Source organism: Equus asinus, chromosome 3, assembly GCF_041296235.1.
Source record: "Equus asinus isolate D_3611 breed Donkey chromosome 3, EquAss-T2T_v2, whole genome shotgun sequence".
Taxonomy (NCBI): Eukaryota; Metazoa; Chordata; class Mammalia; order Perissodactyla; family Equidae; genus Equus; species Equus asinus.
Window position 1 is genome coordinate 71,387,359 of NC_091792.1, and position 72,089 is coordinate 71,459,447.

At 39.4% G+C, this 72,089-nt stretch overlaps 1 long non-coding RNA gene across 1 annotated transcript; it reads left to right on the forward strand.

The window, feature by feature from the left end:
- The first annotated feature begins 9,130 nt into the window (after positions 1-9,130).
- LOC139044968 (uncharacterized) lies at positions 9,131-39,870 on the forward strand. The gene is made up of 3 exons (XR_011502456.1): positions 9,131-9,262; positions 9,750-9,846; positions 39,096-39,870. It is a non-coding gene; the product is annotated as an uncharacterized lncRNA (long non-coding RNA).
- Positions 39,871-72,089: the final 32,219 nt, after the last annotated feature.

The window sequence follows — 72,089 nt, forward strand, 5'->3', positions numbered from 1 at the left end:
CCACTGAAGGTGTGAATAGAAAAATAGGCTGGCCTTCCTTAAGCCAGGGGGCTTTCTGTCAGCAGACGGTCTTAGGCCTCAGGATTTCACCTGCAGTATCAGCAGACTGCCTTAAGACTGCAACTGCCGCTCCTTCCTGAGTCTCCAGCCTGCTGGCCACCCAACCAGATTTTGGACTTGCCAAGACTCCACAGTTGCATGAGCCAATTCCTTAAAACAAGTCTCTTTCCATATACATACGCATGTTGGTCTGTTTCTCTGGGGAACTCTAACACACCCATGCTGTGCCAAAGTCCAAACACAAAACCAGTGGCAATGACGCTGATTTTTTTTTTAACTTAAGTTGATATGAGTCAGCTCACTATTGAGTTAAAAGGCTTATATTCCTAGAAGTCACGTTGTAATGTTTGTTTTTTATATCCCACAATCTCAAACAACACACTCAGTTTATTTAACCACATATATGCTTTACTTTTGTATCTAGGTTATTAATACGGGGTCTCCTTGTGCCTGTGGCTGGCATCACCTGTTTTATAAGCAGGCATTGGAGAACCCACTTCAGTTCTGCTCTTGACCCGTGGTTCTCAACGTGTGCTCTCCAAACAGCAACATCAGCATCCTCAGGACCTTGTTGGAAAGGCATATTCTCAGGCCGGGGAACACCTGCTGAGTCAGAAACTCTGAGGAGTGGCCTCACATTGTCTTTTAACAAGCTCCCCAGGTGACTGTGATGCATGAGAAAGTTTGAGAATCACTGCCTTAAAGAAGACAAAGGCATTTCCCTGATTTTCTCAATTATAGAAGGTAAAGGTATTCCCCCAAATATCTCTTTTGACTGTTAGGGTCTGGAATAGAATCCTTCTAGATCGGTTATTGAAAACAATAATTTTCTACAATGAGAAATGCAGGTAGATTTAGAAAACAGTTCCATGATTTTTATTGCAGCTCAGAAAATGGCAAACGTGGTGAACACAAGCAAATCTCTGTCAGTGATTACCGCTTACCCTCCACTCGAGTTAGACTCAGTTCCTCTCCATCCCTGTTTGTATGCCTCCCCTCAGGCTTTGCCTTGTCACCTAAATTCCCTCCTCTCTCTGATGCTTGGATTACTTGCTTGAGGCCCAGCGAGGTCCCATCTTCCTAGTGATGTCTTTTCAGCTACACTGCTCTCTCCTTTCACCAAATACCTTGTTGGATTATTGCATTTTCTCGTTTAATTACTTTAATTTAGCATTGAATTGCATTTATATTTATCTTTTCTTCCCTCTCTGGACCCCACAGAAAACTGCAAACCTCTGAAGAGAAGGGCATACAACTTTAGGTAGTTATATACGCCTGTCTTAGTCAGCTCAGGCTGCGAAAACAAGACACCATAAAGTAGGTGGCTTATCAGCAACAGAAATTGATTTCTCACAGTTCTGGAGCTGGAAGCCCCAGATCACGGTGCCAGCATGGTTGGGGTCTGGTGAGAGCTCTCCTCTGGGTTGCAGATGACTGACTTCTGGTTGTAACCTCATGTGGAGGCCTAGCTCTCTGGCTTCTTCTAAGGACACCAATCCCATCATAAGGACTCCAGCTTCGTGACCTCATCACCTCTCAAAGCATCACCTTCTAATGCCATCTTATTGGGGATTAGATCTCAACACAAGCATTTGAGGGAGGTGAAAACATTCAGTCTGTAGCAATACCCACAGCACCCAGCACAATGTTAAACACATCGTAGATAAGAACAGATACTTGTTAAACTGAACCAAATTACAAAGAGTGGATGGTCTCTCGCAATTGCTAACAAATGTGCCTGTCTTTTACTCAGCTATCATGAAGAAGTTTCTGTTCCTTGTCCTGGAGGAGATGCATTCTAGGAAAGGGAAGCGAATATACAGAGACAAATATTGAAAATAAAACAGGGCCCTGCAGAGGTGTAGACAACGCACTGCAGGACCACAGAGGCAGGAGCAACATCGCACCAGACAAGCAAACCATATCTGCAGCTTGCAGCGAGACAGCACTCGGTCAATATTTCTGATGAATTAAATGACGTCTATGTTTTGTAGTTTTTGCAGTAGCTGGAACAGAATGTGATATGTACTCAAGAAATGTTTGTGGAATGAATGAATCAACTCTCAGTTTACATTTTAGACCCGAGCGTCTCATGCCCTCCCGGCATCATAGGCCAGGAGCATACCCTGATATGCAGCGGGCACACTTGTTTCTAAAGCCTATGCACTCAGTTGAATCTGTAGCAGGAATTCGCCTTTGCAGAGGGTGGGTCAGGAGTTTGTTCTTGCATAGGGAAGTTGGGAGTCTGCATCACATTTCCTTTGGAGAGCAAACAATGTGTTCTGTGTTATCTGATGACTCTCAGGCACTTGCTGAGCAAACTGCATCTCTAGGGAGCTGAACACTTCAGTTCCTACCGGAGGACCTAGATTTGATATAGTAGAACTCAGTCGATGGAGCTCTTGATGCTTCTGCTAACATGACTCACAAGTCCGCCAATTCAGCTGCCTGGGTTTGAGTTCTGGGACTGCGGACAAACCCTGGGCCTAAGAAAGAATCTCTTCTTGAATGTAGAAGGTGACTTCCCTTACTCAATGGTTTGTTATCCCCAAATTAGACAACTTTCTGGTACACTGGAAAGGGCACTCAAATGAGAGACAGGAGGTACTGATTCTAGGCTCTGCCAATAGCTAACAGCATGATTCTGGGCAAATCACACTTGTGGGCTTCAGTTTTCTCCATAGAACAAACAGATCATCTAGCTTATATCTAAGATCCTTCTGGCTTAGACACGCTATTATTTATAATTTCACTGTGCTCTTAGGCCTATTTGGTATAAGTTTCTACACACTAAAGCATATGTTTGCCTCAAAGTATTACATCTACCTGGATAATACTTTTCCTGCTTGTTCAAGTTTCTAGCTAACTTCTCATCATTTTATGCATCCTTCTGGAATTTCTGGCAAATTCTAATATCAGTCTCTTTATGTCTGGTTTATAAAGCATACAACTAACCTCTAGTTTACTTTGTTTCTGCTACTATATTTCAGAATCAATCATAATTATCCAGACTATTAGATCAAGGTTCTAAACCATAAACAAAGAAATTTTCACAATTAGAATCATTTCTTCATGGTTGGACTTTCTAGAAATCAGAGAGGTCAGAACTACTGAAGCCCAAGTTACTCAGACCTTGAGGTCTCCAAGGTCGCTTGGCCTGGAATGGTTGGTATTTTTAGAAACTGGTATGGAGTTACTTTTGAGAAATGTGAGAGTGATAAAATTACTCCCAGCAGTATTTGTTGGCTGAACTCGTTAATCTTGAAGCCCGTTTTCTGTTGTGGTGACAAGGTGAACAAAGTGTATAGTATAGGATATGACGCATTCAGAGATGCTTTTTTGTAAGCTTTGGATGGAGCTGATCTCAAACACCAAAAGAACACGCGCTCTCTCTCAGACTTTTATGGTATCTTTGGTGACTCAAGGGTTGCAGCATCAGGGGTACAGGGTTCTCAGTCTAGGATCTCAGGAGGACATAATGACAGCAGAGGTGGGCATACCAGTAGTAAGGAGGAAGGGAAGTCCTGGTGCAGGGGCTGGTCTCAGGGTTAGGGAAAGGACATAGAGATGTGAGGTCGTGAGGATCTAAAAGGCCATATTTAGGTTAATGTGCCACAAGGTCTCATAGAAAATCTCAGAAAACTTTAATGAGAATTTTTGGTTTGTTGGAGTTGTTTTTTGTTTTAGACCATCTTTTAGGAAATCCAAACTTCCCATTATTAATCATATCAGTGACTATTATCTATTGAGGACCTATCATAGTCTAGACCTGTGATATCTAATACAGTAGCTACATGGAATTATTAAACTAAATTAATTATTAAAAATTAAAAATTCAGTTCCTCAGTCACATTGCAAATATTCAATAGGCACATACGGCTAGCAGCTACCATATAAGATACACACAATAGGGAATTTCCGTGATTGCAGAAAGTGCTCTCCGTGCTGTGGGCACTCTCCAAATGCCTTTGGGCATTATTCCTAATCCTCACGCTTCTCCACAGGAAGTATTATTACCTCGTTTTTGCTGCTGAGGAAACCACATCTTGGGTTCAGTGATTTGGCCAAGCTCATGTACAGAGTAACTGGCAGACGTAGGACGTAATTTGAAATTGATTTGGCTCCTAAGTCCCTATTCCTCTTTGTATCATGTGCCTTGGTTATAGTTTTTCATCATGAAAACTTCTTTTTCAAAAAGTCTTTCGAAAGGACGTTAACTAAAGAATAGAGTTATCGTTGAACTATTGAGATTTTAAGTAGATTGTCAAGCTATCAAGGTGAAGGTTTATCTAAGTTGTCATATAAATGGCATAGGAGCTTCAACGTGGTTATATGTCAATAGACTGTATCACATTTAGCCGTAAGTAACACAAACCAGATTTGGAAGCTGTTAGATTATACCTGATAGTTCATAGTCCAAGAAACGGATATAGACATCCTTGAAGACAGACATCATTCCAATGTACTCCTAAAGGCAATCAGCATCAATCTGCCATTGGATATCACCCAAAAACAATGAGAAATAAGCAGAAAATATGACTCCATCTTATAGAAATTCATGTTTTGTCTAAAGTCGAAAGACTGTGTGTATAGTTCTAGAATGTACCTTAAGAAAGTGTTAAATGAACTGGATAGAAAGATTCCAGGCATGGGAAACTAAATTAAAAGAAATAGATAACTTATAGGTAAAGAGAGAAAAGAAAATATGAGTGCTTTTGCTAGTGAAATGATAAAGGTGGGATTACAACTGGAATAACTGGTCTCTGTTTCTCAGGGAAAGGACCAGGCTTCGTCTTTTGTATCTTCTACAGCACCTTACATATTACCGGCATACAGTTGTTGCTCATCAATTATTTCTTGAATTGAACCAAATGTAAGAATTTTCTGCCTCCACAAATCCTGATGAAATAGGTAGAATAATGGAATATATGACACAATGTGGTATTTTGGTCAATTTTTGGATAAGAGCAGTTTTGCTCTCCTCTAACATCCATGTTCTTCTTCTACAGCACATGCGTCTTTGATACTGTGTTCAGTTTCTGTGGCTAACACTTAGTATGGTTTACCCTCACAAACTCACCGTGAGAAGACAAGATGCATGCCCCTCAGGTGTGCAGACTCTTCAACGTCAGCAGAGCTCAGCTCCGAGGGAATATGTGTGCCCCACCTCAGATGCCCATAAGATGGTCTGAGTACAGACTGTGAGTCCTTGAAGCTTGGGTGTCTGCCCTGGAAGGCAATCTGACAGAGATGACACAAGCTGTGCTCAGACAGAAAAGAGGACAACGTGTTTAAATGCTGGGAATAGGAATCAAGCCAGAGGGCAGTGGAAGGAATGGAGTAGTCAGAGGGAAGCTCTGTCTTGCCAACATGTTTTACCTTTAGGCAAGCGGTCATCTTCAAAGCCACTTCCTGTCAAGGTTACAGTGATAGGAGACAGACCCTTCCTTACTCCTGCATGCCACGGATACTCATACCTCATATTAATAGGACATTATCAGGCCAGATGCCAGGTTCAGTGACTCACAAGGGAACAAAACAGTGGCACATGTTGGGTGGTTTCAGCTTTCCAACAGTTCAAACCCCAGTGCTGAGTTGCCGCTCTGAGTGTGAGCAGGGAAGTTTCACTGAGCTCTCTTTTTCAAAGAGGTGCCTAAAATCACAGAAAACTAACTGTGTATTTCTACAAGCTGGGGGGATGTGGCCAGGGCCTGGGGGGTGGTCAAGGAGTGATTTAACAGTTCCCTCTGTCTCGAGCTGGAGGGGCGTGAATAAGCGCAGAGGATGGTATAGGGATGAGAAAGAGAGGAAGCACTCCTTAGCGACTCTTAGTCTCTGTTAGTTTTTAAAATTCTCCATTGAATACCTTTGTGCCGGCTCAGTACATTTAGGAAGCTGTCTGGTCTTGTTGGGAATGGTGCTACAATTCACTCATTTAACAATTGCTGAGCCCTTATTCAGTAGCGTCTGGCTATGAGGGGCCTATGTGAGCACATAGGAGGCTGCCTAACTAAACTGGGGCCGAGGTGTGAGGAGGTTCCCTCTGGGGGAGAGGTTCTGAGATGAGATATGCACATTGAGAGCGATCAGATAAACCACCAGGAAAGGGTGTTCTATGCCACGGCAGCAGCACACGCGAAGGCCTTTAGATGAATGAGAGCATGAGTATTCATGGAAATGAGGAACACAGTGACTGGAGGGTAAACACAAAGTGGGAGCAGATGGAAGACGGTGGAGAGAAGGGAAGGACCAGATCCAGCCCTGGAGGCCACATCAGCCCTCCACTGCTGAGTTCTGGATGAAGCCCACACTTTGATCTGTGTGTATGATTCATTTAACTGTTCACAACAACCCTAGCAAGTAGCCACTAGTATTTTCCCCAATTTTAAAGGTAAGGAAACTGTGGCTTAGTGAACTTATGTGACTTGTCTGTGATCACTGCTCTGTAGCTACTTACTGAGAGCATCAGAATTTGAACTCAGGCAGTCTGTCACCAGACTAACCCTTGGGATTCAGTGACAAGATTAAATGACATAATTAAGTTAGCATTCCGGAACTGTTGTTCAAAACCAGATCTTAACCAAGCCCATCGAGCCACAATACTTTATAATTTGGTTTAAAGGATTACTAACAAACATTAGAATTTACTCATATAACTCATTCATTCCTTCCTTCAGTAATTCAGTCACCGTATATGTACTGAGCAACTACTGTATGCTGATGCTGGTGTAAGCACTAGGAATACAGTATCAACGTTCTTCCCCTCCAGAAGCTACATTTCTAATGGGGAAAGTCAAGCAGATAACAAAAACCTTAAATATCATAAACAGAATTAGAGTTTCTTTGATGAACAAAATTCTTTAATTTTAATGTAGTTAAATATATCAATCTTTTCTTATATAACCAATTTAAGAATATTTCTCCCAGCTTAAAGTCTAAAAGATATTCATGTATATTTTCTGCCAGTTATCTTCCAATATTTTATGTTTTTAAAATTGCAAATCTACGGAAATATTGTAAGAAAAGTACAAAGAATGTCAATATGCTCCTCACCTACATTCACCTAGATTCATAAATTGTTAATATTTTGCCATATATAAAAATTATTATTACTTCTATTATTATTAGTTTACTCGAACATTTGGAAATAACTTGTGGACATTAAACACTTTCCCCTTAACTGGTTCAGCGTGTTTCCTGTGTTCTCCTCCATAACCACACTGCAGCTGCAATCCTCGAGACAGCCAGCACCCACGCTGCTTTATTATCCAACACACACTTCATATTCTAATTCCTCCACTTGTAGCAATAATGCTATATGTATATAATGCTATAATATATGTGGTATAAACATATAATAAATTTCAAAAATATTTGGATTTAGGGTCCAATCAAGGCTCATGTATTGTATTTACTTGTCATGGTTCTTTAGACTTCTTTAATCTAATTAATACCCCAGCCTCTTTTTGTCTTTTATGCCACTGACAACTTTTAAGGATCCAGGCCAGTTGTTTTGCAGAATGTCCATCTATATGGATTTTTCTGATCATTTCCTTGCATTTAGATTCAAGCTAGTATTTGTTCCTGGTCTTACTGGCAGTTACAGATCCTTAATAAAAGTTCCCCTCTCCTCTGGGACTTCTGTGAAAATCTTGAGTTCCTTTTCAGTCATTGCATTAACTCGGGCACAGGTTAAGCTACTGTGACAAAGACACCCACAACTTCGGGGCTGAAACAAGATAGATTTTAACTTCTCTCTCACATCAAAGTGCACAGGCGAGCAGTCTGCAGTCCTGGGAGAGAGCTCTGCTCCACAGCATCATCCAGGGGCCAGGGTCCTTTTGTTTTGTTGCTCCATCATTGTCATCCCCAAGCATCTGTTCTTCACAAATCAAAGCTGCCTCACTAGCACCACATCTGAATTTCAATCTGCAGGAGGGGGAAAGAGAGTAAAGTGCATGCAATTTCTCCTTTTAGAGGATGAGACATAGAAGTTGCTCTTGTAACTTCCTCTTGCATCCGTTGGCCAGACTCCAGATGGAGGCACAAAGGAGGCTGAGAAAGGCAATTGGTAGCTAGGAAGCCAATTACCCAGTTAACACTCTAGTGATTATATCAATAAAAGGGAGAAGGAGAGAGTGGACCTCAGGGGCTGTTAGTGGTCTCTGCCACAGCTGTCCAGTAGGTTATTATTTCCTTTAGTGAAGAGTGAATATGTAAACAAGTGGATTGAGCTCATTAACCTAACTATTTCCTTGGGTTCTCTTTTACAATACTTGCTCAGATATTTTCTTCTCTGGGTAGAGGTCTTCAGAATTCTCTTAATATAGTTGAAAAATATCAAAAATATTCATTAAATAAAATCATCAGACCAAAGTTCCAAGAATGAAGACTTGTCATCTCATAGTTCTGTTTTCTCAAAGACAATCCTGATGGTGATGACGAAATTCATTCAAAAAGAAGAGACAAATTGCTTCCATTCCAGAATCCAGGTTTCTCACTTTTCATTCATTACTGGGGGATCTTAAGGGAGAAAAAGATATTTATTTGGTTGGCTTATTTAATGTATAAAAGGCACGAAAACACTGCGAGGTGGCTGTAGCATGATAATGTCAACAATGACCTTAGCGGTTGTTTACATGTATTTCCTCATTTTATAGGTGATGGAAATCGTAGAGACCTCCCAGCGAGTTACTTGTAGACTGAGACTTGGAACCCGGTTCCTGGCTCGGGTTCAGACCTCCCTCCCCATCACACGACCTCTCACTGATCTGGAGGCAGGTTCTCTTTCCCACACAACCGGGCTCAGTTACTAGAGTTCAGGGGATATTTCTGTCTCTTCCAAGTTATCTGAAAAAGAAGTGCATTAAAAAAAAAAGCAAACAAAAACCAAAAAAGATTGTTGAAAGCGTTTGTTTGAACTGTGCTGTAGAATCTCTTTAAAACTAAGAGAAGAACACGTGATATCTCAGGCCCAGCATATCCACCTTCCCTCATACTGGGGGATGGTCCCTCCCTTCTGTCTTTGCCAAATGCCAACCTCAGTCGCTGCCGGGCTCCCAGAGCCCTTGCCGATGTCACGTGCATGCGAAGCTGCTTCTCTCAACAGCTTCCAAGGCTTCATCTACAAACAAACATCCAGCAGGAAGACAGAGCCTATCTTTTGAATTCTCTTTCCACTTTGATACGAAAGGGCCCCATGGTATTTTATTTATTTTTGCTTTTGTTCTTTTATTTTTTTATTGTGAAACATTTCAAATATAAAAACAAGAAAAGAGAATATTATAACATTAATATACCCACTACTGAATTTAAAGGACTCAACATTCTGCCATATTTTCTTCAGATATTTTTAAGGATGTAAGACGTTAGAGATATTCTCAAGGCTTGATTTCAAGCCCTTCCCTTCCTCCTCTCTCTCTTGCTCCTTCCTTAGTGGTAATTAATAATATTTTGAAATCTTCTCCACTGAAGTCTTCCATATCTGTTTATTTGTTAAATTATTTATGGGTACATTATAATTGTTATTGTTATTATACATGAATTTCTTTTTACCTCTTTTGTTTTAAACTAGAGAAAGATATTTTGTTTTGTTTTAAATTTAGGATCTTCATTAGCTTCCTGTAGCTGCTGTAACAAATTATCACAAACTTTGTGGCTTGAAACAAGACGAATTTACTCTTTCACAGCTCTGGAGGCCCAAAGTCCAGAACCAAGACGGAAGCAGGGCTGCGCTCCCCACAGAGTCTCCAGGACTGAATCCTACCTTGCCTCTTTCAACTTCTGGTAGGTGCCAGCGTGCCCCGGTTTGTGCCGTGTCACTCTAAGGTCCACCTCTGTTGCCTTTGTTGTCTTCTCCCCTGTTGTCAGATCTCCCTCTGCCTCCCTGCTAGAAGAACACTTGTGCTTGTATTTAGAGCCCACCCAGATAACCCAAGATAACCTCTCCGTCTCAGGGTGCTTAACTTAAAATCACATCTGCAAAGTCTTTGCCACATAAGACAATGTTCTCAGGTTCCGAGGATGCAGAGGAGGACGTCTTCGGAGGCATTTTCAGCCTGCTACAGGGGCTATGCTGAGATTTGTAACACACAGATGCCCAGCTGTGAATTGTTCTAACAGAGCGTAGAGTTGACCACAGAAAGGACCTTGGAGGGTTTTACCCTTAGGACACTCCCCCTTCTTATTTTTATTACATGTTTTATTTCTCTTCTTTTTTTAACATAAACCCTTTTTTAATACATTCGGTAGCTAATTAAATTGTCACTTGTCAATGTACGTTACCATTGTTTCTTTTATCCTTAATGCACTTTTTTCTTGCTGACATATGATACTTTGTAGGTCTTTTAGTGAGGATCTGTGACTAATTCCCTTTATTTTTCCTTTACTCTTTAATGATTCATTTACTGAGCACAAAATCCCGTTCACTACCATATTCTTTTAACACATTAAAGTATTACCCCCTTGTCATCTACTGTAGCTGATGAGAAGTGTGCTCTGTGTCCGGTCCTTCGTGGGTAATATGCCCTTGGTTTCTGTCGTATTGTTAAATTCTGTTTAGATTTACTTCGATTCTCTAATCTTCCAATTCAAAAATTCTCTCTTCAACAGTCCATTCAAGAGTCGCATCTTCATTTAATTTTGGAAAATTCTTCCCCATTATTTCGTCAAATACTGCCTCTTCACCATTTCTTTCATTCTTTCTTCTAGAACTCCTGATACATAAGTGTTGGGTCCTTTCCTTGTATCCTCTGTGTCTTAAACCTGCTATTTAATTATCTGTCTCTTTGTGAATTTTGTGCTAAAGACAGTTTTGTGCCAAATTCTGTTTAGATTTATTTCAGTTCTCCAATCTTCAAACTCACACATCCTCTCTTCAAAGCTCCATTCAGGATTTAGGCAGAAGCAGAATTGGGGGTGTTTAAGAGCTGGGGCTCTGCTGCCAGTCTGTCTAGGTTCAGTTCCATTTCTGTAACTCGTTAGCTGACCAGGCTTGGACAACTTACTAGCTTCTCTGGACCTCACTTTCCTCATCCGGAAAATGGGGATAAGAGCGTTTACCTCATAGTGTGTGTGAATGCTGGGACAGCCACGGATGCACAGCACTTAAAGGCGGTCTTATACACGTGTTGAGGCTCACTAGATTCACGTTGCTTTATTGACATCTAAATTTATGTCAAGAATCTTTTTTAAATAATTATCATATCCTATCTTTAATTGCTGCCTTTAAAACTGTCTGTTATTTTTAATGCAAATTATGTCTTCATTTATCTCTTTGAATATCATAAACATCTTTATTTTTATGTATTTTTTTATACTGCTCCATAAACTGGATTTCATCTGAAGAGAATTCGTATTCTGGTTTTTTTGGTCTATTGGCTATTTTGTAAAATGTCATGGGATTCCGGACATTTAGTAGCAGGCTCTTTTCGAGTAGGAGATTTTTCTGTTCTCTCTCTTGCTTGGGGTTTACCCTGAGCTCGCCCCTCCTGTCCGGCAGGTGTGGAGCTGCCCTCACCGGGCCTGCCAGGCCTCCAAGTAAGAGGTAGACCTTTGAATGGTAATTTGGGTTCATCCCCAGCCTGGATTGATATTGAGGGTATCAAAGACAGTGTCACAGAACTAATCCCCAGATAGTAGCTATGAGTTAAACAAAAGCAATGTGTCATATTTTATGAAATCCAGGGTGTCATTGATTGCCAGTGAGAGTGCTAAACAGTCAGCACTATTTTATGTACCACTAAAGGGAAAAACCCTGCCAATTAAATCTTGCCATAATGCTGTGTTATCACACGTAATTTTTATTTTATACTTATCAAAAAGAGTTATTTTGAGTTAGAAGTCAATTTGTGTGCATGTGTGTGTGGAGAAGACTGGCCCTGAGCTAACGTCTGTGCCAGTCTTCCTCCATTTTATGTGGGACACAGCCACTGCATGGCTTGACGAGCTAGGTCTGTGCCTGGGATCTGAACCCCCAAACCCCAGGCCACTGAAGCGGAGTGCGTGAGCTTAACCGCTACACCACCAGCTGGCCCCTAGATGTCAATTTGTATTGTATATAACTCTGTACATGTGTAAAAGTCGGGGACTAAGGTGCTCCTACACCGTCGTCAGCTTTTTGGATTCACACACTGATGTTCATATCTTTTACATCACATTGGTCTTTGTGGTAATTAGAGCATGGGTGACAGAACATTTCTTAGAACATCCTCAGAATTTTCTTCATGCCTCTGACCCTCATCTGTCTTATCATCTTATCACCTGTCAGGGACCACCACATCACAAAAGACTGGTGGCCAACAGAAATTCTGGGAAACTTTCAAATTTTAGAGATATTGAAATGTGGAAAAATGTGCATCATAGAATGATTTTTTAAAAAGTGATAATTGCCAATTTGTATTGCTATTCAAAATAAGATATTTAACAGAACCTGAGTCATTTTGAGGCAGAGTTAAAGGGGAGGCATGCTGGAATTTCCACCATTCTGCTGTAAGGAGAATCTGCTTTGCTCAAGAGCGCTGGCTGAAAAACCAGTTCTGCCCACTATTGTTAGTGGTGTCAGCTTGGACAAGTTAATTAGACTCTCTGCACCTCAGTGCTCTTCCCCGATGGGTTGTGAGACAGTTACAGGAGTTAATATGTGTAAAGCGCCTCGAACTGTGTGAGTTCCTGATTATCCTTCTTCCCAATCCGAGATTTCTAACTGCTCAATTCAGAGTCTTCTTCTGTTTCTAGCTGCCTTTCACAGTCAGCAAGATCTCCACCCCAGCCCGAGCTCAGCTTACACAGCCCTTCCCCCGACCCCACCTTTCCCTCTGGAATAGGGCTTGTTTTTTGTCGGCTTTTCCAGGCAGGATCTCAACCCTGGTCACAGGGCCTTTTTCCAGGTGCAGAGCCTGTCCCTTAGATATTAGACCTGAAGTAGGTTCGCTTACCCATTGCACAGCAAGCCAATCTCTGACACTGGGTGTAGTGGAAGAAAGTAGGAATTTTATTATTGCACAGCACTGGGCAAGGAGAGAGGGCAGCTAATGGTGAAATCCCAAACTCCCCGAAAAGCTAAAAGGAAGGGTTTTTATTGGGGATTTTAGGTAGGGGAGGGGGAGCATATGGCCTTGCTGGTCAGAGCTTTCCCACCAGGCTGTGTGCGTGGCCTTGAGACTACCTGCAGAGAGAAGGAGGAGACGATAAGGAACACAGGTGGTGGTCCTTGGCCAGTTGTCTCCATGGTGGATGGTGGATTCTGGAGCCAGGGAGCCAGGGAGTGAGCAGGGAAAGAGGGCTTTGGTTTTAACACCATATATGCTGGGCTTAATGTAGCCAAACTGATATCAGGGCTGGGATCACCTTCAGCCCTGTTCCCTGCTCAGCTTCCAGCCCATAGAAATGTTTCTCTGGTTTCTGAGTTCAGCTAAGTCATTTTCACTTTCTCTTTTTATATTTTACCAGTATTAAAAGATAAACTGAGGCATACTAAAATTTTTAAGTGTTCATTTGAGCGAAAATTGACTCAAATCAGTCAGTTCTGAAGCAGAAGTGGTTAGAAGTGCCCCACTGACAGAAGCTGGGAAAAGACTTTTACAGAGAAAAGGTGGAAGCAAGACGAGGAAGCTGTTTAATTGGCTCTACCTTAACCATTTGCCTTGTTTGGAAAAGACTAGTTGGCTGTTTGTGGTAGGTGGTCCTTAGGTTTTGATTTCTTAACCTTGAGGCATTTACAGGCTTATACTTTGGTTTGCTTACGTAGGCTGCTAAGGTATTAGAGCGTCTTACTACAATGGCCTTATTTTATCAATTGACCACCAGTCATTGCTATATCTTTTGATCAGAGAGGGTGATTAAAGCGTGGATTCCTTGTACCACCTTGGCTGCAGTTCCTAATTGTGTTTGTATGTATCAGTCTCCTTCATTAGGACACCTGTCTTATCCATCTTGATGTGCAGGCCAGCACCTGAAACAGAGCATGACACATGGCGGAAGTCAACAAAAGTGATGAGAGAAATGAAACAAACATTTTTATTTCAGAACTTACCACCATTTCTTTTTCTTTTTTTTTATCGAGGTTATGATAGTTTACAACATTGTGAAATTTCAGTTGTACATTATTAATTTTCAGTCATCTTATAGGTGTGTTCTTTCACCTTTTTTGCTCACTCCCCATCCCACTTCTCCCTGGTAATCACTAATATGTTCTCTTTGTCCATGTTGTTTATCTTCCACATACGAGTGAAATCATACAGTATTTGTCTTTCTCTATCTGGCTTATTTCACTTAACACAATACCCTCCAGTTCCATCCATGTTGTTGTGAATGGGACAATTTTGTCTTTTTATGGCTGAGTAGTATTCCATTGTATATATATACCATATCTTCTTTATCTATTTATCAGTCAATGGGCACTTGGGTTGCTTCCACATCTTGGCTATTGTGAATAATGCTGCAGTGAACATAGGGGTGCACAAGTCTCTTTGAGTTGCTGATTTCAAGTTCTTTGGATAGATACCCAGTAGTGGGATGCCAGGGTCATATGGTTGAGGACTCTCCACACTGTTTTCCATAGTGGCTGCACCAGTTTGCATCCCTGCCCGCAGTGTACGAGGGTTCCTTTTTCTCCACAACCTCTCCAACATTTGTTATTTTTTGTCTTGGTGATTATAGCCATTCTAATGGGTATAAAGTGATATCTTAGTGTGGTTTTGATTTCATTTCTATGATGATCAGTGATGATGAGCATCTTATCATGTGCCTATTGGCCATCCTTATATCTTCTTTGGAGAAATGTCTGGTCATATCCCTGGCCCATTTTTTCATTGAGTTGTTTGATTTTTTGTTGATGAGTTGCATAAGTTCCTTATCTATTACAGAGATTAACCCTTTGTCAGATATATGATTTGCAAATATTTTTTCCTTGTTGGTGGGTTGTCTTTTCATTTCAATACTGTTTTCCTTTGCCTTGTAGAAGCTCTTTAGTTTGATGAAGTCCCATTTGTTTATTCTTTGTATTGTTTCCCTTGTCCGAGAAGACAGGGTGTCTGAAAAAACCCTTTTAAAACCAACGTCAAAGAGTGTACTGCCTATATTTTCTTCTAGAAGTCCTATGGTTTCAGGGCTTACTTTCAATTCTTTGATCCATTTTGAGTTTATTTTTGTGAATAGCATAAGGGAATGATTTACTTTCATTCTTTTACATGTGGCTGTCCAGTTTTCCCAACACCATTTGTTGAAGAGATTTTCCTTTCTACATTGTATATTCTCAGCTCCTTTGTCAAAGATTAGCTGCCCATAGATGTGTGGTTTTGCTTCTGGCCTTTAAATTCTGTTCCATTGATCTGTGTGCTTGTTTTTGTACCAGTACCATGCTGTTTTGATTACCATAGCTTTGTAGTATATTTTGAAGTCAGGGATTGTGATGCCTCCAGCTTTGTTGTTTTTTCTCAGGATTTCTTTCACAATTTGGAGTCTTTTGTTCAGCACCATTTTTTAGCATTTAGTTTAGTTTAATTTGGGACGCCAAGTTTCTGCTCCTGTTCTTTATTATGAAACTTAAGGTCTTGGTCATAAATTTCTGTTAGCTTTTTTAAGACAAGTATTGTTTTTTTGAAATAGTTTTAAATCTATAGAAAAGTTGCAAGAACAATATAAAGAACTCCAGCTTCCCCTTTGCTTAGATTCCCCAATTACTATATGGTCTCCATCCTCCTCCTCCACCCCTCCCCCTTCTCTCTCTATGTGTATGTATATGTGTACACACACACACCCTTTTCTCTCTGTGTCTGTGTATATGTGCACACACACACACACCCCATTCTCTCTTTGTATATAAGCATATGTGTACACACACAATTCCTTCTCTCTCTATGTATATGTGTACACATACACACCCTTTTCTCTCTGTGTATGTGTATATGTGTACACACACACACACACTCTGACATGATGCCCCATTACCCCCAAATACTAAAGTGTGTCACTCCCAAAAACGAGGGCATTCTCTTACCTCACCACCCTCTAACCCACCCAATCATAAAATCAGCATTGTGACAGTACAAGCATTCAATTGATAGACTCTATTCAAATTTTTCTGGTTGTCTCAACTTTCCTTTTCCTTTCTGGTTCCAGATCCTATACTGTGCTATACTGTGATCCTAAACTGGTGCTGTATTTAGTTGAGATGTGTCTTAGCCCCTTTGGGCTACTATAAAAAATACCACAGACCGATGTTAAAGAAAGCAACAATAGGTCCGAGGCAAAAAGCCAGGTCTGTTGGGGTTTTCCTCATTCAAAGATGAATATACAAGAAACAAAAATATATGGACTTTGCTTAAAATTAAAAAAAAAACCTTTCAAGATTGCAGAATGCAAACATCACCCTGAAGCTATAGGAATTTCTAAAGAAGAAACTTTTAGAAAACCGTTCACTACCCTCAGTAATGTGTGAGAAGCTATGGTCTCTATTAAATAGGAAAAAATAATAAAGAACAGGCTGAGATGAAAAAAGAAGACGATGAAACAAAAAGGCAGATACATGAAGTGAAGATCTTCCCCCAAATTAGAAATTCAGCAGAATAATTTAAATACCCTTTGATGAGAATAAAGAATAAAATGACATTACAGAAAATTGAATGATTGATATAGATGAGAAATCTCTCTGTAATGTAAAGGAAGGTCACAAAGATAAAACAGTGAAGGAGACAGTCAAAATAGACACCTAAAGAAGCATGATCTTACCTCAGAAATATGCATGACTCTTAGGGAGAAATCAAGACAGCAAGAACAAAAGCAGTGATGAAAGACCTACCTGAGCACACCTTTCCTAAACTGAAATCTCTAAACGCATGCATGTCCAAAGGAATGTGTGGACTGAAAGTACCATAGTTGAAACACAATCACTGAAAGACATCTCTATGTCTTTCCTGACCAGACTTTCAAATTATAAGAAGAAAACTGTTCTCCGGAATTCAGGAAGAGAAAGGGGCAGCTGCTTCTATAAAGGAACCACAGGTTAACAGCAACAAACAATGGGGCAGCATCCATTGAGCTTCACTGTGAAGAAGTGTGCCTCCTCAGGTCAGACCTCATGGGGAAGAGCCACAGACATAGATGTTCATTGTATGAGGGCTGAGGAAACATTTCACATATTACTTTTCTTGAAAAAAATGTTTAAAAGATATTCCATCAACTGAAGGATTAATGAAAATTAAATATTCAGGAATGGGTAGGCCATAATCTTGCCTTATTGGCTTGGGTCCCAAATTCAGAAATATAGCTTTTAAAAATCCTATTAGTGCAGATAAGAATAAGACCCATCAATGGATGCTAAAATTAGTGTGATGAAAAACAGGATATTCACATAGCCTCAAAGCATCTACCCACAAGACAGTTATTAATTACAAAGGTAAGAACAGTAACTTTACAGAGAAGAAACCTGGCACAGGCAACATAACTGAGTGATCAAAGTTGTCATCATCAGTAATAAGACATACAGACATCATGTGTCTCCTAATGTGATGCACTGGGAAGAGCACATCCCTTCTGTGGTATTCTTGCCAAATACACATAAACTCAATCAAATCAGGACAAACAGACAAACCCAAATCAAAGTATGTTCTACAAAACAACTGGTCAGTATGCTGTGAGTACCAAAGTTGTAGAAGACAAAGAAAGACTAAGGAATTGTCACAGACGAGACGAAGGAGATGTGGCAATAGATACAATGTGGAATCCCGGGTTAGTTCCTAGAACCAGAAAAAAGAGATTGGTGGGAAAACTAGTGAAATGTAAATAGAATCCATAGATTAGCTAAGAGCATTGTATCAATGTTAATTCCCTGGTTTTGATAATAGTTACCTGGTTCCGTGTATGATAATAGTTCTATTATCATTAGAAGAACTATTATCATTAGTTATAGAAGCTAATAACACCAGGGAAAACTGGGTGAAGGGAATTTGGAAACTTCCTGCCTATTTTTGCAACTTTTCTGTAAGTCTAAAATTATATCAAAATTAAAAGTTAAAAGAGAAAAAAACCTACTAGGTAAGATGGGAAGAAGCATTCTCACCCGTTCCCTAAGCCTCACCTTCCCTCTTCACCCTGGGCGGTTAGCATGAGCCTCAAGGGTAGGATGAGGAGGGCGCAGTCACAGCTACAGAACAGAGGCTGATTACATAAGTTACACGGTAATTGTTTAAATTGTTCTTTTACATTTTAGTGAGTCCATTTTTATACAACGTATGCAATCCCGGTGAGGGAAAGGGTGCACATGGGCAAAGGAGTTACTCTAACTTGGTTTTAATCAAAATGTTGCATCTTGCGTTTATAAAAATATCACAACTATGTTTTTAAAAATATCACAAGGAACTCTCAAAAATATTCACAGCAATTATGCCTTGACTGAAGAATGATGGGTGATTTCTATTTCATTCTTTAAACTTTTAAGTAATTTTCAACTGATGTACAATTAATGTATTTTGTGTATCTAATCAAGCCCAAATTATTTAAAACTGTTTGACACAATTGTATATATGCCGTATGATCACATGGATACACGTTTGGTACAATCTAGAGAAGTAAGATTTTTCTCCCCCGACTGGTTAGGACCACTTTCCTTTGACCACTCTGACTTCTCTGTGACATGTTCGTTTTGGACAGACCGCACCATTATTGAGGTCTTGCTAAGTAGAAGCAGATTTAGCAAAATATTTGATTTTGGTTTAGTGGATCTATTGTGTGGTTCATTCCAATATAGTCTAGTTGTTGCTACCTATTATGGCATAAGCATGGCACCCAGGAAAACCCCCACTGCCACCGTGCCAACCAGCCAGCATTGCACATAAAAGTGAAGGTTAGAGGTTGTATTGAGACAAGAAAGTATCTGACAAATGTTTTAAAAATTCACATTGCATTATCAACAAAAATTGTGAAACTGAAAGAAACTTTTGTAATAATCAATAATGAAGAACAAGCTCATTCATACTAGAGAAAAGAATATATAATCTTTTCTATTTTACTTCTATTCTCTATTATTAAAATCATTGTCATATGAAGAGGCAATCCAAGTATGCAGCCAAAAAGTTTTAAAAAGGTAGAAAAAAGATGTTATAGAACGTATCAGGCAGTTAGTTGATAAAATTATACTATTTCTTTGGATTTTGTAATATTTTTAAAATTTGTAATTCATTATGATTTTTCATTCTAAATATGTTTACATATTCTTTTTTAAAGAGCTCCCTTCCCTAATCTTCTAAGCTCAGGCCTCCAAAACTGGATCTGTGTTTGAGTGTACAGTCTCCCGCCTCTGAGGCTGTTTCCATATTTAAGGAGTGTTAAGTAAGATGTTCATACCTTAACTCTTAATAGATTAACAGAGATTAGCACCAGAGTTAATAGTTCCGAGACACTAAGGCAGAGAATGAGAATGATGAATTTAGTGGAGCACAGAGGAATAAGATTGAATCAGAAGTATTAATTTGTGGTACTTAGTGTGCATGGCTTGCTTCACACATACCAAAGACTATTTGCGCCTACTTTAAACACAATTAATTTTTAATTTACTAATATAAAAATTTAAAAATCCTGGTTCTCTTTAAACCTAGTTGAACACAAGCTTAAAGTTCATTTTTCTTTATTGTATTTATAAATACAGTGAATTTTAACAATTATCTTAAGGAAGCTTTTGACTACCATTTAATCAGTTTATTCCGAACAAAATATGCTAAATAATTAACCCTATTTACAACTTATTTATACTTTTACAAACATTTTAAACTGCTTTTACAAGTGTAATATATTTGATTTCTTTTGAAGCACTTGGAATGCCTAACATAAAAAGCAAAACCTGTTTTACCTAGCCACTCTCCTAAATCTAAATAAATTAAAAAAATAGCGAATCCTAGATTCCCTTAAACATTCCAACATTGTTTACAAACTTATTCTCTTATCACTCTCACCTAAAAACTCAGGCCCAAAATAAATTATTTAATTACGCATTTTAAATTGGAATCACAAAGTTAATCTGTCAGATACATGAATATGACAGATTTTCTTAAACATAGCGCCAAATATATAAATTGTTCCTAAACTTAGCCCCAAGTTATTACCGAATATTTGATTTATTTTATTACCTGTCTATGTACAATTCTAAGCCTTGCCAGGATTAAGTTTTACTGTCTATCCTAGTCATATTGGGGTTGCTGTCTCTAGGACCTGAGGTGTTTATCAGTCATAGACCTTGAGCCAGGAAGAGACCTGATGTGGCAGATGGTCTTTCAAGATGGCGCCCTCAATGGACCATGCCTCTGGGAATCTACACCTCCTCAAAATTTCTGACTTCCTTGTAATCAATGGAATGTGGCAGAAATAAAGTCTTGTTGCTCCTCCTAATCTGTTTTAATGTTCACTCTGAAGGAAGCCAGTTGCTATGTAAGAAGTTTAATGACCTCGAGTCCACTATGCCATGGAAAAGCCCAAACTAGCAGGTGTCATGTCTGGATATAGAGAGATACACCTGGCCAGTGCCAGCTGTCCCAGACTACTACCATTCAGGTCATGCCAGCTGTGGCCCCAGATATTGTGCTTCTGAATCAAATCATCCTTAGGGAACCCATCTGAACTCCTGGACAACGAAATTGTGAAATATAAAAATAACAAGTTGTTTTAAGCTACTAAATTTTAAGGTAGTTTGTTACACAACAATAGATAACAGAACACCTACAAGGTGATTGGGTCACTACAGACATACTGAGCCCCTTTTAATGGTTTTTATAACATAGGATTCCAGGTGCATCCCTTTTAATTAGGATTCCATTATCCTGGTTTATACTATTCCTGAAATCTTCCATTTGATTTGAGTCAGTCAGTGCCCAGCCTGAAGGTTATAGCAGCTTCCTTTACAGCTTCGTTGGATCTTGCTTTCATTGTTTATTTTCTTTTAGTCTGAACTAAAACTTTCAAAGAAATTAAATGACATCTGATTGGATTCTGCATCTCTTTCTTTGTCACATCCCAAAGCCACAGCATTAAAATCAATTAATGAAAAGGAGACTTATGCCTCTGACAGTGTGTGGAGTCCCCTCTGTCAGCAGTTCGGGGCGGATGTCCCTGAGGCAGACAGTATTTGCCTCCACTCCTACCCATTGCTGTCATGAGACCAGGCGTCTGGAGAGCAGCTTTGCTCAGAAGGCACTAGAGCTAACAGCGCTTGGATACTTCAAGCTTGTTAGGGTTTGAGACCTACGGAGGACATTATAGGCTTCAAGATATGCTGAGAGAGTTGCAAAATCAAAAAGGAAAAACATTTAATTAAATGTTGATAAATATGTGTTAACTTCATTAAACATTGAATTTAGTACTTGTAAAAATTTTACTATATTTAAATATAATTCATTGTTAGATTTTATTTTCACTTTACAAGAATTTCTGGGAATGCAAAATGAATGTCAAAACATCAGTTTTGTGATTTATAGTGATAAACTAAATTACTCACAAAAAATAAAAGAATATAAATATGCTTTAAATTGTAAATGAAAAATTACATTTAATGTGGATTAAGGGTACATCGTGATAGTTTCATGATGTAGGGTAGGAGTTCCACAAATAGGAGTACGAACTATCTGCTAGGTCCTAACATGGTTTTGAGGAACTAGCCAGTTTACTTTAAAAACATCCCAGGTCTATTTTACACACACAGTTACTGTCCTTCCAGCCTGCTCAGTTGTCCTTGGCTGTGTGCTAGCCTTTCACTACATCTCTTACAGAATTAGATCCTAAATGATCCTGCAGCAATTTGGTTCCACCCTTAGGCAATTAGTATACTACTGCCAGTTTTCAAAATAAGTCACAGACAAACGAAATGATTTACCCAGATGGTTCACAACAAACCTGGAACCCGTGTCTCCTGACTCCAACATTCTTTTTCCTCCTGATTTTTCCCTTCAAAACTCCTTGTAACATTGAAAAACACTGTTGGTAGCAGGAAAGGTACACCATGCAATTGCCCCCTTCTGCTGGAACATGGCTCTACAACAATTGGCCAAGAAATCACTCTTAGAATTGTGCTTTGAAAAAAATGGAGAAGAGTAAGAAAGGCTACGCAGGAAAGGGAGAACAGAAGAGTGTGAGTGAGGAAGCACAAATGATAACAAAAACCAAAACCCAAAAGTACTTCATAATGTTGTCCTGGGCTGGCACTCTTGCTAACATCCATCCTAGATGGGGTTCCAGTCAGAGGTTGGAGTGTAGAAGCTGGAACAGTTTTTTGTGCTCGCATCCTGGGGAGCAGGGGACAAGGGCAGAATATTAGAGACAGACTTAATTGTCTTTGGGAAACATGTTTTTTCTCCTTCAAATCAAACCCAGTTCCCAGAAAAGAATCTGCTCTTGGTCACTTACACAACCCCAGTCAGTAAATGACCTCCCCAAGGGGCCTATGCATTTCAGCTGTCTTATCTTGGCTGCAGGAAGTAGAAGTGAATTTTGACCCACTGTTACTAATTGTGTAGGACTTCATGTCGTGTCTTTCTGTGTACTTACATTCCCCTGCTTTGGTGTTGAGATTTGACCTCAATTTTCCTTCCCACTAAATTCTTTATTGAAAAACATTTATATTTTAAGGTACATCAGAATCTTTTGTTGCTGGACAGAGTATAATTTATTAAGTTGAGAAATAACTATGTCCCCAGCAGCTAAGAACTGTTTATTTTCCCTAAGGTGCTTTCTCTTCTTAAATTACACCATTTAGTCCTACAGTCTTGGCCTGTTCCACTAACAGAGGGAGCTTACCACTCCCAAGGAGGCTGCAGAAACTCCTCACCCATAGAAGTCTTTTCTGGAGCTCTAAGCAAAGGACAAAACCCCGAGATGGTCCATGTGCTTGGAAACTTAGAGAAAATCAAGCCACGAAGCAGGGGAATGAGAAACAAGCCCCTCAAAGAACTTAAAAGCAAACAAAAGTCTTCTCTTTTTCAGTCGCTTTGACAGGGAAAACTGAAACAATACCAACTATCAAGAGGTTGATTTACTTTGCCTTCATGTTAATTCTCTGATGGTTCTGCCAACTCTCCCTTTAGTCCTTCCCCTGCTGTTGAGAGTGTGCCCTTGATTGCTCCGCCTGTCCAATACTGGTCCCGGGTCCAGCACTCAAGCATTCCTGCAGGAGACTCTCTCTAGTCCGCTCAGTGTCTTTCTTCAGGGATGAATATTCAAATTAGATAATGTTAAATTATTATTTTTAACAAATAACTTATTCATACGTAAAAATTTTAAAGGTGCATAAGGGAAGCCAGTGCAGAGGCAGTCTCCCACCCCTGTCCCTCAGGAGCCCAGCCCCTGGCCCAGAAGAGTTACTGTTACTAGTTTCTGAGAGTCCTAGCAGAAATGGGCAATGCATTTAAAAACTTATAGGATTCTGAACATTCCCCACAGACACGTAGTGACAAACATGCTGTTCTGTAATTATTTCACTTAATGTATTTTCGGAGAGCTTCCCAAATCAGTACATGTGAAGGTGCTTTGAAATGACAATGTACTGCATATAGGGACACAGCATAACTTATTTAACTCTTCACTGTATTAAATTTATTTTCAATATTTGTTATTACAAATAATGCTGTAATTAATATCTGTGTGCATCTTTCATTTCACACACAAAAAATTTATAGTAGGGTAAAAACTTAGAAGTATTGCGAGGCCGAAGAGCATATCAACTTTTAATTCTGAAAGATCAACTTTCCTGTTCAATTTCCCTCCAGTGCGATTGTATCCATATATCTTCCCACGTGAAGTGGGAGAGATTCAGTGCCCCACACTCTCGCTGGCACTGTTGTTTTTTTAAAGAAAAGTCACCTCGTTGTTTAGTTTGTGTTTCATTTATGACTGGGTCTGAGGTTGCATATCGTTTCATAAATTTTAAAGCCTATCATGTTTCTTAACTTGCAAATATCTGGTCATTTCTTGCCCACTTTTCTGATAATTTACTAGACTCTCCAGTATTGATTTGTGATACTAAGAAAATTAACTCTGTGATTTTTGACTTGACATTTTCTTGCCACAAAGAACTGCTTTAATCTTATGTGGTTGCATTTTTTAATCTTTTTTCTTTTTTTTTATGGCTTCTAGATTCTGTAGGCATTGCTTAGAAATGCCTTACCAAAACCAAGAACATTTAAAGAAAAATTCTCCCATATTTTCTATTAGTATTTTTATGGTTTAATTTTTTCATGCTTATATTTTTAAACTGTATGCAATTTTAGATTTCAACTTGTTTGTATATGTGAAGGCTATAAACTTTTGGCATATTAATTTCACCCCCAGCCAACATATTGAATTTTGTATCAAGTATAATAAAATTTAAGTTGATTATGTTAGGGTTTTCAGATACATAATCTTATCTTCATATGATCATAATTTTCTCTTCCTTGCTGAGGTTTATATAAGCTTTTTCTATGTAATTATTTTATTGAGATCATATTGGTTTCTAACATTGTGTAATTTCAGGTGTACGTTACTATGTATCAGTTTCTGTATAGACTGTATCGTGCTCACCACCAATAGTCTAATTTTCATCCGTCACCATATGTATTTGCCCCTTTACTCCTTTCACCCTCCCTCCTACTGCCTTCTCCTCTGGTAACCACTAATCTCTTCTCCTTATCTATGTGTTTGTTTATCTTCTACATATCAGTGAAATAATACAGTGTTTGTCTTTCTCTGTCTGGCTTATTTTGCTTAGCATAATATCCTCAAAGTCCATCCATTTTGTCACAAATGGCACAATTTTTTCTTTTTTATGGCTGAGCAATATTCCATTGTGTATATATGTGTGTGTGTGTATATATATATATGTATATATACCCCACATCTTCTTTATCTATTCATCTATTGATGGGCACTTGGGTTGCTTTCACATCTTAGTTATTGTGAATAATGCTGCAATGAATATAGGGATGTATTAATCTCTTTGAGTTGTTGATCTCATGTTCTGTGGATAGATTCCAAGTAGTTGGATAGCTGGATTGTACGGTATTTCTATTTTAAATTTTTTGAGAAATTTCCATATTGTTTTCCACAGTGTCTGTACCAGTTTGCATTCCCACTAGCAATGTATAAGGGTTCCCTTTTCTCCACATCCTCTCCAATGCTTCTTATTTCTTGTCTTGTTGGTTATAGCCATTCTGATGGGTGTGAGGTGATCTCTTAGTGTAGTTTTGATTTGCATTTCCCTGATGATTACTGATGTTGAGCATGTTTTAATGTGTCTGTTGGCCATCTGTATGTCTTCTCTGGAAAAATATCTGTTCATACCCTTTGCCCATTTTTTGATCAGGTTGTTTGTTTTCTTGCTGTTGAGCTGTATGAGTTCTTTATATATTTTGGAAATTAACCCCTTCTTGGATATATGATTTGCAAATATTTTCTCCTAAATGGTGGATTCTCTTCTCATTTTGTTCACGGTTTCCTTTGCCCTGCAGAAGCTTTCTAGTCTGATGTTATCCCATTTGTTTACTTTTTCTTTTGCTTCCCTTGCCTGAGTAGACATGGTATTCAAAAAGACGCTGCTAAGACTGATATCAAGGAGTGTACTGCCTGTATTTTCTTCTATGATTTTTACAGTTTCAGGTCATACATTCAAGTCTTTAATCCATTTTGGGTTAATTTTTGTGTATGGTATAAGATAATGGCCTACTTTCAGTCTTTTGCATATGGCTGTCCAATTTTCTCAACGTCATTTATTGAAGAGATTTTCCTTTCTCCGTTGTATGCTCTTGACTCCTTTGTCAAAGATTAGCTGTGTGGTTTTACTTCTGGGCTTTCAATTCTGTGCCATTAAACCATGTGTCTGTTTTATGTCAGTACCATACTGTTTTGATTACTATAGATTATAGTAATATATCTATAATACTATATAGTACTATAGCATAGATTATAGATTATATAGATTACTATATATTTTGAAGTCAAGGATTGTAATATCTCTAGCTTTTGTTTTTTCTCAGGCTTCCGTTGGCTATTTGGGGTCATTCTTTGTTGCATATAAATTTTAGGATTCTGTGTTCTATTTCCGTGAAGAATGGCATTGAGATTCTTATTGGGATTCTATTGAATATGTAGACTGGTTTAGGTAAATTAGACATTTTAACTATGTTTATTCTTCCAATCCACGAGCATGGAATATCTTCCCATTTCTTTATGTCTTCTTCAGTTTCTTTCAATAGCGTCTTATGGTTTTCATTATATAAGCATTTCACCTTCTTGATTAAATTTATTCCTGAATATTTTATTCCTTTTGCTGCAGTTGTAAATGGGATTGTCTTCTTAACTTCTCTTTCTGCTAGTTCATTATCGATGTACTGAAATGAAACTGATTTTTCTAGGTTGATTTTGTACCCTGCAACTTTGCTGTAGTTGTTGATTATTTCTAATAGGTTTCTGGTGGATTTTTTAGGGTTTTCTATATATAGAATCACGTCATCTGCACAAGTGACAGTTTCACTTCTTCCTTTCCAATTTGGATGCCTTTTATTTCTTTTTCTTGCCTAATTTCTCTGGCTAAAACCTCTGATACTATGTTGACTAGGAATGGCAAGAGTAGGTACCCTTGTCTTGTTCCTGTTCTCAGAGGGATGGCTTTCAGTTTTTCACTATTAAGTATCACGTTGGCTGTGGGTTTGTTATATATGACCTTTATTATATTGAGGTACTTTCTTTCTATACCCATTTTATTGACAATTTTTTTTTATCATAAATGGATGTTGGATCTTGTCAAATGCTTTCTCTGCATCTATTGAGATGATCATGTGATTTTTATTCCTTGTTTTGTTAATGTGGTGTATCATATTGATTGACTTGCAGATGTTGAACCATCCTTGCATCCCTGGAATAAATCCTACTTGATCATGGTGCATGATCTTTTCAATGTATTGTTGTACTCGATTTGCTAATATTTTGTTGAGGATTTTTGCATCTATGTTCATCAGTGATATTGGCCTGTAGTTTTCCTTTTTTGTATTGTTATTGTCTGGTTTTGGTATCTGGGTAGTGATGCCCTTGTAGAATGAGTTAGGACGCATCCTGTCCTCTTCAATATTTTTGAATAGTTTGACAAGGATCGGTATTAAATCTTCTTTGAATGGTTGGTAGATTTCACTAGAGAAGCTATCTGGTCCTGGGCTTTTCGTTTTGGGAAGCTTTTTGATTACTGTTTCAATCTCTTTACTTATGATTGGTCTATTCGGATTCTCTATTTCTTTATGATTCAGTTTTGGGAGATTGTATGATTCTAAGAATTTATCATTTCTCCTAGGTTATCTGATTTGTTGGCATGTAGCTTCTCATAGTATTCTCTTATAATCCTTTTCATTTCTGTGGTATCCATTGTAATTTCTCCTCTTTCATTTCTAATTTTATTTATTTTAGTCTTCGCACTTTTTTTCTTAGTGGATCTGGCTAAGAGGTTGTCAATTTTGTTTATTTTCTCAAAGAACCAGCTCTTAGTTCCATTGATCTTTCCTATTGTTATGTTAGTCTATTTTTCATTTATTTCTTCTCTAATTTTTATTATTTCCCTCTTTACTGGCTTTGACTGTTTATTCTTCACTTTTAGTTCTGTTAGGTCTTACTGATTTGAGATTTTTCTTGTTTGTTGAGGTAGGCGTGTAGTGCTATAAGTTTCCCCCTTAGTACTGCTTTTACTGCATCCCATAAGAGTTGGTATGTTATGTTTTCATTTTCATTTGCCTCCCAGTATTTTTTGACTTCTCTTTATTTCTTCATTGATCCAATGGCTGTTGAGTAGTGTATTGTTTAGTCTCCACATACTTGTGACTTTCTCAGTTTTTTGCTTGTAGTTTATTTCTAGTTTCGTAACATTGTGGTCAGAAAAGATGCTTGATATGATTTTAATGTTCTCAAATTTATTTTGGCTTGCCTTGTGTCCCAACATATGGTCTATCTTTGAGGATGTTCCCTGTGCACTTGAGAAGAATGTGTATTCTGCTGTTTTTGGAAGGAATGTTATATTTATATCTATTAAGTCCATCTGGCCTAGTGTTTCATTTAAGGCTACTGTTTCCTTATTGACTTTCTGTCTGGATGATCTGTACATTGATGTAAGTGGGATGTTGAGGTCCTCTATTATTATTGTGTTGCTTTCAATTTCTCCCTTTAGATCTGTTAATAGTTGCTTTATATACTTTAGTGCTCCTGTGTTAGGTGAATGTATATTCGTAAGTGTTATATCCTCTTGGTGGAATGTCCCTTTTATTATTATATACTGCCCCTCTTTGTCTCTCATTATCTTTTTTATCTTAAAGTCTGCTTTGTCTGATATAAGTATGGCTGTACCTGCTTTGTTTTGCTTGCCAGTTTCTTGGAGTATAATCCTCCATACCTTCCCTCTGAGCCTATGTTTGTCTTTAGAGCTGAGATGTATTTCCTGGAGGCAGCATATTCTGGGGTCTTGTTTGTTTGTTTTAATTTTTTTCCTTCTCCTCCCCAAAGCCCTCCCACCAAGTACATAGTTGTGTATTTTAGTTGTGGGTTCTTCTAGTTGTTGCATGTGGGAGGCAGCCTCAGCATGGCTTGATGAGTTGTGCTAGGTCTGTGCCCAGGATCTGAACCAGTAAAACCCCAGGCTGCCAACGTGGAATGTGCAAACCCAACCACTCAGCCATGGGGACCCCTTGGGTCTTGTTTTTTAATCCATCCAGCCACTCTGTGTCTTTTGATTGGAGATTTCAACCCATTTACATTGAGTGTTTATTGATATATGAGGGCTTAAGACTGCCATTTTATCTGTTGTTTTCCAGTTCTACATTTTCATTGTTCCTTTTTACTTGTATTTCTGACTACCATTTCAGTTTGGTTGTTTTCTGTGATGTTTTTCTCTTTATTTATGATTTATGACTCTGCTCTGATTTTTTGTTTAATGGTTACCATGAGGTTTGTATAAAAGATCTCACAGATGAGATAGTCCTCTTTCTGATATTTCTGATAGCCTCTTATCTCCATTAGCCTAAGCGTTTTCTGTCCATTTCTTTTTCCCCTTCTGTGTGATCGTTGTCACAAATTATTCTTTTTTGTGTTGTGAGTTTGTGATTAAATTAAAGTGTTTAAAGTTATTTTTGGTGCTTCCTTTCTCTTTATCTTTTATGTTATAATTGTTTTCTAATCTCTTCTGATGGAGAGCTGCAATTTTCTGATTTTGTCTATTTATCTCCTTATTCAAAGCTTGGTAAATCTTTGCCTTTTTTTGTCAGGTAGGAGGGTTTTCTTTATCATTTCTTCTAAGGCAGGTCTAGTGGCAATGAACTCTCTCAGCTGTTGTTTATCTGGGGAAGCTTGTACTTCCTTGTCATACCTGAAAGATAATTTTGGTGGATAGAGTATTCTTGGCTTATAGTTTTTGTCTTCCAGTGTTTTGAATATATCATTCCACTCTCTCTTAGCCTGTAAGGTTTCTGCTGAGAAATCTGCTGAAAGCCTAATGGGGGTTCCTTTGTAGGTTATTTTCTTTTCTTTTGCTGCCCTTAATGTTTTTTCTTTGTCATTGACTTATGAAAGTTTTAGTATTATACGCCTTGGGAAAGGTCTTTCTGCCTTGATATAATTAGGAGTTATATTGGTTTCATGTACTTGTATGTCTAGTTCTTTCCCAAGGTTTAGAAAGTTCTCAGCTATTATTTCTTTGTACAAGCTCTCTGATCCTTTCTCCTCCTCTTCTCCCTCTGGGATACATATAATCCTTATACTACTTTTCCTAATTGAGTCTGATATTTCTCAAAGAATGTCTTCATTTTTTAAAAGTCTCAGTTCTCTTTCCTCCACCACCTGAAGCATTTCTTGATTTCTATCTTCTAGATCACTTATTCTGTGCCCATAACATCTACTCTATTTTTTATGGTTTATACATTATTTTCCATCTCATTAATTGTGTCCTTCACATCCAGAATTTCTGTAGTTTTTTAAGGGCTTCAATCTCTTTGGTGAAGTATTCCTTCTGTTTCTTAGTTTTATTCCTGAGCTCATTGAACTTTCTGTGTTTGCTTGTAACTCACTGAGTTTCTTAATGACAACTATTTTGAATTCTCTGTCAGTTAGATCATAGTCTTCTGTGACTCAGGTTTGGTTCTGGAGACTTGTCACTTTCCTTCCATTCTGCAGTGTTACTGTAGTTCTTCATTGTGTTTGATGAATTTTTCCTCTGCCAGCATTTGTTCATTTGTGGTAATATCTGGCAGATTCCAACCTGCCACTGCTGGGATGGGCGACAAAGGCTGTGTTTTCTGTTTCTGCCCTGTATGCTTGTAGTTTTGCTGGTTGGGTCACCGTGTGTTCATGTGGGCTGGCTGCAGCCACTTGGAAGATCATGCTCACATGAGCAGAATGCCTTTGCAAGGGCCAGCAGCTGTGTTTGGTGGGTGGGCTGGTTGCACTCTTGCAGGCAGGGCTGCTGTGCTTGGCAGGTCTCACCCACATGGATGGGGCCCCTTCACATAGCCAGGCACTCTGCTTGGTGTGTGTGTCCTCTTGGCTGCTGTGTCAGTGGACCAGGTGATTTTGTGTGGGCTGGTGTTGTGCTTGGCAGGTGGGGCACATTTGCGGGGTCTGAGCCTCTACCATGCCGCTCAAGGGAGAGTGTTCCCACAGGCAGGGCTGCTGTGGCGTAGTGGGTGCTTCCATAGGCCAGGCTATCACCCTGAAAATGTGCCCACACTGGCCAGGATGTCCTTGCCTCCACTCATAGTCACACTGGCTGCTTTGTGAGGATCCACGTCCTAAATTGCTCTTGCCAGGGAGTAGGAGGGGTCCACTCCATTAGTTCAGTAGCACTAACCCAGGAGCCATAGCTTCCCAGGGACCCAGTACACCTACCTTCAGATGTATAGCTGTGTGGATGTCTCACATCTCCTGTTGTGCTGTGTAGGGAATCCTCTATTTGTTAACGGATGTGCATTTAGATGCAACTTAGAGGGGAGAGACAAAGGGAACAACTCACTCTTCCATGAAGCTGACATCACCCTCTGTATAACCTCATTTTTCAACAAGGTTCTCAAGTTTATTTATATAGAGTTCAGTAAAGTAGTATTGTGATTATTTATGATAATTTAAATTTCCTCTAGATCTGTGGTTATTTCCCTAATATCCTTTCTTATCATCTGAATTTATGAGTTTTCCTTTTTATATGATTAAGTTAGCAATCACATACTCATTTAATCTTTTTTAGAGATCTAACTTTTGGATTTATTTATTAGTTGTATTATTTTTTTGTTTTCCTACTCATTTTTGTTTTTATCTTCTTGGTTTCCTTGTTTCTGTGTCCCTTAGATTTATTTATTTATTTATTGGTGAGGAAGATTGTCCCTGAGCTAACATCTGTTGCCAATATTCCTTTTTTAGCTTGAGAAAGATTGTCCCTGAGCTAACATCTATGCCAATCTTCCTCTACTTTGTATTGGATACTGCCACAGCATGGCTTGATGAGCAGTGTGTAGGTCTGTGCCTGGGATCTGACCCTGCAAACTCTGGGCCACCAAAGCAGAACATGCAAACCTCCACCATGCCTTCAGAAGAGCCCCATCTTAGATTTACTTTGTTATTATTTTTCTAATCTCTTGAATAGATATTTCATTTATTTTCACTATTTTTTATTTGTTAAGATAAGTGTTTGAAACTATAAGCATTGTTTTAGCTGAATAGCAAAAGTAATGATATGTAATGTTCTTATCATTGTTATTTTCCAGGAATCTGTCGTGTGGATTTTGCTTTTTCTCTTAACCCCAAGAGTTCTGTGAGGAAGTGTCTGTTTTTCATCTTTGTATTATAGTTTTGTTTGTTTCTTTCTTTTCTAGTTTTGTTATGAATTGCTGGTTTTATTGTACTGTGATCTTGGCTGTCTGTACCATGTCTATTTTTTGGAATTTATTTAAGTTTTATTATGGCCTAGTATTTATGATTAAGTATTTTTACAATGTTCCATGGATACTTGAATATTCTTTTTCTATTTCAAGGAGAAAATTATAGCCATAATAAGAATGGCCTCATCTCATTGTTATTTATTCCATTACCTAATTTTTGACTACTTGAATATTCTTAGATTGAGAAAGTGATTAGAATAGAATAGTCTTTGATAAAGTCTATTTTTTATTTCTTATGGAGTTTGCTGTGTGAATATTGGTGCTTTATTATTTGATATATTAACAACTTTTAGATGTTTTTTAGATTGTGCATTTTATTATTAAAAGATATCTTGGTCTCACTTATTGCTTTTGGCTCTGAAAATAACTTGGCCTGCTATTAAGCTTACAACTCCTGCTTTTTGTTTTTAACTGTGTGATATGCCTTTGCCAACCCTTTCATTCAGAATTATTGAGTTCCTTTGTCTTAAACTTTCTCAAGCATAAAGTTGGATTGTACTTTATGATCATAGCTGAGTTACTTGCTTTTAATAGGTGAGTTTGTATCAAACATTTACCTTTGCTGAAGTTACAACATGTAAGACAGACTTCTAGTTAATTAAACAAATGTTTATTTAAAAATATTCAGTCTTTTACAATGTAGAAGGTATGACAGATGTGTTTTTAAATTTTTACCTAGGGCCAGCCCCATGGCCGAGTGGTTAAGTTTGTGCGCTTTGCTTCAGTGGCCCAGGATTTCACCAGTTTGGATCCTGGGTGCAGACATGCACCACTTGTCAGGCCACTCTGTGGCAGCATCCCACACAGCACAACCATAGGCACTCACAACTAGAATCTACAACTATGTACCCGGGGGCTTTGGGGAGAAGAAGAGGGAAAAAAAGAAAAAAAGATTGGCAACAGATGTTAGGTTAGGTCAGGTGCCAAACTTTAAAAAATTAAAAAAATAAACACCAAAGCATTTATAAACTACTGTTAAAAATTTTTTTTTTACTCAAGATTAGTGGAGAAAAATTTTGATGTATTTGAATGCAAGAATTCTGTGGCATATTCCTCTTCAGTTTTCTCATATTTAAAACAAAGCTGGATGTTTAAAATATCTCATAGATTAAATGAGACATAAAAATGTCTGACATAGAAGTATTTGTCAGCATTTATATTTATGTTGATAGATATATTTGATTTCATTTTTGATCCAAACAAAATTCCTCAGTATGCTTTTTTTAATCAAAGTATAACATGAATGTGAAGTAAAATCAAATGGAACAGAGGACTTAAATGAAAAGTGACAATTCCCTGCCCCAGCCAGAGGCAGTCACTTTGAATCATTTCTATTTTTAGTTTTTTAATAATTATATCTTCAGATTTCTAAACAATATCTTTATTCAGCTATTTCTTTGCTTATTTACTTTAGACATACCAATTGACTTTCTGTTCTGGCACATAAGGGTTTTGCTCATTTACACACACCCCCTCAGCTCCACTCTATGCTCCCAATATCCTTGTACCATTAGACTTTCTATTAGTTACTGCTATCTTATTAAAGTACTTAAATTTCTCATATTAGTTGTTTATTGCTTTGCAACAAATTACACTAAAGTTTAGTGACTTACAGCAGCAATAAACATTTATTATTTTACACAGTTTCTATGGGTCAGGAATTTGGGAGCAAATTAGTTGGGTGGTCCTGGCTCATGAGATTGTAGTCAAGACATCGGCTAGAGCTGCAGTCACCTAAAGACTTGATGGGGGTTTAAGGATTTGCTTCCAAAATGGCTCACTTGCATGGATGGTGAGTTGGTGCTGACTGCTGGCAGGAGGCCTTTGTTCCTTGCCTTGTGGACTTCTCCATAGGGCTACTTAAGTGTCCTTGCTAGAAGACATTGGCTTCCCCCAGGGCAAGTGATGCAAGAGAGAGCCAGGTGGAAGCCTCTGTGTGTTTTATGGCCTAGTCTTGAGAGTCACACACCATCATTTCTGCACTATCCTTTTGATTATACAGGTCAGCCCTGTTAATGTGGGATTGGACTACACAAGGTCACGAACAACAGAAATTAGTTCATCTTGGAAGCTGACTACACAGTCTTCCCTCTGGCCCTCCACAATTCACATCTCTCTCACATAAAAATACACTTGCTTCGTCTCATGATGCCACATGAGTCTTATCCTTTTATAACACCTACTTGAAGTGCAGGATCTTGCCATCTAAATCAGGTGTAGTTATGTGACCAGGGAACCAGTCATGGAAAGGGTTACTGAGGATCTGTCAAAAATTAACATAATTTGTCAAGTGTTTTTCAGACAAAAAATAAACCATGTGTTCTGTTTTGTGGAGGTTGCTATCCCTGTTTTGCAGAGATATCACACATTTACAGGAAGATCCCTGCAAATTGTTCCAGCACCAGGTGTACTAAAGTTACCTTAACTCATTAGCATCTTACATTCTCCTCCTCTGGGAGGGTCCGAACAGCCATTTTTAGATCATGTGATATAAGTAATAACACATCTACATGCTATGCATGCACTTTAAAGGGACACAATTGTTACAAATAAACCCTGATCTTCTACTCTCTTTTGTATAAAGTCTCCACAGGCACTGAGCTTGGGGAAACACTGCTTTGGGAGTTATCCCCAGTGTTCTCCATTACCTGTGCAAGCAATAAACCTTTCTTCACCTGCTTCTGCCTTGGTTGTGCTTTCCAGCCCTGCACTCACCATGAGATGAATCCATTGAGTTTGGTTCTTTGACTTGGTCCTACTCTTTTCCTGGAATAATTCCCCATGACCTTTGGCTCTGCCTCCTGGGCTACTGTAGCCATCTTCTGAGTTAGCCTACCTTTTCGATGAAATGTTGTCTGTGTTTGCACCTGAATAGTCTCTCTGCTTGCTTCCCACCTGTAAGTTTGTGGGTCCAGTGCTTCTTTTCTTTTCATATTGTTTCTGTCCTTTTCAATCCAAGCCAGTAATATTTTTTCCAGCATAATTTTCTTTTTGGGGATTCACACCATTGGACAGAAGAGACACACACATAAGGGTTTCTTTATGATCCAGTCATCTTCATCTTGATCTTCAGTTAAGACTGTTGAGAGACAGCACCCTAAAGCTTCTTAGAAAGCTCTATTGTTTAAAGCATCGCCTTAAATCTTTCTGAGGTGTTAACAAAGGATTTTATAGCTGCACCCTTGGCTTTGCAGCTAGGTACAGTTTTCTTGATGGTGTCCAGGATTTTATCCTCTTCTAGAAGCCATATCTTAATTTTAGCATTGTTTTCCACTTGGAAAGGCTGAAAAATTTTAAAACCTGGCTTCATGAAGTTCTGGTTTCTTTCCATATGAAATTTCTTTCTCTGGCTTATCTCTTTCCTCTTATATTTTAACATAAGCTGCAAGAAAAAACCAGGTAACAGTTTCAAATTCCTGTCCAAAAATCTTCACCACATCACCCAGTTCATCAGACATTTTTCTATTTTCCATATCACTTCAGGCAGCAGTATTGCTACTTTCTGTCACTACATAACAAGGATTCTGTTTCTCCAGTTTTCAATAACATTTTCTTTAGTTTCCTTAGTTCACGACAACAGCCTCCTAAAGGCCATCCAGTTTCTACTAAAAGTAACTTCAAGACACTTTAGGTTTTCATTAACATTCTGTCTAAAATCTTTTCAGTTTCCATCCACTACCCAGTTCCCAAGCCACCCCCACATTTTAGATTTTTTTGTTATAGTATCACCTCGCTTCTAATACTAAAATCTGTATCAGTTATCTATTGCTGTTTAAAAAATTACCCTAAAACTTGGCTGCTTAAAACAGCAATAAACATTTATTATCTTAGACAACTTCAGTGGACCAGGATTCAGAAGAAGATTAGCTAGGTGGTTCTGACGTAGGTTCTCTCATGAAGTTGCAGATGAGATGCCAGCTAGGGCTGTAGTCATCTGAAGGCATCCACTTCCATGGATGGCAAGTTGGTGCTAGCAGTGGTCAGGAAGCCTCACACTGTCATCACACAGATAACCATAGGACTACATGAGTGTCCTTACTACCTGGCATCTGGCTTCCCCTGGAGCAAGTGATCTGAGAGAGAGGGCCATGTGGAATCTACAATGTCTCATATGAACTAGCCTTGAAAGTCACACGTTTTCACTTCTGCAAGATCTTCTTTGTTATACTATACTATATAACCTAGTTATATACTATGTCAGCCCTATTCAATATGAGGAAAGACTATATGAGGGCATGAGTACCATTTGGCAGGGTTCATTGGCTGAAAATTTGGAGGCTGAGTATCATAACTCTCCTTCTTATTCATCATGCATGGGCTGCACCTCCTAGATTGCCAATTAGTAAAATGAAGATACCAGCATCCCTAGTATACATATCCCCTTTGCTCTCTACTGCTGCTCTCTACTTCCACCATCCAACTGCTGCCAGCTGTCATTTACTTATTTATTTATTGCTAAGGTTAGGAACATTTACATTCCATTCTGAAACCATAATTCATTTCCACACTGCATCTATCAGTTAATTCTAGACACCAAAATCAGTAAATAGCATTCATATTCTTATAGTTCTGTAAATAGTTATTACTACAGAACTAAGTAGTGAGCAATGATATTGTTCTTTCTCTTTTGTTCCAAAGCCAAATTCCCATGTCATGTAAAGGATGATGTTTAGATTAAATTCACTTCCTTCTAACTCAACAGTTGTTCAAAGTTATGCCATTTCTTAATTTCCTTTTTATTTAAACTATGCCCTTCCTTTGTAATTTTTATTTCCCTGGAGTTTGATTCTCTCTCTCTCTTTTTTTTTGAAAAGATTTTATTTTTCCTTTTGCTCCCCAAAGGCCCCCAGTACATAGTTGTGGGTCCTTCTAGTTGTGGCATGTGGGATGCCGCCTCAGCGTGGCTTGATGAGTGGTGCCATGTCCGTGCCCAGGATCTGAACTGGTGAAACCCTGGGCTGCCGCAGCGGAGCACGCGAACTTAACCTCTCGGCCATGGGGCGGGCCCCCTCTTTTTTTTTATCATTGTTAGAAGAAAGCTATGCCTTCTAAATACCTCCTTGTCCTGACTATTATTTTCTATCTATTATGTATTAAGTAGGCCTGATTTTTCTATTGTTGTGGATATATCTATTCAGTGCTTTTGGCCTCAAAGGACAAAAAATACAACTCAAAGTGGCCCAAATTGTAACTGAAAATCCAAGGTAGGATGATTTTTAGGGTTGGTTGATCTGGTTTGCTCATGAAAGTATGGTAAGTACCTTCCCTTGGAGGTACCTGCTTCCTCATTCATGACCAGCAGAAACAAAGAGTCACTACCAGAAGGCTTTCTAGAAGAATAAGAAGGAATATTCCCAGACACCCTCACAAACCTTCCCTACTTCCTGAATTGCCTGAATTATTGCTCCACATGACCATTCTTGAGCCTGTCACTCAGAAGGAGATTTACTCTGTTTGGCGTGTGCCAGTAAGGGTCTGTTCCTGATGCTGGAGATGAAGCCAGTGTCTCCTAAATCATATGAAGTAAATGGAAGTCTAGAAAACTGAATATCAGGCTTCTCTTAGGAAAATGGAGGGAGTTGTAAACTCTAGGTAGGCAAATAACTGTAAATTTTTAAATGGATGGCTTTTTTTTGTCTCTGATTTCTTTAGGTTCAGAAATTTTACAATGATGCTTTAGGGTGTAGCTCGCTTTTCTTTATCTTACTTGGCATGCAGTAGGCTATTGCAGTTTGAAGTCTTGTGTTTTTCTTCAGTGGCAAAGTTTTGCACATACTATTTCTTTGATATTTTTTCTCTCATGATTTTTCTCTATCTTTTAGGTCAATTATCTGATTTGTCTTCATGAAGTAAATGATAGCCTCTATCGACTCCCAAGTTTTGATCCCTAGTTTCAATGTATATATTCATCTTTTCATTAACTCATCGAATAATTTATTGAAACTTTATCAAATGCCATTATATAATAGGCACTGAGCTATGTGCTAAAGATACAAATATAAGTAAGATACATTCCCTGCCCTCAAAGTGTGCACAATCTAGTGGAGAAGATACACTTCTAAGTAGGTGCAATGATATATACAGTGCTGTGGTTGAAATATATACAGAATAGAGATGGAGTACAAAGGAGGGTGGAGACTATTCAATTGAGCAGTGGACAGAAATGACTTCATAGAGAGGATGTTACTTGGGCTGCATCTTGAAAGATGAGCAAGTACTCACTAGGTCAATGGTACGTAAGGGGTCAGGGCTTTCAAGGCAGGAGAAGCAAAGCAGCATAATGCCTTTGGAGAAGCTTCAAGAAGTTTGTGATGGCTTAACTGTAGAGCTGTGCTGGTATAGAACAAGAAGGGAGAGCCAGACAGGACTCAAATCATGGAAGACCGTATATGTCAGGCTACAGAGTTTTGACTTTATCCTGTAGGTAACGGGACATTAAAGAGTACTAATCAAGAGAGAGGCATGGTCATAGTGATGTATTAGATATACCACACGGTTGTGGTGCAGAAAGCATATTGAGGCATCAGTGCCCAGGAAATCAGATACAATACTATCATTGTTGTATCACTATACAAACCTCAAGTGAGGGATAATGATTACATGATCTTGTAGGATATCAGAATTTGCCACCCCAAAGTACGCTACTCTGGCATAGGGATTATTTTGAGCTGAAGGCAACTGAGAAAAAGGGCACAGAATGAGATCTCTGTCTTCCACCTATCCATGTGAAAACAAGAAAACAAACTCCCCTCGTGAAGATGTCCCCCGTCCTTCCTGTACCCGGGAGGAAAGAACAATCTTATAACCAGAGATGAGAAGGCACTGATCAAGAGTCTGCACAAACAATCCTACTAACTAGTCCTTAGCTACCATTAGTTTCCCACATATTTACCCTCCTGCAGTTTGCTGCCCCTAGAGGCTCAAAGCTCTTTTCCCTTGTCTCATCATTTCTCTTTAAACTTATCCTCCCTTGTCCAAATGGTACAAAAGCTTCCAAGATTAGCTGTTTCTTTGGAAGTTTTCTCTCCTTTCTACTAAGACCTCCCAACCTTGCCTCGTGCCATTATAAAACTTTTAGCATCAAATAAATGTGTCTGCCTTTTCTCCTGTTAATCTGCCTATTGTCAGTTTATTTCACAGACCAAGCTGGAGAGCCCAAGAAGGAAAGGAGGATTCTCTTCCTTGACAATCTTTAGTTGCAGAAAAGGGGATGAAGAAATATGAACGATGTGATGGAGGTCGCATTAATGGAACTGAATTAGACGTGGATGAGGGGATAGATAAGGAAGTATCCAGAGTGACAATCAAGTTTCTGGCTGGTGAACGGCTGGGCTTTGATGCCATTCACTGAAGTATCAAACACAGGACAAATAGCAGCAAAATACTTTGAGAGAAGATAATGTGCTTTTCTGTGTCATTTAATTTTATATGCCTGTGAGACATCCAATAGACATCCAGTGAACGAACACACACCTACAGCACAGGAAAGGTCCCTGGACTGAAGATAAAGATTTCAGGGGATTCAGCATATATATGTTAGGCAAAGACATGAGAGTTGAGGAGATTACCAAGGGATTGCATAAAGAATTAGAAAAGTCAAGAAGTAAAGGATGGAGAGAACACACTCTTGCGGCACAGCACATAGCAGAAACCTGATAAATTTATTGTCAGTAAATGAATTTTAACTTATATGGCTTGCTTGACCAATTTGGAGTATAAACACTTTCACATTTATTTTGTTTTTCTAATTAATTCGAGTTCTCACATGCCTTTATTTGAAGCAAGTATAATACCTACCCAAGAAGACTTCCTCTAACATCTAAATTCGAGTATAAATCTTAATTCCCTCCCCAGGAGACTGTTGGGCACCACTCATACCAGTGTCTAACCAGTTTCCCAAGCCAAAAACAAAAACCTGGGAGTTGTTCTTAATTCCTCTTTGTCCTTAATTTCTCATCACATGTCCAACCTATCAGTAAATCCTATTAACTCTGCCTCTAAAATAGCTCTTAAATTGTTTGCCCGCTGTTCCCCATGCCCATCCGACACTACCAAGTCACTATCAACTCCTGCCTGGACAGTCGCAATGGCCGACAAAGTTCCTGCTTTTACTCTTGTCCACATAAGATGCATTCTCCATGTAACAGCCAAAATTGTCTTTTCGAAAAGATAAATCAGATCCTGTTATTCCTTGGTTTAAACGCCTCCAGTACTTCCCATTGTATTTTGAATAAAATCTAATGTTCTTACCATGTGCTACAAGGCATTCTTCGTTTATTTCTCTTTCCCAACCTCTTCTACCACCCCTGGACTGCGCCCTGATCCCACTTCACTGCCCAGCTCCAGACTTCTGGAAAACAAGCAGCTTGGTCCTGCATTAGGATACTTGCACTGGCTGCCCCCAGGCCCTACCGAGTTCTGTCTCTTCCCCTTGTTCTGTCTATGGCTTGCTCTCTCCTGTTATTTAAATCTTAGTTTAAATGTCACCTCCTCACGAGGCCTTCCTTGACCACCTAAACTAAAATAGCACCCTGAATCATTTCATCGTAGCCCCCAGCACTCCGTCCTCTCTATCCGTGGTTAAAGACAATACCAGGTGATGAAGGAGATGATTTTATTCAGGCTGTTACAATAGAAATAACATTCACTAATGAGGAATGTCTCAAAGGAAAAGAAGGGATCTGCAGCTGTACAGGAGGAGGTAAACAAGGAAGCCCACAGCCAGTCCACAGGGAATCATAAAGAAGGATGGAGGGAAATATGTGAGAACAGGGTGGCCCGGTGTGGCTGGCTGTTTCTCACAACACAGAGAGATTTCTCAACATTGCTGCTTTCTGTGAGCAGAGAGTTTAGATAAAGTCCAACATTCTCTCTCTCCCTATCTATTTATTTATTTAGTGACAAATTTATAGATATTTGAAATAAAACTCTTAAGAGTTTCAGTAGGATTAGATTAAATGCTTCAGAGGTTGCTTTTTCCAGCTTAAAAATCAACTTTTAAAATGCTATATTGGATATCTTCTTATCATCTACTTTGAATTATGTCTTACCTACATAATAGAGGACTTGGGTTAATATGCTATCCTGAAAATGTTCAATGATAGATCCACAGATTAATCAAACTCTGCATTTTGAAAGAAATAGTAAAGGCTTGAGTTTAAAAGACAAGCCTTTAAAGGGCTCAAATATGACAGGAAGCCAGATTTCCAAGACAATGCCACATCTAACTATATAAAATCACAGAATACTAGAACTGTGGGAGACTTCATCCATTCCAAACCCCTAATTTTACAAATGAGAAAACTGAGGCCCAAATGGGATGAGATGACTCATCTAAGGCACACAGGGCTGGAGAGAGTCTGGAGCCGACTCTCCTGGTTTCTAGTCCAGAACTGAAGAAGTTATAAGTATGTTACTTAGAAATCATTTTCTTAGAGAACTACTTAAATAGTTTAAACAATTTCCCTGAGATATTAGTTAAAATACTAAAAAGTCTTTACGTACTTAGTGTCAACGAAAATAATCCATAACCAATCTACAAATGAAAATTTGGGAGAGTTTATTCTGAGCTAAAACCTGAGGACCATGGCCTGAGGCCTTTCTTCCTGAAGGAAGAAAGGGCACCAAAGAATTGAGGTGTACAGAGTGGTTATATACCCTCAAAGAGGATGTTTCACACAGGATTGAAGTGTCCCTTTTACAATAGTCACGAGACTGCTCTGTCGGCACAGCAATTGATGGGCACAGCAGGTAGGTCTGCTGTCTCGGTGACCACAGCAGGGTGGCAGGTTTGTTGTCTGGAGCTGGGTGGTCACAGGTGAGCTGGGTGGTCATGGGTGAGCACAGCACTCAGTCCCCAGCCTAAGGAAAGATGCTTATCCTTAAGGAAATGCCAATGTGGGGGGAAATTGCACCTTTATCTTAAGGCCATTTGTTCTTGCCATAGGAAATGTTTAAAGCAGACATACAATGGGTGCTCAATGGCCATGTCAAGCCCTTTTGGAAAAACAAAGTCAGCCCAAATTAGGTTTACACCAAATGGCTTCCTCATATACTCCAATATATCCTATTGCTTGCCATATCTATTTGTCATTAGGTAAGATATTTCAACCCATGGCACACCTGCCGGTTGGCAGTAACAAAATCTCAAAATGAGAGGAACTCAAATTAATGAGCTTTCATAGTCCTTTCAATATGTGGTCTACATCATACCTGGCATTTTTAAGAAGCAAAATCTAATATGCCAAGTACTAGATGTGTTGTTGACACTTAAATATCAAAGAGAATAGGATCTCTTCTCACTAAAAGAATAATTTGGGTACAACCTTTTATATAATTAACAAACTCATTCCCCAAATGAACTGTCCTTTAGGAGAGTTCATCCTTAAATCTCTTAAGAAAACAAGAAGTTCAAATTTTAGTATATACAGTTTTTATACTTAAAAACATTAGATCAGAAAATACATTATTTATAAAAACATGGTCCAAACAATTAGTATCGATCTTGAGCCTTGACTATCTATACATAGGCTAAGCAGAGGGAGAAGCTGAGCAGGCAGGACAGAGATTCCTAACTTTAAGAAGCTTGCCACCCACAAGAAGAGATAAGACACATGAAAAAATGTCCTCAATACAACATAATTATCATGTGTCAAAGGACAGGTAAAAACACAGGGATATGACCTTTCAGAAATATGTAATGGGAATGAAGCAGCAAAGAAAAAATCCTTATCTTCTAGGAGATTGTATTCTGTTGAGAGAGACAAGTTGTATACAAGTAAATAATCTATATCTACATCTATATTCCTATTTATCTATATGTGTATATGACATCAGGTGCAGATAAGAAGAGAGTAGAGTGACATTCTTTTATGTGGGGTGTTTTGAGAAGGCCTCTTCTGATACTGTACTGTGATATTTGAGACGATGGAGGAAAGGACATGAGCCACGAGGAGTGTCCAGGGGAGAAAAGCCTTCGAGGCAGGTGGAAAAGGAGTTCCAGGAACATTTCAGAGTGACTAGAGCTCAGTGTTCTGGAGGTGGAGGGCTCATGAGAGGTTTGTTTAAGAGATGTGGCTGGAAAGGTAACTGGGCTGATTGCCACTCCCCAATACTAAGGACTTTGAAGTTCCTTGAAAGGACCCTGTCTTTTGTTCTGAATAAGATGGGAGCCCTTGGAGAGCTTGATTAAAGCAGTGGATGATATGACCTGGGTCCCAGAAAGGTTACTCTGATTGCTGTGGAGGACAAGTGCAGAGGAAGGAAGCCAAGTTAGGGGATGTATTGGTTTCCTAGGGCTGCGTAAAAGATTACCAGACAAAAATACTAGGCAGCTTAACACAAGGGAAATCTCTTCTCTCACACTTCTGGAGATGAGAAATCTGAAATCAAGGTGACTGTAGGGTTGGTTCCTTCTGGAGGCTTTGAGAGAGAATCCATTTCATGCCTTTCTTTTAGCTTCCAGTAGCCAGCAATCCTTGGCATTCTTTGAATTGTAGACATATTACTTCAATCTCCGCCTCACTCTTCACATAGCCTTCCTCTCTGTGTCTATATCTATTTCTACTTTTCTGTCTCTTATAAGGATACCTGTCAATGGATTTAGGGCCCGCTCTAAGCCAAGAAAATCTTAAGCTCTTTAACTTAATTAGATTGGCCAACACCCTTACCTCACATAAGGCTGCATGCTGAGGTTCCTGGTGGACATGAATTTTGCAGGAGCCACTATTCAACCCAGTACAGAGAGTATTTGAGTAATTCAGACCAAGGGCATTAGAGTGATGAAGGGAGAAGTCAGATTCTAAGGTCCTGGAAGGCAAAGAGGGGGTGTATCTATTTTGTTTACTTTGTGTTCTCAGGCCCAAGGACAATGCCTGGCACATACGAGGGGCTCAAAAATGTTTGCTGAAATTATTTGCATTATGTCATCCACATATCAAAAAACCTCGGTGTTGATAATAGTCAGGGTCAGGAAACCCCCTTGCTTCAGTGAGGTATGCCAGCCTAGTTCAGGCCCTTTCCCAAGAAGCCCTCACTGACTTCTCCTGTCTCTTATCTAACCTCATATAACCCTGCCGGTCACTTCTCAGTGAGCACATGTGGTGTTACTTAAGTTCTCTGCAGGGGCCCATTATCCCAAGCCTTTGATCAATTTATCAACTCCCAGAAGAGGGCACGGAGCATTTCCCGTCTTTGCATTCAGCAAAACAAAAACTGTTAGCATCCTGTGGCTATAATCCCTCCATGCTTGGACTGAGTAACTGTTAATTGATTGATTGACCCAGAGCAGCCTAGGAAACTAGAGATCTTTTTGCTAATTGCACGTGTAGCTAGAGGAGGAGGAGGTGCTTGTCAACCACTCATAAGTACCCGTGTGTAATGGTATGATTATATTTGCAATCTGTGCTGAAGGTCCTGTCCTCTCATTGGTGGTTTCTCTCTGAATTGGGGGAGAAGCCCATTCCATTCCTTAATTCCATTGGGAGCCCATGTTTTTGATTCAGTGTCATCATTCCTGAAGTCCCCTCCTAGGACAATGGTTCTTAGACTTGGCTGCATAAGGGGTTCACCTGAGGGAATTTTTAAAAACATGGGTGCCTGGGTCTCATCCTGAGGTTTAGATTCGGTTCACTTGGGGTGTGGCAGGGAACCTGCATTTGTCAAATCTCCCCAGTTGATTTTAATATGCAGTAAAGTCTAAGAATCATTGTCTTTGCAGAGCGTAAAGGACAACCTTCAGCTGACAGCAGTTACTGATTTGAGTAGGGCCTTTTGTCTGTCTCTTTGTACTTTTTTTGTGTGAAAAAAACAGTAAGCTAGATAATTCTACTGGGAACTCCTCAATGCCAAACCCACATGTTGCTTTAGAGCCAGCTGTAGTCACATACAAATCACAATCAGGAATTATGAGAAGGAATTTGCCCGAGAGTAACCTTCCCCTGACCCCTCAGCTTGGAATTTCCCTGTGTTAACAGTGTTCTCCCACTCCGTCTGCAGTAAGTGACTCAGTCTGTTTCCAGGAGAGACAGCCAATGGAAGAGTTAAAGCAGCATGACAATAATTTTTCCTTCACAAACGTCAGACTGGGTAAGACAGTCTTTTTAAGTTATTGTTTGTTTCTTAGCCCAGGGAGTAGCTGGATCCTCTGACCATGATTATTTCTATTTTTCCTCAAACATTTCTATTTTTCCCTAAACGTAGTGGCCTTCAATGGTGCACAAGGAGCTGTGGTGCTTTAGCACAATTGCAGACTTCATCAGAAAGCGAAAAGGAGGCAGTGGAGGGTCTGGTCTGGGTCTACCTGGGGAATACTGAGACCCAGAAACAGAGTGTGGAGGCTAACACTGGAGTCTCATGGTTCCTAGGGACCACAAAAAACCATATCATCAAGTGCTTCCTATTCATAATTCTACTTAGGTACAATTACACACAAATTAACTAACCAAAATATACTTTATCAATTTTTAAATTGTTCTGGATATTTTTAATTATTCAAGAAATCATCCAGCACCAATTTCCAGGCTCTCTCTTTCTCTCTTTCCATGACTCCCAGAAGCTCTGCTAGGCACATGAAGGCTTCCCTGGCCTCAGATTGGGAGACACTGTGCCTTTGAAAAGTTTTGAAAAGAATCACTTTAGGAGGTGATGTTCCTCACCAACTCTGGAGGAGTTGTGATATAAGAGAGAGTAGACACTGCCCACAAGAATTTACATATGCTGAAGGCATCTTTTTGAATGCCATGTCTACTCAGGCAAGAGAAACAGAAGAAAAAAAAGTAGGACTACATCAGACTAAAAAGCTTCTGCAAGGTAAAGGAAACCATCACTGAAACCATCAACAAAACAAAAAGACAACCCACAAACTGGGAAAAAATATTTGCAAATCATATATCTGATAAGGGATTAATTTGCAAAATATATTAAAAACTCATACAATTCAGCAACAAAAAAACAAACAATCCAATCCAAAAATGGATGGAGGATATAAACAGACATTTTTCCAAAGAAGAAATACAGATGACCAACAAGCACATGAAAAGATGTTCAACATCACTAATTATTAGGGAATGTAAATGAAAACTGTAATGAGATATCACTTTATACCTGTCAGAATGGCTATAATTAGCAAGACAAAAAACCAATAAGTGTTGGAGAAGATGTGGAGAACAGGGAACCCTCATATACTGCTGGTGGGAATGTAAACTGGTACAGATGCTATGGGAAACAGTATGGAGATTTCTCAAAAAATTAAAGATAGAAATACCATGTGACCCAGCTATTCCACTACTGGGTATTTTCCCAAAGAACTTGAAATCTACAATACAAAGAGACTCATGCACCCCTATGTTCACTGCAGCATTATTCTCAATAGCCAAGATGTGGAAACAGCTCAAGTGCCCTTCTACAAATGAATGGATAAAGAAGATATGGTATATATATATATATATGTATAGTGGAATACTACTCAGTCATAAAAAAAAGACAAAATAATCCCATTTGCAAAAACATGGATGGACTTTGAGGGTATGATGTTAAGCAAAATTAGCCAGACAGAGAAAGACAAATACCACATGATTTCACTCATATGTGGAAGATAAACAAATACACGGACAAAGAGAACAGATCAGTGATTACCAGAGGGGAAGAGCATTGGGGGTGGGCATAAGAGGTAAAAGGGCACACGTGTGTGGTGCCAGATAAAAAACAGACTACTGGTGGTGAGCATGGTGCAGTCTATACAGAAACCGATAAATAATTGTGTACATCTGAGATTACACAATGTTATAAACCATCATAACCTTAATAAAATAATTTAAAAAAAAGAATGGATATATGCTGCAGGAAAAAGAATAAATCCCTTTATTTTCCATGCTTGCTTGCTTGCTCTGAAGCTCTCATTTTCACCAATGACTAAATAAATGCAGATGTTACTTTTCCAGTTAGTGGTGATCCAGTAAATTTGAAGCCATAACCTGTCTCAGGGTAGCTCTCTCCTTCCAGCCCTCTCCCCACTCCTTCCTGGTGTGACAGCTCACCCTCATGGGATTAGGGTGACCTGGCCTGAGTGCTGGGTTTTCCTGGTAGCTGTTGCTGACCTTTGCGGAGACCCACTGAGATGCCCAGAGTTGATATAAAAATTATTTTGAAGTGAAAACATTTGAGCTAAAGAAAATGCAGAAGGAAATCTTACTTGAATGTCCCTTAACTGACTAAAGCAGAGCCTCCAGAAAGTACAGCTGCCATTAACTCCCCTCCAAGGGTGTCTCCTATGAATTTAGCTGCCATGGAGACAGACTGTCCATTTTTATTAGCATCAAAAAGCTCAATAGAACCTCCACACCTTCCTGATGAAGCCCTAAACCACCCTTACCCTTTAGTAAGTTTGGTCTATAAACGTTTTATCTCTGGCTATTGGGCAAGTTACTCATCACTGAGGACTCTTGCTGCTACATGCATGCATAAATAAACCCCATCTTTCTTCTGTTTTTTGTTTATCATCAGATAATTTGTAGGGCCCCTACTACTGATTCAGAAAAGGAAGAGTTTTCCACCCAAAATCTTACTTCTGTCACCTGGTTTCTGGGCATTGGCCTCTGTTCTCACTGCATTTACTACTGAAGAATTGTCTAAGGGTGTAGGTACAGCTCATGAGCCCCCCTGCTGTCAGTCATGGGTGGTCCCCTTTGGGGACTCAGCCTCTTCTCAGCTCTCCCAGGTGCTTCCTATCCTCTGAGTCTCAGCTGTTTCTTCTAGTCAGTTCCTGGCCTGAGCTATTCTCCCTAAGCTTCTGCTAAGGATTGTAGGGGAGGAAGAAATTTTCCTGTACCCTTCTAGGTTCTTCTGGCTGGTCTAAGAATTAAGTTGACATGAAACAGAACAACAGGAGAAGACCAAACAAAGTTTAATAACATGTACACACGGGAGAAACTCTGGAAAGCTGAGTAACTCATGAAAATGGCCAAAGCCACCACCTTAGATACCATCTTCAGCTAAACACAAAGGAGGATGTTGGGGGTTGTGGTTTGGGACTTCAAAGGGGAGGAAGGCAGTTCACATGGAGATGAAAAAGCAAATGTTTGACAAACAAATGTTTGCCATGCCTTGCAGAGACAATGGAACATAGGACTCTGATCAAATGGGCCTTGCTACCTTCCTCCCTGTCCACCACACCTAGTTCATATTATGCTAGAGTTATTTGCGGTGATAGCTCCTTCCTGGAACAGACCTTCTATCTCAAATTCTTTTAGGCAGTTAGGGGGAGGTCAAAGTTTCTTCCTGAGTCATTTGTTGTCAAAAATAATCAAGCCAGGGGCCGGTGTAGCAGTGTAGTGGTTAAGTTCATGTGCTCTGCTTTGGCAACCCAAGGTTTGTGGGTTTGGATCCCAGGTGCAGACCTACACACCACTCATCAGCCATGCTGTGGTGGCCTCCCACATACGAAGTGAAGGAAGATTGGCACAGATGTTGGCTCAGCAATGATCTTCCTCAGGCAAAAAGAGAGGAAGATTGGCAACAGATGTTAGCTCAGGGCCAATCTTCCTCACCAAACTCCCCCCCACAAAAAAATAATCAAGCCAAAGAGATACATTTTGGGGTGGCAAATTCTGCTCCCCTATAGGGTCATCTCACCTTGGGGACCCCCAAGTTAGACACAGAGTCTCTTAACTCTTACTTATCTTCCATGTTACCACCTGAGGTCTACAGAATTTTGAATACCTTATGTACCATAGTGTAACTACAGAGCTGTAGAAGTGCTAGCTCTGGGGTCTTCTCTGATCAAGAGAACACAACACTGTGCCTATGGGAGATCAGAATACACCAGCCAAAATATGCCACCTCTGTATAATAATTATTTTGAGCTACTGGCAATAGATGCAGGAAGAGTTCTCTGCCCTCCCCTTACCTGTCTAAAAGTAGAGCACAAATTTCACTTTGAGGAAAATGCCCCTTGTCCCACACCAGGGAGAGTGACTCATCATCAAAGATGGAGACTTGATGCCAGATGAGTTTGTGTAAACAGACCTTACTAAAATAGCCCTTCTATTCCATTAGTTCCTCTATATATTTCCTAGTCACTGTCCCACAATTTATCATTCTTTGATGCCCAAACTCTCTTTTCCTTTGTGAAAACTGTATTTAAACTCCCCAGTCTAACTGCTTCTTTGAGTTTTCCTTCTTTTCTGTGAACTCCATACATGCAAATATTAATAAAAAATTGTGAGCCATTTCTCTTGTGAATCTGTCTTTTGTTAATTCAATTAGAAGGCCCCTGAAAATAAACCCAAGAGGGGAGAGGAAAAGGTTTCCTGTGCTATACTATTCTATGAAGCTGTCCTACATTGATACAGGGGCAACCTATAAAGTAATCTCCCAGAATTCCTAACAGGATTTGGGGCACAAGTTCCTCTGCTCTTGACTTCTCTCTCAACCTATCTGGACATCGCTCTGCAGTTCTTGTGCCCCATCCACCACCCCAGATCAAGGCCCAGACCAGAGGGGCTGAGTCTCTTTCTATCATCTCTTTTTTCTCTTTAAAAGGGATTTTACTTCTCCTTCTTGACCTGGAGTAATTAACCCTACCTACATCTTTTTCATTCTATAGAGTTCACTGTAAGCAGAATTCTCTTTCCCTCCCCAAGAGCATTCAGTCTCACAAGTTAAACTTAATAGCAAAAAGGCAGCATGGAAAAGAAAATCTCTGCAATAGAAAATACATCAGGAGCTATTTTAAATGTTCCTTTTACATGTGTCTTCTTTATCACTAGGATGTCGAAGGAGTCATCCAGTCACACTCTTGGCAAGGTGGGACACAATCAAGGAAGGTAGTATATCCACACATTAAAAAAAAGAGGCAGGATTATCTTTGGGAATTCTGGAAAGATGGTAGCAGTGGGGGGAGCATACTCTTTGGATATTCTAGAATACTCACAAAAGATAGAGGAAATAGATAAGAAAAGAAAAAGTCCACAGACAATATTTATAACAAAAGTATATGAAGGGGCATTCTACTTAAACCCTCAAAAAGAAAGTGAATAGGGACAACCTACCAAAACTCATAAGATTGACATGGTGTAGGCATGTGTGTCCAAAAAAAAGAAGAGAAATCAGAGAAGGCAATGGGGAAACTCAAGATCCTTGGAATAGGAGGGCCTTACAATAACCAAGCATATTCACTGGCAAGAGTTAGTTGGTGAATTTGAGAAGAGCAAATTGAACAATGAACTGGGCAGAGACATTGCCCTCTTTAATAGAAGTAAGGGTAAGGAGTTTGTGGCAAGGTCTGTAGGGCTGGGGCGTTCCAGCCCTATGAATTTTTGAAACAGGTCAACAAGCAAGGCTGTCTTCCAAAATAGGAACTCACTGTGAGAGAAAACTGCTGAGTGTGGAAACAAATGTGAGCAGAACAATAAAATCAAGAGAAGGAGAACATCTAGATAAAAGGAGGAGACAGGAACAGACCCAGAAAGTCTTAGAAATAAACAGCCAAATTTTGTCTGACTTTTAATTGAAATTTTTATTGAGGTAATTATAGATTCACATGCACTTATAAGAAATAATACAGAAAAATCCTCTGTACATTTTACCCAATTTTCCCCAATGGTAACATCTTGCAAAAATATAATATGAGAACCATGATCTTGACATTGATACAATCCACTGACCTAATTTATGTTTTCCCAGATTTATTTATGCACATTTGTGTATGTGCATATTTAGTTGTATACAATTGTGTTACATATGTAGGTTAGTGTACCCACTACCACAGTCAATAATACTGAACAGTTCCAACACCACAAGGACCTCTCATGTTGCCTTTTTATAACCACATCTGCCTACCTCCCTCTCTCTCTTCCTCCACCCTACTGGCCACCACTGATCTGTTCTCCATCTCTGTGATTTTACCATTGTAGTATCATTATATATATGGAATCAGTATATAGATGGACCCATACAGTAAGTAACTTTTGTGATTAGTTGTTTTCACTCAGTATAGCTCCTTGTAGATTCATCCAGGTTGTTACAAGTGTGAATAGTTCCTTCCTTTTATTACTGAGTAGTATTACGTGGTATGGATGTCCTACAGTCTGTTTAACCACTTACCTGTCAAAGGACAACTAGCTTGTTTTTAGCTATTACCAATAAAGCTGCTATAAACATTCCTGTAGAGGTTTTTGTGTACAGTGCGATTACTGGACTATATTATAGTTGCATGTTTAGTTGCTTAAGAAATTGCTAAGCAGGTTTCCAGAGGGGCTGTGCCCTTTTATATCCCCATCAGAAATGTATCAGTGATGTAGTTTCTCTACTTCCTTGCCAATATTTGGTGTTGTTCCGAATGCTTTAGAACTATGCGAACACAGAAAAAGAAGCTCTGTGAACTTAGCCTAGTTTTAAAAGTTTTTCTCTCTAAAAGAGGAAAACTAACCTCATGTAAAACACAAGCACTAATCTCACATAAAAGTGGACAAAAGAAAGCCATCAAGGTTAAATTTTGTACAAAATTATTATAAGAATAAAAACTGAATAACATTCCTAAAAGTAGCAAAAAATGCACCAGAAAGTGCTCATAAAACAGATCAAAACTGTAACCTATTTTTAAAGCTAATTAAAAGACATCAAGAAGTTGATAAAAGACATGAAAGAACATAAATAAGTTGGAAAACTCAGAAATAATGAGACAGAATTCAAGGAAGAAGTAGAAACACAAGGAAAATATCATTAAAAATAAACTAGAAGGAACACAAGCTCTGCTCACTGGAAAGTCTGTATGGCTATCCTATTACTGTGGGGGTCCCCAATAAACCACACCTCTCTGCCTTTGTGTAGTTCCCATCCACACTGACTCTGGGATAGGCATTATAATCAATGAGTCATGAGCAAACGTCATGCAAACAGATGCTTGATAAGTTCTTGCACATTGAGGTTTGAACTCTTGGCATGCTAGCTCTTAGGATACTCCCTGTTAGAAACCACCTGCCATCCTGTGAGCAGCTCTACTTAGCAGTGTGGAAAAGCCATGCAGGGAGACAATTGAGACCCTGGCTGACAGCCCCAGCTGGGCTGCCAGATGACAGCAGCTATTTGCCATCCACGTGAGTGATTATCCGGCCCTGGTGGAGATGTCCCATCTGACATTGTGTGAGACAGACATTCATGGTCCACACCAAGCCTAGCCCAAATTGCAGAACTGTGAGAAAATAAAAGGTTGTTGTTTCTTCAAGCCATTAGATTTTGGGATAGTTTGTTATGCAGCAATTGATGACACACGTCTAGAAACACTGACAACTCAGTCACAATGTGCATCCCTGGCACCCATATTATTGTCTTGAAATACCATTTCCCACTAAAAAACACAAGGCTTAGTAGAGAAATGGCTGATTCTAGGTCCAAGGCATTAAATGTATGAGATGCTTATGGGACATCTTGATATACCAGAGAGCAAGGAAGCTTCAAAGACTAATAGAGTCATGTCAAAAGACAGAAGCCAATTTGAAGAGCTTCCCACTCATCAAAGATAAAACAATTTAAGCTTTAGTAAAGATAGGTCTTGGAACACACAAAATATGTTTAAGTTCAAATTGCATACTTAAAAGTATAGTCAGTCACATTCTGAGAATGACAGGAAATCAATTATCTTGAAAACTGATAAATAAAGGGAAAGAATCCAGAATAACTCCTGACCTCCATGTATGACCTGTCCTACTGATTCACCAAATAGTATATGAGGGAAACATTTCATGAAAATGAAATGATGGAAATAGAGTTTCACAATTTTACAACCCCCAACAAATTAAAGGATTTAGATGATGATCACCAATGGTTGATATCACAAAAGGAGACACGAAGATACATAATCTTGTAAAAAGGATCAGACATGAGTCTGGTCAAGCCTTTGGCTCTAGCTGCCAATGTGCAGAAAATACAGGGGACAGAGGAACATACTGAAAGCAACCATGACCAAGAGCCTGACCATGAGAAACTTGACAGGTCAGATGGCAAACTGTAAGGAAAAGAAAGGAATGGAGGAAAAATATGTAGATTAAAAGAACTAGAAGACATGTAAAAACATGGGGAGGGTTAACCTATAGTATTTAAGGATGTACATTTGAATGATAGAGCCACAAAGAAATGTAAGAAACGATAACTAGAAAGTCAGGAGAGTAGTTACTCTGGGAGGGAGGAAGAGAGTTATGATTGGGACAAGCTCTTGGAGGGAGCTCTGGGATAACTGGCAGAGTTCTATTTACTGATGACTGAAAGGATAATAACATGAATTACCAATATATGTAATAACACAAATGATTCTCAAAAATATTGTGTTGAACCAAAGAAGCCAGTATGCACACAAAAGGGTGTGTAATGTATACTTCTAATTATATGAAGAGCAAGAATAAGCAACGTCAATTTATAGTGGCAGAAATCAAAATAATGGTTGCTTCTTGGTAGACAGGGTAGGATTAACTAGAATTGGGCAGAAAAGAACTTCCTGGGGTAGTAAAAATTTTCCGTCATGATTAGAGTGTTAGTTCCATGAATGTACACATTTATCAAAATTTACAAAACTACACACACACACATATTACTTTAATAAAGAAAAAAATAAGAAAGGATTTATTGAAATGGTTGATTCCAGGTCTAGGCTAGGAAAGGTACAAGATGATTAAGCCAAGAATATCTTGTCTTGAAAGAAAGCAAGGATGGCATCAAAGCCTACTAGGGTTGTCATGAACTGAATTGTGTCCCCCTAAAATTCACATTGAAGTGCTAACCCCCAATGTGACTGTATTTGAAAATAGGGCCTTTAGGGAGGTAATTAAGGTGAAAATGAGGTTATAAGGGTGGGGCCCTAATCTGATAGAGCTGATGTCCTAATAAGAAGAAGGAGAGACATCAGATCTCTTCCTCTCTCTCTTCATCTGTGTACAGAAGAAAGGCTGAGGGCCCTCACCAGAAACCAATCTTGCTGGCACCTTGATCTTGGACTTCCAGCCTCCAGAACTGTGAGAAAACAAATTGCTGTTGTTTAAGCCCATTAGTTTGTAATATCTTTTTGTGGTAGGCTGAACCAACTACTACAAGGGTTATGTGAAAAAAACTCAGTAGCCAGCTTGAAGAGGCTCCTGCTGGCCAGAGATGATATAGTTTGAACATTGATAAGGATAATAACTACAATTAATTTAAACACTATGAATAGGTTTAAATGCATGAGTTCAAATTATTCTAAAAAATGTAGTTAAAAACTCATTGGTCACCTTTGAAGGGTACTAAGCAATCAACTTATTATTTTGAAAACTGGCTAATTAAGAATAAGAGTTAATCATTTGCCTGCCTTTCCTAAACCTCTAGGTAACAAAATAGTTGATAAACTTTCTCCTTATAGATGTATTTTAGTTAACAAGTGAAAAAAATGATAGAATATGAAATCATCATTTTATAACCTCTAATGAATTAATAGATTGACAATCATCACCATGAGCTGATAATGTCAAAGACAAATAAAATTCATGACTTTATGGTGAGAGCATATAAGAGCACTTGTAAAGTAGTGTTGCCTTTAGATTCAACTACAAATTTAGATAAAATATAGGAGTCAGAGAAAAATGTTAATTATCAGTTAAAAAGCAAGAAAAAATGCAAGAAAAAAGAGATGAAGGAGGAATATATATCAAAAGAGATTTAGAGATATATCACCCAGTCACAATGTTATGGACATTATTTGGGCTACAATTCAGATAAGGGGTTAATATCCAAAATATACAAAGAACTCATACAGCTCAACAACAAAAATCTAACAGTCCTATTAAAAAATGAGCAAAGGATATGAACAGCGATATCTCCAAAGAAGATATACGGATGGCCAACAGGCATATGAAAAGATGCTCAACATCATTAGCTATCAGGGAAATGCAAATCAAAACTACACTGAGGTATCACCTCACTCTAGTCAGAATGGCTATAATTAACAAGACAGGAAACAACCAGTGTTGGAGAGGATGTAGAGAGAAGGGAACACTTGTACACTGCTGGTGGCAGTGCAAACTGGTACAGACACTATGGAAAGCAGTATGGAGATTCCTCAGAAAATTAAGAATAGATCTACTATATGGCCCAGCTATCCCACTGCTGGGTATTTATCCAAAGAACTTGAAAATGCAAAGACATAAAGATACCTGCACCCCTGTGTTCATTGCATCATTATACACAATAGGCAAGACTTGCAAGCAACCTAGGTGCCCATCAAGGGACGAATGGATAAAGAAGATGTGGTATATATACACAATGGAATACTACTCAAATATAAGAAGTGATGAAATCTGGCCATTTGTGACAACATGGGTGGACTTTGTGGGTATTATGCTGAGTGAAATAAGTCAGAGGGGGAAAGTCAAATACCATATGATCTCACTCATAAGTAGAAGATAAAAACAACAACAAACAAACACATAGCAATGGAGATCAGATTGGCCGTTACTATAGGGAAAAGGGGGAGGGCAAAAGAGGTGATTAGGCTCACATGTGAGGGGATGGACTATAATTAGTTTTTGGGCAGTAAACATGATGTAATCTACAAAGAATTCGAAATATATTGTGATGTACATCTGAAAAAAATAAATAAAATTAAAAAAATTTATGTAAATGGAATCATATAGAATATACGTTATACTTTTTGTTTTGACTTCTTTCAAGATTATGTTTGAGAAATTTATCCGTGTCATTGTGTGGATCAATAATTCTTTCATTTTTTACAAAGATTTCACATTTGTTTACTCATGATACTGTTAATGGAACATGGGCTGTTTTCAGTTTGGGGCCGTTAACAAAGCTTTCTCATTCCTGTACATATCTTTGGTAGAGATAAGCACTCACCTCTGTTAGGCAAGCACTGGGAGTGGAATTTCTGGGCCATAAGTATGCTTAGCTTTGATAGGTATTCACAAATAGTTTTTGCCAAAGTGGTTGTACCTGCCTCTGATGAGGATCAATTAACCAAATTTTGCTTTTTACTGGATTCTAGAGTTAAGGAAGGCAGAAGCCTATAAAGGAATTCTTTTAGAAAATTCTAAATTTTACAGATATTGTAAGCTCTATGAGTCCCTGAGTGCCTAAAATTTGATATACTTTAAATGTAGGATTTGTTTGACACAGGCTTTTCAGAAACGTATATATTTTGTATCCCTCACCCATCACTAAGAGAAATCCCAAGAATGGAATAGAGCCCAGAGAGAAGCCTGTCTGGCTTTCTACTTCTCAGTTTTGAGCAGAGAAGACTTGTGAAGTTATTTCCCTAATGTGTGTTCTGAGAATCTGTTGAAAACTTGGGTTTTGTGAGCCATCACAGGGTGTGTCATGCAAAAAGAATTTGGGCCAAATAAATTTTCATGTTAGTAGATTTAACCTCTGAAAAGCCTGAAGTAAAGAAACTATCTACTTTATATAAGTCAGAATTTGCTAACTGAGCTACTGAAAACCACTCCTCTGGTTTGTGGGTACCTAGAACTGTTGACGCGCATAGGACAATTGTTTTGTAACTAGATGGGAGTAAAGGCTTTGATTGCAATCACAGGACAGCAAGAGTGAGACGGGCTGAGGATAATGGAAGAAAAGCAGATATTGACTGACTATTTGGCCGCTTCAGTGAAGACCAGAAACAGAAGGACTTATTTTCACTTGTCTTCATGAGGTTCTAAATAGAAACATGATTTTTCATCAGGCAACATCTTATGAGACAGAATCTAGGAGGAGAGCTTTCATTCCTTCTCCCCTTAGAACCCAGCCCTGCTTGAGACACAGAAAATAGGTCTTACAGAGTGGGGTCTTTTTTATTCTCAGGGTGAGTCTCTCCAGCAGCCACTGCAATGCAGCTCCTCCAAGTGATACTGGCTCAACACAAGGCTGGCATAAGGGAAGCCATATTGCAAGGAAAGAAACCATATTGTAACTTTGAGTGACTTCTGACTGACTACCCCTGACTCACCAGCCCCTTTGAATCTTTGCTTTAGTTTGCCTAGATAAGCAAGAGTCTGTCTCTGGGGGATTTGCAGGTTCTGTAGATTTTATGGCCCATCCAAGCTGTGATAAGATGATAAATTTTTTCTTTTGAGTTCTCTAGGAATGTGATGACCCCTGGGCAGAGAGCGTATAATAGCCATCATCAATGACAACTGAAAGATCAGGGTATAGGGTGTTGCTCTGGTCTCTGATGCATATCCAGTAAAACAAGGGACTATCAGGAACTGGGACCAGATGTCTACCCAACCTGGAGACAAGCTACCTCCTCTACCTGGAGACCAGCCCAGTATATAACTGGCCTCTAGTCTTTGTCTTGTAAGCTGGCTCTTTAGGACATTAGTCAGCCATCTTCCCTCTTGCTGACAAGCTGTAATAAAAAAACCCTTTCTCTCCTACCACCTTACCTCTTGACTGTTGGCATGTCTTGTGGACAAACGACCCCCCTTGGACAGTAACACAAGCATCTTCCAGGCCTTGAACACAGACAATTGGGAATTGAAGCTGGAGCAACAACATGGTGGAAGACTCATGGATACATTGGGCTCTTTTAATCCAGCATTTCCCAAATTAAGTTGATATGGGACATTTTTTGAAACAAAATACATATTAAGATCACAGAGTAGAGTTTGGGAAAAGCTAGTTACTCCACGCTTACTGGTAACTAGTAATTATCTACCCAAGACAAAACATGATCATCTAAGTCTCAGGATCCACAGGTGACAAGTAAATTCTTGGAAGATTTTCACTCCAGGTGTCTGACCCAGTCAGCTGGCCAAGGGCCTTTTGTGAGCCATGTATAAATGTAATAAATTATATTTACTTAATGTAAGTTTTAGGTGACATGGGATCCTTCATAAGAAAATGAAGACCCAAAGAAATATCCCTGAATATTTTTATGCTGGGTTTGAAGAGTGGGCAGTTGTGTGGAAGTAGGATAGTTCAGAGACATGAGGTAAGTGCAGTAAACTGGAGGAAACTGAGCAAGGCCTGTCGGTTAGAATTCTTCACAGCATTCCTTTGTCTTCAGAGATGAGGATGCTCCTTTCCTCTGGATACAAGGGGGGCACTTCTCACATGAGGGTTTATGACTTATTTCAGGGGTCGAGGACAGGGAGAAGGTCAGAGTAACCTTCTTCTATCTGCCATTTTCTCAAACTCCTTCAACTCAAAATATTCACTATGTCAAGGTGCCGTATTTTGGAGTGGCATGTCCTGAACCTCATCATGATCCTGACTCAATCCTCACAAGCCTCTCGTCTTAAATCAAACTGCTAATCCTCAATAAATTCTGACTTTATCACCGCCACTCTGAGATACTGCCAAAGCTTTGCCAGGTGATGTTCTTCCTTACTGAAGTGAGCAATAAACCCAGCTTTCTTTGGCCAGCAGATTGTGTTGATAGTGTTTGGGGAGCCACCTATCGACACCCCAAATGAGGCACTTAAATCTAGACTGACTTTGCTGTACCTACCTCCTGGGGTTACTCTGTCTGCTGCCCTTTTAAAAAAAATTTCACTACCTGTCTAATAGGCTTCCTTTTTAAAATTTCCTTTCTTTCTGGAGAATGGAACACATTTTAAAATTACTTTATTATAGAAGATGGCAACCTCTAAGGTATTGGTTTATCAGGTTAGTTCAACAAACAATTATTCAGCATATACTAGGTGCTGGGCACTATGCATTTTTCTGTAAAAATTTGATAATAAAGGAGAATACTACAATTTTTCTCTGCCGCCAATACCATGCTCTAGAATATCCAAGCCTGTGTGCCTCAGCATTATGGATCAGAAACATCTTCTGTGTCACATGTGAAGGGGAGCAGAATTTGCTACACCAAAATATGCCTCTTTGGCCTATTGATCATTTCAAGCTGATTATTTTTTAAAGAAACAGCAGACACGGGAGAAGCTCTGAAAACTGGGTAGAAGTTACTGTTTTGTAAGAGACATTTATATTTATAAGAGGAATCTCCTTTTATAAAGGTCTCTCCCTCTCTCATAACAAAAACCCTTGTTACTTGTTACTGTGCTTTTCCTGGTAACCTCCCATAACAGGCCTCCCCCCACCATCTTTCCTTCATCTTTAGCTAAAGATGATATTTAAGGTGATGGCTTGGGCTATTTCAGGGAGTTTCTCAGTTTTCCTAGGTATCTCCTGTGTATACAGGAGATATAAATGTTATTAAATTTGTTTGTTTTTCTCCTGTTAATCTTTCTTTTTATAACAGGGAGATCTCAGCCAAGAACCTAGGAATGTAGAAGGAAAATTATTTTCCTTACCCACACATATTATGTTTCATAGGAAGGGGTATTAATGTTGCAGATGGAATTAAGTCTGCTAATCAGTTGACTTTAGAATGAAATTATCTTAGATTATATGGATAGGCCCAATGCAATCACTAAGGTGCTTAAATGGGAACAGGGAGGCAGAAGAGCCAGAATCAGAGAGATGGCATTGTAAGAAAGAATTGACTGACTTTGAACTGTTACTGTTACTGGCTTTGAAGATGGACAATGGCAGTGAGCCACAGAATGCAAGTAGCCTCTAGAAATGGGAGAAGGCAAGAAAATGAATTCTTTCCTAAACCTTGCACAGCTATGCTGACACCTTGATTTTAGCCCAGTGAGACTCATTTCAGACTTCTGATCTCCAGAATTGTAAGATAATAAATTTGTGTTGCTTAAGCCACTAAATTTGTGATAATTCATTACAGTAGCAACAGGAAACTAATATACTAACCATCATATTTTGTGGATACTTATGATTAAGTATGTGTTTTCCAGAAATATCTGCTGTTTTTTGTTGGATGAACCACCTTACTCTCAGGACATGTGGCCTTGGTAATGTTGTTTTTAAATGTACCTAGGACTTTGTTTTTATGCAGATATGGTGAGGTCAATAGATCAGGAGATAATTTGCATTTGTTGCTTACAGTTCCCAAGGGGAGGAGGCATGCCATACCATGGCAGGTCACATGAGGAAGCACCAGGGTTGGTTATGAGGCAGAAGGAGTGAGGGGAAAAGGTGGGCAAAAGTCTTTATCAGTGAGGAATGGGTGAGGCAAGGTAAGCAGCTGAGCAGGTTTAAGACTGGCTAGTCTGGATAATTTTGCTGGAGTCTGGGATATACAGTGGTCGCTAGTTATCTGGTACCTGGCCCTGGGGTGATTTAGGGAAGGGGGTGCTATCTGAACTTCAGGAGACAGGCAAAACGAGGCAGATGGGAGTGGTATGGACTTGAAATTTGTTGATTGATATATCAAAGTCATGCTCACAGATGAGTTGTTTCCTATTTCTAGGAATTAACTAACCCTGTGAGGAGTAGTGCCTGCCCAGGTCTGCAAGCCCTCAAGATATCAAAGCACCATAAAGTATATAAAATTTTTAAAAAGGTGAATACAGATTAACACCCTGGTTTCAAATGTAAAGCATGAGACAGGCTGGAAGCCAGTTAACGTATCCAATCTGTATGACAACAGTGATTAGTGATGGGTTTGGGGCCCAGTCAGTCTAATTGAGGTGAATTTCTGGACTCTGGAAAGTAGCCAGTAACACTTTATGGGTTCTCTCTTTCCACTGATCTTGAAGTTGTGAAGATAAGACTGGCCAGCTCCCATCTTACAACCAAGAGAAGTGGTCTGAGAGTGGCATTAACTCAAAGTCAGAGAATTTTAAATCTAGGAGCAATTGCATCAAGCCACATCTGAAGCCAGAACTTCATTGGATTTTTCAGATATGAGAGCCAGTAAATTTCCTGTTTGATTAAGCTACTACTATTCCAGTTTTATTTATCGACTGCTGAATAACAAAATACCCCACAATTTAGTGATGAACAGTAACAATCACTTTGTTGTAGCCTAGAATTTGGTGGGCCAGATATTTGGGCAGAGCTGGACAGGGCGTTTCTCCTGGTCTTGTGGAGTCAGCTGAGTTCATTTTGGCAGCTAGGCTGATCTGAAGGGTGCAAGCCATAAGCAATGACCAATATCCCTCTGAAAGCGCTCTTCATGTTTTTATCCCTCTTGACCTAAAGAATCCTGCTCAGGAGAGGTTCTCCTGGCATTGCTTTACCAATAGGGGTAGTATGGGTTTGGGCTGAGTCATTGCTTTCATATGTTCTTCTTGTCACAGTGGTTCTTGTCAGTATTGAGGGGAAAAATAATATGAAGAGTTTTAGAATGACACTTTAGGGGAGGAAAACATTTCCTCTACCCACTCTGGGTCCTTCTGCTGGACAACAAGTTAAATCCACATGAGACAGAATGACAGGAGAAAATTAAACAAAGCTTTATAACATGTATACATGGAAGAGACCCAGAAAAACTGACCAACCAAAATGGCTGAAGCTCTCACCTTAAATACCACCCTCAGCTAAAGACAAAGGAGGATGTTGGGGGTGGGAGGAGTCAGTTATGAGAGATTACCAGACAAGTACAGTAAACAAGAGTCAGGTTATTATGCAGACTTGAGTCCTTGCCTTCCACATTGATAAGAGTTTCTAGAGATAAAATCATCCCCTCTTCTTCCTGGTACAGAGAGGGAGACACCTTTACAGATGGAGATTTCCTTTACAAATGTAAACGTCTTTTAACAAAGGGTAACTTCTGCTTCTCAGAGTTTCTCTCATGTCTGAAATTTTTAAAAGTAGCAGGCCCAAAATAATCCTCATACCAAAGAGCAGTATCTTTGGGTGGCCAATTCCAGACCCCCACAACACTGTGTCTTAAAGATTGTTTACTCCAGTGGTTTTCATGGAGAGCTGGGGGTGTTCTAGAAATATCTGAGGGATCATCAAGGGAGATTTTCCCTGTTCCTCTTTGCCTTCTAGGGAACAAAGAATGATAATCCTCTACTCTTACAGGTTCTTGGCTGAGACCTCCCTGTAATAAAAGACAGATTAACAGGGAAAAGAAACACAAGTTTAACAACATGTAGACCTCCTTTATATGTGGGAGATACCCAGGAAAATTAAGTAACTCCCCATGATGGCCCAAATCATCACCTTAAATACTGTCTCCAGCTAAAGACAAAAGAAGATGTTGATTTGGGGGAACCAGTTATGGGAGGAGACAAATAAAAATGGCAAGCAATAGGATATATTGGAGTATATGAGGAAGCCATTTGGTATAAACCTAATTCGGCCTGACTTTCTTTTTTCCAAAAGGGCCTAACTGTGGCTGTTGAGCACGCATTGTATATCTGCTTAGACATTTCCTATGGCCAGAACAAAGGCCCTTGAGATAAAGGTGCAACTTCCCCCCGCATTGGCATTTCCTTAGGGATAAGCATCTTTCCTTAGGCTAGGAACTGATTGCTGCACTCACCTGTGACCACCCAGCTCACCTGTGACCACCCAGCTCGAGACAACAGACCTGCCACCCTGCTGTGTTCACCGAGATAGCAGACTTACCTGCTGTTTCCATCAATCGCTGTACCGACAGAGCAGTCTCGTGACTATTGTAAAAGGGACATTTCAATCCTATGTGAAACATCCTCTCTGGGGGTATATAACCACTCTGTACACCCCACTTCTTTGGTGCCCTTTCTTCCTTTGGGAAGAAAGGCCCCGGGTTATAATCCTCAGATTTAAGCTCAGAATAAACTCACCCAAATTTTCATTTATAGATTGGTTATGGATTATTTTCATTGACAGAGCTTATCAGGTAAAGTGCTGCTAAAACCAAAGTGGATTGTCTCCTGGTGAGTTACGTCAGCCTCTCCAGCAGAAATAGTTGTCTAGCAAAGTATATTTGGAGCAAACAGGAGACCATGTGGAATAATTTCCAAAGTCATGGTTCCCCAAACAAGGGGGAAGCAGGGACACTTATTTCAGATGGGGGATGATATTCAAAAGGGAAAGGTGGGTATTCACTTTGATACTGACCCTGATATCAGTTTCCCCACATTAAACCCAGCATATATGGAGTTAAAACCAAAACGCTCATTCCCTGCTTACTCTCTAGCCTTCTGGCTCCAGAATCCACTATCCTCCATGGAGACAGACACAGCCAGGGACAAGCACCTGGATCATCTCCTCCCTGCAAAGAGATACAGGCTGGTGGGAAAGCTGCTGACCAGCAAGGTCACGGGCTCCCTCCTCTCTGCAAGTGTGTCAAGGCCAAAGACAGGCTGGTGGGAAAGCTACGACCAGCAAGGCCATATGCTTCCCCTCCCCTACCTAAAACCCCAAATAAAAACCCTTCCTTTTAGCTTTTTGGGGAGTTTGGGATTTCAGTGTTAGCTGCCCTCTCTCCTTGCTCAGCACCGTGAAAAAATAAAATCCCTGCTTTCTTCCACCACACCCGGTGTCAGAGATTGACTTGCTGCACAACAGGTGAGCAAACTCACTTCAGGTTGGGTAACAACTCACTCAGGCTCTGTTAGAAAACATGCTTCCACATGCACTGAAGCTGATGGTAATAAGGACTAAGCTCCTTCTGGAGAGATATTAGCATTAAAAATGAGGCGTAGCTCTTGTGATAAGGCCTGGTCAGGTTCAGAGTTGTTGGTGATTGCATCTCCTTAACGTAACAGAAGGAAGAAGAATAATTTGGAAAAAACAATTAAATGCGTCCACACCCACCCTTGAGTTCCTCAGGGCAATTAGTGAGGTGCCTAAAGTACAGCAAAGGAGAGTCAGGTTGTTATGCAGATTTGAATAGGTGCCTTCTCCATCCATAAGAGATTCTACAGATTTGGTCCTCCTTCTCTTCCTGGTACAGAGAGGGAGATAGCCTTACAAATGAAGATTTCCCTTATAAATGTAAATGTCTCTTACAAAAGGGTAACTTCTACCCAGTTTTCAGATATTTTTATGTCAGCTGTTTCTTAAAAATAACCTGCTCAAAATAATCCATATGTCAAAGAGACATATTTTGGAGTTGCTTGATCTGCTCCCCTTCACCCCCATACCCCAAGTGGTATACTTTTATTTCTTATAACCATTCCACATGTGTGATTTCATTTGAAGAAAGAGTTCTGCAAACTAAAATAATTTCAAAAATGCTTACTGTGATATTGTGACTTATAATAAATATATATTTGGTCTTTGATCCCATTCCTGGCACAAAACTCCTAAAACCCATGTTTTAAGTGATTAGAGCTGAAGAAGTGTTTTTGTTACGTTAATGAGATGACTTGGAAAGCACCTGAGGATGGGGGCTGCTTGCCGGTGGCTGACCAGGCAATTTGAGGGTTGGAACTTTCAGTCCAATCCCTCCAACTCCCACCTCCTGGGACAGAGTGGGGCTGGAGATTGAGTCCGGTTGCCAATGGCCAGTGATTTAATTAGCCATGCCTGTGAGGAAGCCTTCATCAAAACCTGAAAAGACAGGTGCAGAGAGCTTATGGGATGATGAAAACATGGAAATTTGGGGAGAGTGGTGTGCCTGGAGAGGGCAGGGAAGTGCTGAGCCCTTTCACAGTACCTTGCCCTATGCATCACTTCCATCTAGCTGTTCTTGAGTTATATCTTTTTACAACAAATTGATCATCTAATAAGGAAAATGATTCTCTGAGTTTTGTCAGCCGCAAATTAGTTGCACTCAAGGAGGGGGTTGTAGGAACCTCTGATTTATAGTCGGTCGGTCAGAAGTACAGGTAACAATCTGGACTTGTGATGGGCATCTGAAGTTGGGGGGGGTAGTCTTTTAGGTCTGAGCCCTTAACCTGTGGAATTGATGCTGTCTCTGGGTAGATAGTGTCAGAATTGAGTTGAATTGTGAGACACACAGCTGGTATGGAGAATTGCTTGGATGTGGGTAACTCCCCCGTACACACACATTGATGAGGATTTTAGGCTGGTTAATTTTAAAACTGCAGATGAGAAGCAGGCTCCAAGGACTGGAATTTGCTTGCCCTTTGAGAGACGTTTGCATTTGTAAAGGAAATCTCCGTCTGTGGGGGTTGCCTCCTCTCTGTGCCAGGAAGTAGGTGGGATGGCTTTATCTCTGGAAACTCTCAATGGGGAAGCAAGGACTTAAGTTGTTTACTGTCTGGCAACCTCATGTAACTGACCTCCCCCCCCCCACAACGTCCTCTTTTGTCTTTAGCTGAAGGTAATATTTAAGCTGTGGCTTCTGCCGTTTACTTAATCCAGTTTGATTCTTATCTAAAAGTTATAGGACCATCCAATAACCAGAACCCTACTGGCACTGATACCATTTTAACAACTTTTTTTTAACATATTCTTTCTTTTGTCTTGTAAAGAGATAACTCATATACCTCTGCCTTAAATTTAGCCTGACTCTCCACTCATGTTTGCAGCAGCAGCAGCAGCAGTGGCAGCAGCAGCAGCTCCCCATGCCAGCAGCATCTCTGACTGTCCGTGGATCCTGTCCCCACACAGCAGCTCTGACTGCCCATGGGTCCTGTCCTCATGCCAGCAGCGCCAGCAGCAGCATGCCGGCACCAGCTCTGCCTGCCCATGGTCCTGTCCCCATGCTATTCCACACTATTCTCTAAATAAAAGAGCGCTACTGCCAGATCTTGAGAGTCCAAGAAATCTTTCTTTTGACTCCTCGGCTCACCGACTCTGCATCACACATTAGGTGCAGAATTTTTGCCTACTTAAACTAATCCTCCTATTCACAGAGGAGGAAAGAGATAGTTAAATCAGACTCTTTCAGAGTCTTTATTATATTCTTTGAGAATCTGATGAACGCTAGAGACCATCTCCCAGGAAAGTATACTATGTGCTTGCTAAGTGTAAAACATAATTTAATAGATGTTCTGGAGTTCACTCATGGGCAAAGACCTCGTAGGAAGATGTTTGCAGACCATAGGTTAAGACTTGTATTATGCTGGTAAATGGTTAACAATCTACTCTCCTCATTTACTTCTGCCATAGATATTGGTTGAAATTTTCATCTATTCTAATAAGTAAAATTAAAGTGAAATAATGATGTACGTCAGAGTTTCACTTGTTTCTCTCACAACATGAGTGACTTCTTTGCTGAACCAGATAATAGTTTTCAAATGTTGGAAGAATATTTCTCAATTTGTTGAGCTATTCACAAAGTAATGGCAACAGTCACAGCTTAAAGTTTAGTCTGCATTACTAACATGTTTTCATCTTAAGACTTTCTTAAGTCTAGACAATCAACAAAACAAGAAGTCAAAGTGTGATTTGTAGTGTTTGCTGATTTCTGTGGTACAAACACCCCTACCAGGACGGATTTCAAGCTACCAACATGATGTGTCGAATAAGGAGTTGGGGCAATATGTACAAGAGCATATCATTATATAGTATTTAGATACATTAGACATCAATCACTTGAAGATCATGTTACCAGCTAAGGGCCTGCTGCCTGATGCACAAAGAAACCAATACCCACGGCACCAGCTTTTGAGAAAAAAAAGGCTTTATTGCGAGGTCGACTAGAAGGGACACAGAGAGGCAAAGCTCTCAAATCTGTCTCAGTCTAGGGTTTGGGGTAAAATTTAAGAGATTAAGGAGGGCAGGCTGGCATGCAGAAGTGCTGGCAGGATGAGTTTCGTTTGGCAGGCCTCCGAGCAAACCATTTACGGTGAGGTATGGAAAGGGACTTTAATGCCACATCTTCCTGACAATGGACCCTTCACTTTTGGAAAGGGTCGGTCTTTTGAGTTTTGTCGTGTTCTAGTCCTTTTGGTTCCATTACTTACCAGGGGGAATTGTTGGTTCCAGGTGTTATTTTAGGTCAAAATTTTCTCTTCTGCACCTTCTCTGGCTAAATGACTTGCAGTTTTGGTTCACTGCCCCTGAAAAACAATTTTAACATTTTGTTTGTTGATAATACGGGTCAGTCTAAACTGGTCGTATGATTACAAGCACAGACAATAAACACAGTGATTAGAAACTGAGAATGCTGTGTATTTATTACCTTTGTTTTGTAATACAATTTACTTAGTAAATTAGTATAATTTAATATTTAATAATGGCTGCATTTAACAACTTGCTTATAAAATTCCTGACAATTTAATGATGGGCTCTTTCACACCAGGCATGAGCTGGCGTCTGACTGGTGAGGACACACTGTGCTGCACTACTTTCCCTCCTATCCGCCTTGCTTGCTGTGACTTGCTTAGCTTCCTTAGATTTTGGAAGCCTTCCCCTGCAATTCTCAACCTTACTTTCTTCTTTTTCTTCACCAAAATTACCTAACTGAAAAGAAGGACAAGATTGCTGAGTCATTTCCCTCCACCTATGATGCCCTTGGGCTGACTAAATTCTTCATGTTATTTAGTTCTGTCCCCACTTTCTGCTGGGCTCCACTCATCACTTTATGATTGAGTTTCTGGCAAGTATAGTTTATGCTTTTCCTACTACTCAGGGCCTGATTGAGAATGACATATGTAGGCCTAAGCTTTATATAATTTGGGGGAATATTTTAAGAAAAAATACAAATTATAAATTCAAATAAAGTACAAGACTTTGGAAATTTCTGTGCCCAAATTCACTTGGTTTCATTATAAATCCCCTTCTGTAGCTCCTAGGCTCTTTAAAATGGGTGGATAGTTGGTGGTAGGTGTGTGTGTCTGTGTGTGTGCACATGCATATTCATATCAGCATAACAGAGAGCATCCAGAGGAGAATGCCAGCACTAGGCTGCTTTTTGGTAGGGCTGGGATCAAAGTAACCTCATGTTTATCTGGAATCTTCCTGTTAATTTACTGGGGTTTGCTTTTTCACTGATATTCCTTGTTTTACTATTACCACCTGTTAATTTACTATTTCATGTCTAGAAGCCTGTTTTCTCATTTGTAAAATGAAGAGATTGTACTGAACCTCTGTCAATTTTTAGAGTATGATTTATTTTAAATTGTTAAAATGTGCGTGTGTAAATATCTCAATATAAATATTTATGGAATGAATGTAGGATCTGTTCGTGCTTATTGTAATGAAGGGTGGTACACAGGTGAGCAAAACACCATTTCTTATTTTAATTGTTATTGGAGAGAGTGACCTGTCAGAAGAGAGACAGAATTGAGTAAGAGATTAAGCCTTTCTTGTGTAATTTGTATTCAATTTCAAGTGACATTCTCCTTTTATCCCTTTATAACAGCTCTCCAGCTAAATTTACCTCCTTCAGTCACTCCCCAGCCTCAGTAGCATTTTTAAGTTAACTTATTTTTCTCCAGTAAAGGGGGTGTGTCTTTCTCAGGAGAAGACAACGTCTTAGCAGCAATTCCCCAATTATGTCCTCTCTCCCCCAACTAGGCCTCTCTCTCCAACCCTGTCTACTTTTTTTCCTTCTCTCTTTGGTATGTTAAATAAAGGTTTCACAGATTTCCCAACCTTACCCTAATTGGCTTCTATTTCTCATCCCACCTCCTGATCTTACATTTTGACAGAGTTCTCTAAGATCCTTCAGTTGCTGGCACATTTCCCAGCCTGTCCCTTCCTTCCCTGTTACAGCCCCACCTACACCTTCAGCAATGATCAATGAGCCCACTGGCTTCACCCATGTGCTTCACCTGTGTGGGAGGCACAAGAATGAAGCTGGAATCCTGACTCCACCACTTACCAAACATATCACCTCATCCTGGTTATTTCATTTCTCAGTGTTTGGATTTCCTCATTTAACAAATACAGATAATAATGGTACTTAATTCATACATTTGTGGTGAAAATTAAATCATTAATGTGCATAAAGGACTTAGCACAGTACTGGCAAACAGTGAAGAATGAGTTGTGGGAGATCAGAATTGACCACCCCAAAATGTGTATCTTTGGTATGAGGATTATTTTGGGCTGATTACTTTTAAAAACTGCAGACATGAGAGAAGCTCTGAAAAGTAGAATTTACCCTTTTAAGAGACATTTACATTTGCAAGGGAAATCTCCATCTGTAAAGGTGTCTCCCTCTCTGAACCAGGAAGAAGGAGGAATGACCTTATCTCTAGAAACTCTTTTCAATGAGGAAGGCAAGGACTCAAGTCTGCATAATAACCTTACTCTTGCTTACTGTGCTTTTCTGGTAATCTCCCAATTTCCTCCTTTGTAGTTGAAGATGGTATTTAAGGTGAGGGCCTCTACCATTTTGGCAAGTTGATCAGTTTTCCTGAGCCTCTCCCATGTATACATGTTACGAAGCTTTGTTTAATTTTCTACTCTTATTCTGTCTCATGTCAATTTAATTTGTAGCCCAACCAGAAAGACCCAGAGGGTAGAGGATTTGTCTTCCTCCCCTACAGAGTATATGTGAGATGTTATTATTATATGTTTATACTATTATATATTATATTATATATTTCTGTGCAACTCTAAAGGCAGGGTTTGCAGGCAATACAAGCCCTTCTATTCTGACTGCACTGCTGACAATATTTACTGAAGGGTTGAAACTTTGGGTAAAGTCAATTATTTTGTATTGTGTAAAAAGCCTTCTCCTACCTATCTCTCTTCAAACTAAAAGTTAATTTGAATTTATATATATTTTTATAACATTTTGTAATTGAACTTAATCTTGGTTATTGCTAAATATTAAATGTGATGTTGACAAACACTCTCTTCTTAACCAAACTTTACCCAGGCTTCTCTGAGCCCTCTTCTTGACTAGGCCTGAACCTTGGCCCCCATCCTGGCTTGGCCTTCATAGTCTGGTTGTAGCAAGAATCTCGTTCCATCAACTTAGAGAAAATCCTTCCCCGCCCTGATACCTGATTCCCTTTGATATCTAATCAAATTCCTCGTGTTCTATTCTTTTTGTTCTTTTGATGAGGACAATTGGCCCTGAGCTAACATCTGTTGCCAATCTTCCTCTTTTTGCTTGAGGAAGATTGGCCCTGAGGTAAAATCTGTGCCAGTCTTCCCCTATTTTTTATATGTGGGTAGCCAAAACAGTATGGCTTGATGAGTGGTATAGGTTTGCACCTAGGATCTGAACCCATGAACCTGGGTCACCAAAGTGCAGTGCGTGGAACTTAACCACTATGCCACCAGGCTGGCCCATCCTCATGCCCCACTCTTGATGTCTGATTACCCTGGCCTGCCCTCAGCAAGAATCCTGTTTGCTCATAATAGCAAGACTCTCCTCTACTCTTGAAGTTTCCTCTTACTAATTTTTTATTCACCAACCCCCAACTCTGCTCCTTGGCTATAAATCCCCAGTTGTCTTTGCTGTATTTGGAGTTGAGCCTGATCTCTTGCCTCTATTATGATAGCCTTGACACTGTCAGAGAGGGGAAAATTCCCCCTTCTACCCTTCTTGTGTTCTTATGGCCTGACTAATAATAAAACTGACACAAGACTAGATTAACAAAAAAAGCACATTATGTGCACACAGGATAATCGTGAAAATGATGCTCTTTGAGACAGGCAAAGCAGGCTGTTTTAGATCCTTTTATACAAAGAAACAATAAATTTGTGATAAATGACAGGACAAGGATATTTAAGTTTTGGGGGCGTACTAAGAGATAAATTTAAACAGGGTTTAGGGCTGAGGTAGTAAATTAGTAGAAGTAACAAAGTTTATTTATACAGGCTGCTTGGCCCTGAATTCCTTAGCTCTGATGACAAGGATTTCTATCTCCCGGTGTGGGTGTGGGAAGAGTACCTGTCACGTGGGAGATTTATTTCCTGCTTTCAGGGGGAAAAGAAAGAGGAGGAGGAAATGCTTTTTCCCCCATTGGCTGCTTCTCAAGTAACTTTAGTCTGAAATAATCATTATGCCACTGCAGGATACTGTCGAGCAGCCCCAGTACCATCATAGCCCTCAAGATAGTCTTCAATACAGTCTTCCTTACCTTTTAACAAGTGTCAGAATAATTTTTTTTCTTCAACAATGTATCCTACCTAATTGAGGAAAGTGAAGATGGACTTGATCTATTCTCAAGACTATCCATCTTGCCCGTGTGAAGACAGACAAGTTTATTTTAAAATGTAAAATTCAAGCAAGAAATGGTTTTCTAAAACAGTCAGTGGAATTCAGGCAAACATCTGCTTTGCAAAGGGAATTATCATTTTTTTTTTTAAGATTTTATTTTTTCCTTTTTCTCCCCAAAGCCCCCCCGGTACATAGTTGTGTATTCTTCATTGTGGGTTCTTCTAGTTGTGGCATGTGGGATGCTGCCTCAGCGTGGTCTGATGAGCAGTGCCATGTCCGCGCCCAGGATTCGAACTAACGAAGCACTGGGCCACCTGCAGCAGAGCGCGCGAACTTAACCACTCAGCCACGGGGCCAGCCCCGGGAATTATCATGTTTTTAATTAAGCATCTGCTGGGCTGATTTAGAACTTTAACAAATGGCTTGTGAGCTTTTGTATAAATTTTCTGTTTTTTAGAAGAGTGGATGTTAAAGGGCCTTCATAGGTCTGTTACCTCCATCCTTGAATTTTCAATAAGATCTATGATAGTGATAGTAATAATGATATTAATAATAATAATGGCTACCAGCTACTAAGTATTTATCATGCTAAGTACCTTACCAGCAAGTTTCTACTTAATTCTGTCAACTGCCCTGGATGTTAGATATTATTTATTTTATGAATTTAGAGCCAGGGCACAGAGATTTACATAATTAAGAAGTAGCAGAGCCAGGGCTTGCATTCAGGTCTGTTTTTCCCCAAGTCTGGGTTGTTAATGACTGCAACATGCCAGCCTGTATGCTTTACTAAGCCTTATGACTTAAGGGGAAGAGTGAGCAACATATCATTCTCTATGCTATTATTTTTAATTCATATTATGATTTTTCTAGGACCAAGAATTAATGAGGAGTATGGTAGGAAAATGTACTGAACCAAAAAGCAGTAGATCTCAGATGTGTGAATTTGGTCAAGTCACCTAATCTCTTCAAACACCAGCTTTCTGTCTGTATTGTGGGGAGGGTGATGACTCTAAGATGGACTGTAGCTTTATCATTCTGTTCTCTTCTCACCTGCATCAAGCATGTTTGTGTAAGAAGATTATGTAAGAGAGTGATGTTCAGGTCTTAGATTTTGTTTTCATTGTATTGGATATACCACAATTTGTTATCCATTTATCAGTTGATGTGTCATCTTCTTTGTTTTCAGTTTTTAGAGATTATAAATAAAGCTGTTGGGGTAGGCAGAATAATGCTCACCTCCAGAGAAGTCTGGATCTTAATCCCCAGAAACTATGAATACTTTCATGACAAAGGGTTTTTTCAGATGT